Raw genomic sequence first — 60,948 nt, forward strand, 5'->3', positions numbered from 1 at the left:
TAGAGCTACCTTCATGTCTCAGCTGAGAAAGCAGGTCTCTGAGAACTGAGTGATTTTCCCATTCTGGAGTCCCTAAGTGAGTATGAACTCATACTGCCTGTGCTAACCTAACAGACAACTTTCTCTTCCCTCCACAGCTGCCAAGAATCTGGGAAGGCTTCCTAATCTGAGGGAGATGCATCCAGTAGGGGGAAAGCATTCCAGGAAGGGAGCTTAGCAGCAGCCAAGATGGAAGCCCTAGATTCCTGGTAGGTTCTGGAAACAGCAAGTAGAGGGAAGAGTCTGGAACATGGGGAGCCAAGGGGGCAGGGAAGGATGAGGGTGGAAAAGAAGAAGAGTTCAGATTGGAAAGGGCCTAGATTATTTTGCTAGATAAATGAGAGTTATTAAGGATGCCATGATCAAATGTACTTCACTGATTCTTTCTCTGGCCATTACATGGAGCCCAGGGAGGAGGAGACCTCCCAACGACTGCATAGTGGGTCTCCCAGAATGCTCTGGTGTTGGCAGGACATTGACAGAGGTGGTGAGAAGAGCATGGAAGAAGGACAAAGGGGGAAGTAGAAACTCGTCAGTCAGAATCCTAACTTGACTGAAGTTTGCAAAAAGAAAGTTAAAGAAACTGTCAGGCCAAGTTGAAAAACCTTGGACCAATGGAGTTTTACCAATAGATAAAAGCCAGAGTAAGTATTTTGCATTCACCGTCACAAGAACCACCTTTGGATCTAGGAGTGTGAGACAAACCTTAGTAAGAGAGAGCTGTAGCCTCTCAGAGGCCAGAAGACAGCACTGGGTTTCTCTTAGCAAACTCAAGTCTCCTGAAAGCAACGCAGGGAAGGAGTGCGCCAAGCCATGCCCTTAGCCTTGGAGAGACCAGGGAAGGGGTGGGGGTTCTGTGAACTGCTGACTGCTTGTCCAACATTGACTGCAGTTATGATTCCAGATGGGGTTACGGAGGGCTTGTTTGTGATAGTCTCCCTGGCTCCAGTCTCTATTTTTCAAGCAACTTTAAAAAATAAGTTATACAATTTAATAAAAACAGTACACTCAGATAGCTGAAAAAGTCAAACAATGCTAAAAAGCTTACAACACAACCCCGAGGTCTTCTGTGCCCTGCCCCGCTCTGCTCCCCATGCTGGTTGCTTGCCAGGCTCACCAGAGGCAACGTTCTCAAACGTTTTCACTTTTCCTTTTGGCTTTTCAACAGGTTCTGGTACTTACTTCCATGTTTTGAAATGATACGCATATGATACTCTCTCTTGATTCATTCATTTCAGATTGTTTTATAAACATCCCCTGGTGAACATGACCAGGGCTCCTCAGCTTCAGAGCGCTGAAGCATGAACTTCTGAGTGTCCTTCTGGTAGACAGGGATATGTGACTGTTTGTGGCCAATGAAATTGTCTGGGGGAGGTGACGAGTATCACTTCTGAGACAGGAAAGGCTCACACATGCTTCTCTGGTCTGTCTGTTCTACCACAGAACTGGGGTACCTTGTGTTCCCGATGGTATAGCTACAAGTTGACTGAGTCCCCACATAACCACATGGAGCAGAACCCCTGGCGACCCACTTGAGGAGTGTAATGTGAATAAGACATGAACTTTTATTATGTTGTGCCATTTATTTAGATCTGGGGTTGTTTCTGTAGAATAACTTCGAGCATCCTGACTAATATATATCTTATGAGGAGTTTATCTCATGCACACCCCTTCTCCAAATGCTCTGATTACATTTTAATTTTTGGTTAAGTCTATTATCACTGTTTTCAATTTTATGGTTATCTCAAGACTGCTCACTGCTGAGCTAAATAGTGTTTTGTGATTGAATCTCTTTTATATCATAAAACTTGTTTTTGTTAAATTTAGTAATCATTTCATTTTAGGAATTAGTTTCCTTTGAAATCCTGACTGAATTCTCCTCATTCCTCAACAACTGTCTACATGACGTACCTTATTACAATTTTCCACCCTGTCACACCATCATACAATTTATCAGCTTCACTTTCCTTTTTCCTTGGAGAGAGCTCTCCCAGAGCCCTCTAGACTTCTGCTCTAATATGAACTGAAGGCTTTCTAAATCTGTACAATGGTTGATCCCCATTCTCTGGATCCCGTGTTATCTTCTTTTTTTGGTTTAATTGCTCTTTTTGGTAGAACATCTCCTTTAGAAGTTTTCTGAGAAAGGGTCTTTGGAAGATGTATTTTTGAGATTTTGTCTGTCTGAATATGTCTTTTTACTGTCCATATTTGTGACTGATAAATGGGCTGGGTATACAAGCCTAGGTTGAAAATAACCATGGCAGAGACCACTAGCTGTTCACCAAAATCTTGGGCACAGAGTTAGACTATATTTCTCAGCCTCCGTGGTAATGAAGCTTGGTCATGAGTTTAAGTCCTCTTTAATGGAAATTAAAATTCCAGACCTGGCCTGTTCAGACTCTCCTCTGCCTGCTCTTCCATGCTTTTCTCCCTCCCAGAAAGATGGATGGGGACATGGCTTTGCAGAGCCATGAGATGAAAAGAGTGTCTGTTCCTGAATCACCACATAGAGAACTGTCCTGCCCTGAACAACCCAGCCAGGAATGGTGTGTGAGCTAAAAGCAAACACTTATTGGTTAAACCAGTGAAAGTTTGGGGTTTAATTGTTATGCAGTCTGACCTACCCTAAACTAGCACAGACATTGATTGTGGGCTTGGGGTGATGTTATCGTAGAACTAAAACAAGGAGCATTGGCTAGGGGTAAGTGGTGAGGAAACAGACATAACAGGATGCAGGGGGTAGTGCAGTTGGTCAAGTGTCTGCCTCTTCATTTCAGCTCAGGTCACGATCTCACGGTGGTGAGATCAAGCTCCGTGTCCGGCTCTGTGCTTAGCATACAGTCTGCTTAAGACTCTCTCTCCCTCTGCACCTCCCCATCACACACTGTCTCTCTCTCAAATAAAATAAATCAATGTAAAAAAAAAAAAAAGATGTGGCAGGAGGGGGAGTTAGAGATACTTGTTATGCTGGTGTGAAAGTGTTTGGTAAAACTGATACCTGAGATAATTTACTATTCTACTGAGACTGTACCTAGGATGGAAGAGATGGGAAAAAGGCACTCAGAGTTTGTCGTTGGTTAGTACCTCACTTAACAGGTTGTCATCAGGAAAGCACTAGTCTGTTTGCAAGCAGGGATTAAGGGTTGAAGAAACAGTGTCTGGACCACACAGAGGAGATGATTAGACCAAATAAAGTCACAAGGCTGTGAAGTCGTCTCAGTTAAACAGAGGTTAGCTATTCCTGTGGCAAGATTAGGTTAAGGACACTGCCTCTTTAATAAGCCTCTTGCTACAGATGACTTTACAGTAGCTGATATTAATTTGACAGAGATTGGCATAGGGCCAAAGAAGTAAAAACCTAACAGATTTAAGAATCATGGCTAGGACACTTTGAATGTGGTTACTAGCACATGTAACCAATTGGCAACAAATAGATCAAAAATCTATTTGAAGGAAGAAATTAAATTCCAAAGGAAACCACCAATATGGCCTTAAAAAACCTTTTAAAACAATGGTTGGATCCCCAAGCATCCATGAGCAATGAGTGGGCTGTGAAAGACTGGCACCCCCATCAACCACTTCAGGTGAGGCCACAGGAGATAATGAATGGGGGAGAATTTCCCAGAGGACAGAGCAGGGGGTATGGAATATAATGGGCTGTTCCTTCCAGAAAGAAGATCCAGGCTCCCATGAAGTGACCTCCTTTGCCAAGTCTGGGGATCCCAGCAGGTTCCATCATTGTTATGGACCAGGAAAAGCCCATGTTTCCTAATCTTCCTAATCTTCATTACAATTACCCTATATATATTGGATGTGTGCAGGGTTGGAGGATGTAACCCAATTCCTGCCTAAGTCTTTGGACCAAGAGAAATTCCATCAGATTTGACAGAAACGACTGCATATCACCTAGAGCATGTGAATGTAGCAGAGTACAGAAGCTGGATAGGGCTTTGCTTTAACTCCTTTGGAAGGCGACCGAGTGTGTTCCATGAGTGGCAAGAAGGTCACATGGCTGCTGCCTGTGGAAGAGACTGCCAGCTGGGTACCCAAATCTGTTCTCTCTTCTTTATAAGCACAGAAAGAAGATTGTATTTTCTAGTCTTCCATGTTGAAAGGTGCGACCACTAAATTTTCTCCAGTGTAATGTGAATGGACATTGTGTGTGCTAGTTTCTGGCCTGGCACATAAAGACATTCCCTGTATTGTCTTCTGTGTACTTTCCTTTTTAATTGGCTGGCTGCAGATATGAATGAAGGCTCTAGAGAAAGTGTTCAAACCTGGGGTCCATGGACTTGAAGTTCAGGAGATTCTATCAACTTAAATGGGAAAAGTAAATCTTTATTTTCCCTAACCCTGAATGGAGATTTAGCATTTCTTTCTGTTAGGAATGAGCTTACAAAACACAGAAGTATCCGTGGTACCTGTGACTTTGTCACTAGTAGAAATCACAGATATTTTCATATCACATTACAGTTGTTGCAGATATCTCAAAATATCATTACATTCATCAGTTCTCAGGAATAACAGCAGTTATTAGACCTGCCACTAGATTGCACATAATTGCAGTCTTCCTGTTGACAGACAGTCATGCAACACAACTGGCGGACACTGAGCAGGGGAGGCATTCAGCCACCAAATGGTGAAGTCACATGGTCTCATATCGGTGAGCCAGATGTCTATGCTTTCCAGTAATTCCTGCCTGTAGTTGTTGGTTAGTTAACACGTAGAGGTAAGTGAGTGGTTTTCATTGTCCAAGGTTGGCAATATGGGGTGATTAAAATAACAATGTTTTGTTTGTTTGTTTTTTAAGTAGGCTCCATGCCCAGTGTGGAATCCAGTGCAGGGGCTTGAACTCATGACTCTGATATCAAGACCTGAGATGAGATCTAGAGTTGGATGCTTAACTGACTGAGTCACCAGGTGCCCCTGAAATAAGAATTCTTAGCTCTCCTTGATATTGAAGGTATGCAGGCCACAATTACAGTCAATCTTCACACTGATATGTCTTTAAAGGATAAATGTAACTTTAACTCACCTGTGCTTTAAATGTGTTGTCCTTTAATAAATAAATAAATAAATAAATAAAGATGTTGTCTTGTTAGCTATTGAATGAATACAGAAACATGTATATTAATTACTACATCAGGTTGTCTCTTTACATTTTGTTAGCTTTATATCCACATAATTAGTTTGCTTTTTACTAGTATGAGTTTTGTTTTGTGGATTTGAAAATAGTCTAAGAAGGGGTCAACAAGTGTCACCAGATAGCCAAAAGGGTCTAGGGCACAAAAACGATTTAGAGGAAGCCTGGGGTATGGCTGAGCCACAATGTGGAAGGGGTCTGGGTCCCAGGGAAGAGAGCCTGCCAATTACCTGAGCATTCATCCAGGACTATTATGTGAGTAAAAAATAAACTTCTGTTCTTTTAATTTGGGATTTATTGTTAGCAGAGCATAACCTACTTCATGCAAAGACATTGATCTGTTGATTTGTAGTGTTTTTGTTACCCGTAGGAAGTTCAGAGCCATACTGATATTTGTTCTGTGTCATTGCTCTGCTTTATGTAATCCTCAGTCCCACCATTAAAAACAAATTGTTGTTGTTGTTGTTTAACTGAATCCTTTTGTTCTGAAATTTCACATGCTGTGCCCTCTGGTGGCTCCATTAATTATGCCAGGCCCTCAGTGGGCTTTATAAAGTCTGTCAACTTGTATCTTTCAATCTGAAAAATTGTTATCTCTTAGGCAATGTTCTTATTTTTATATAACAAATAATCCCCAAAACTTAATGACCTAAAAGCATAGCAATCATTTTATAACCTCTTATGGACCTGGGGAAAGCTCAGGTAGGTGGTTCTCTCTCATGAGGTTGTAGTCAGATGGTAGCTTGAGGATGTAGGTAGCTGGAGGTAGCTGAGGACTGGAGCACGTTGGGGGCTATGACCCTCCCCCCTCCCTCCTGTCTTCTCAGGGTAGCCCGTGCAATCCTTCCACATAGCCTAGCTTGGGCTGCCTCACAGCATGGTGGCCTTTGGGCAATCAGACTGCTGACATGGCACCTCAGGGCCCCAGGGCAATTACTCCAGAGAGCAAAGCAGAGGGAACATTGCCTTTGATGATGTAGCTTTAGAAGTCACATATTGTGTTAGTGAATACAGTCACGAAGACCTTTCAAAGTTCAAGGCCAAGGGAGTCAGATAACATCTCTTGATGGGGTCATGGCAAGGTTTGAGAAAAGTGTGTGGGATATGAGGTGTTGCAGCCATCTTTGGGAAATACAACCCGCTGCAATTTCCCGTTTTCAGTTCTTTCATTATATTCTAATAGTCAGTTTTCATCCTCTGGGCTAATCCTTTAATTTTCTTATCTATTCTCTCTTATTATCCCTCACTTTTTTTTTTTTTTTGTTCTGCTTTCTAGGACATTTCATTGACTTTATCATCAACCTTACTACTGACTTTTACATTTTGACTACTATTTTTAATTTATTCTCTGTTCCTTTTTATTTTTTTTTAAATATTGTGTCCTGTTTTTGTGTCATAGATACAATATCTTCTGTTATCTAAGGCTATGAATTAAAATGTATTTGAATTGTTCTGTTTCTTACAATTCTTCTTTTCTCTATGAGCTTTTTTCCCTTAATTTTTTCCTGTGGTGTTTGAGTTTTTTCTTAAATATTTGATTATTTTTGGATGTTTCTGATTGGAAATGCATAGATGAACTTTTGGACTGGTGTGTCTCGATCAGATGGCCAACTGGCTGTTTTATTGGGAATTCCAAATGCCAGAGTTTGCCAGCCTTTTCTCTGGGGCCATTTGGTTTCTCTGGAGAAGGCTTCTTCCATCTCCTGTGTGGGAGCCAAGCTGCTGGCATCTGGAACTGAGAGGGGAAGGGCCTGGGAAGCTTATTACCATATAGTCTCTGGTTTGATTTTCTTGGGTCTTTTGATTCCCCTTTTGGAATCTCCCTGGTTCACTTATCATACTGTAACTCCAGAACAAATGTCAGGTCCCCAGCAGGTTTGGGGAGGTGTGATTGGCTGATTGTAAGCTATAGGTGGGTCTCTAGTAATGGTCTCATTACTCTTACACAGGGTTTCAAATAATCCCTGTGTCTAGCCCTCTGCTTCACTTTGGTTTTCTTCAGTAGCTGGTGTTTCCTATTTTTTAATCATTCCTAAATTTTCTGAGGCGATTAGGTTTTCCTCCTCATGATACCTCCTGCAGATATAGGGTTTGACTTCCCTTCTCTTTGCTGAGTCATATGCCATTTTGCCATCTGCTCCCTTTCTTATTGGCGTCAAGGATTTAAGTATCTATTTATTCTATTGAAGATAGAGCTGTGTTTCTGTTTCTTGCTTTATTTTCTATTTTGGGTGGTATTCAAGAGGTGAAGGAATGAAGTCTGGAAACCTTTCATGCCTCAGTGTCACAGTGGGCTTTGTGGATGAGTGCCCGCAGGCCCCATGCTTAAGAGGGTCCAGCACTTGGTTTAACGCTCTACTGTTGTCTACTTGAAATTTGTACTTGTTTTTGACAAATATCCCTGTGTTTTCATTTTGTGCTGGGTCTTGCAAGTTAGGTAGCCTGCCCTGTCCACTGTTGATCTCTTAATCCATCTTCCCCAACTGTCTAAATGATTGTTTTGAAATAGAAACCCAGTCATGCCAAACTATTGCTCAAAAAGAATTCAGTGGTCCCCAAACCTTCAGGATGAAGTCCAAGCACCCTAGTGTTGTGTCCAGCCACTGTAAGCACCCAAATGGACCACCATGCAGCCTGATAACTGGTCTCTCAGTTTCCATCTTTACCTCCTATAGGCCAAAGAGCCATCTTTAAAAGATAGGCTGGGCAGGCCACCCTTGTTCAAATCTCTTCACACTTAAAATACCGTGCAAGTCCTCACCCACACTTTCAAAGCCTCCTGTGGTGTGAGTTTTGCTTATCCTCTGACCTCACCACACCCATCACCTACTCCACACCCCCACTGGCTTCCTTGCTATTCCTTCCTGTTCTATCTGGAAATCATTCTCCCAGGAAACTGCACCATTTTACTTGATGCAGATGTCTACTGAAATGTCACCTTCTCAGAGGGGCTTCTTAGACAGCTCCATCTAAAACAGTGCCTCTTGGGGCATCTGGGTGGCTTAGTCAACTATCTGCCTTTGGTGCGGGTCATGATCTCGGGATCATGGGATTGAGCCCTCAAGTGGGCAGGCTCCCTGCTCAGCAGGGAGTCTGCTTCTCCCTCCCTCCCCTTCTCCTTTTGCCCTCTCCCCACTCATGCTCACACACACACTCTCTCTTCTCTCAAATAAATAAATAAAACCTTAAAAAAATCAAACAGTACCTCTCGTCTTTCTCTATTCCCTTACCTGGCTTTATTTTTTTTCATATCATTGGCCACACTAAAATTATATTTGTTTATTTATTAATTATCTTTCCCAATAGAACCCAAGTTTTATAAAGGCAGGAGTTTTGCCTATTTGCTGAATAAATATAATAATAAATAAATAAAAATAAAATATATAAAAATAAATAAATAAATAAATAAATAAAAATAAAATAAAAATATTTTTTGAATGGACACGTTTCAAGAAATATGAGGTAATCCTCACCACTGGGTAGGATATGGAAAGCAACATAATCTCAACAGAGGTCTGTTTGGATTGAAAGAAGCTCTGGTTGCCTATGGGATGGCAAGAGGAAAGAAGAGGAAACCTGGTAGTACCTTCCTGTGTGGGGCTGGAGCCATCTTCTCTGATATCCTAAGGAGCTGGTTTAGGTGTCTCTTTCTCTAGGGCTCAAGAAGGTAGTCCCCTATGGGTAGATCATATGTCCCTTTTTCTACTAGATTAAGAACACATGTAGAATAGAGACTATTTCTTATTTATCTTTATTTTCCTTGAGCCTAGGGAGTATCTGGCACATAGGATGTACTCAATAAATGCAAATTGATAATGAACGAATAAAGCAATTTCAAAACCACAAGTGGCATCAAAAGCAGAAGTGACCCCTGAGAGAGGTTAAAATTTTGTTTAGAATTCTACTAAGGTTAGGGCTGAGTGACATGACTCTTCATGAGTTCCTTCAACATGGCAGCAGAAGCAGTCCAGATCCTTGTGAGTATAAATTCAGATTGTCAGTTGGTGGTAGACAGTGCAATGAGGAAGGAGGTAGAAGATGAGGTCAGAGGCTTCTGTGGTTGGTGACAATGGATCATAGCTTGGACTAGGATGGTAGGGGTGCAGGTCGTGAGAAGTGATTGAACTTTGGATACAGTTTGAAATTAGAGCCAACATAATTTGCTGATGAATCGCATTTAGGGTATAGAGAAATAAAAGAACCAAGGATACTTCCAGAGTTTTTGGCTTGAGTAACTGGTTGCCAAATTATGCCATATACAGAGAAAGAGGAAGACCAAGGGTGTGGAGCAAGATTTCATTCAGAACACAGTAGGTCTGAAGTGATGGTTAGGCATGAGAGTAGAGGTATGGAGATGGCAGGAAATATGAAGCAGGAAAATAGAAACCGGATGTGGGCTGGAGATATGCACTAGGGAGTCAATAATGTGTAGATCATATTCAAAATCATGAGACCACATGAGACTATTGTACCGGGTTGAATAATATCTATTCAAAATTTATGTCCATTATGAGCTGTGGTTGTGATCTTATTTGGAAAGAGGGTCTTTGCAGGTTTAATCAATTCAAGATGAGATCATTTTGTATTGGGTTGGGCCCTAATCCAAGGACTGGTATCCTTTTAAGAAGAGGAAGATTTGGATACAGAACCCAAAGAGGAATATGACCACGTGAACATGGAGGCAGAGAGAGGAGTTACGCTGCTCAAACCTAGGACTGCGGGCAATCACCAGAGGCTAGGAGAAGCAAGAAATGATTCTTTCTTCAAGGCTTTGGAGTGAGCATGTGCATTGATTTCAGGCTTCCGATCTCTGAACTGATAGAAAATACATTTCTGTTGTTTGAAGCCACCCAATTTGTGGTCCTTTGTCATAGCCGTTCCAGTAAATTACTACAGTCATCAAGGGTGTGAGTGTAGATAGTGGGCAGGGGTGTCCCAATGAAGGAGCCCTGGGAAACTGACTCCGAAAGAGGTCAGGAAGAGGAAGATGATCCTGCAAGAGAGACTGAAAAGGCATGGACAAGGAGGTAGGAGGAAGACCAGGAGAGTGAGATGTCCCAGAGCCAATGAGAAGGGAATATTTCAAGAAGATAGAAAGCCTGAGGTGTTCCAGATAAGGTGGTAACAATGAGGACTGAGAACTGGTCATTGGACTTGTCCATGTGGAGATCACTGGTGACCTTGACTGGCCTCGTTTTGGTGGAATGATTGATTTAAAATGAGAGAATGGAAGATGAGGAAGTGCAGATGGCAAGTAGACAATAACTTCCATTGTCCTTCATGGCATTTGGCAATGAGAATGATCTCATCTCATCCTTACAGCAACCCTATGAGATGGGCCATCATTATTTACAGAAGGGAAAATTGAGGCTCAGAGGTATTAGAGAATTTGTGTAGTCCCCTGACAGAAAAGAAGTGTCAGAAACCAAACTTGAGGGCTTCCCAGAAAATATTTCCGTTTAAAGAAGGCTTTTCACCAGCCTTTCACCTGGCCCATATCTTTGTCTGATCTTTCCTGATGTTCAGGGGCCCATCCCCCTCCTGCATCTCCTAAAGAATTCTGCCTGGTGAGGTGAAGGGATGCTCAGTGATGGGGAACTTCATCTTAAAGACTAGTCTGTTTCCTCTCTGCACTCTATGTCTTCAAGTAGATGTTGAACACTCAAATGCCTCCAGGGGGCTGGTCAGATAATGGACATGAGTTAAGTGTGTCCTGAGTGGGACAATGGGAAATGGATGAGGCTGAGGGCAAAGTTGAGCAGAAGTCCCCACCTTAAGGTGTTTCAAAAACAGTGAGTATGAAACAGTGAGTTCAAAACAGTGAGTCTGCCCGCAAATGTGACTATGATTAAATTTGGTTCCAAGCCAGCATGTGGACTCAGATATTTTCAGTCATCCCATCATGTTTCCTTTCCCAGGGCCTGGGGCCTTTACCCCTGAGACTCCCTGTCCTGACACAAATGGGTACCTCAAGCTCAACTTATATCTAAAGAAGACTGGATGTGAGGGCTGAAGAGACACTGTCACCCCACAGTCCCTGTCCAGAGCCTTACTGTTTCCTGGGTCTTCATCTGACTCTTCTCATTGTGTCTTGCTGACTGTCAACCCCTTGCTGGCATTATGTCACATACTGGCTATCTTCCACTTGCCTCTCCAGAATCCCTTTTTGTCTACCTTGGGTGGATGATCTATACTGGCTACATCATGGCTTTCATGCCCTCTGGCTTCTTGTTGGAATGGAAGCCTGACTAGAGGTCCAAGGGAGGGAACAGAGTGAGGGAAGATTACCTATTGCCCTGGTTCCCTCCCCACAGGGTTGCTTTGGGTTTCACCAAAGGTCATAGCTCCTCTCAAGGTGTCCTTCTCTATCTCACCCTTCTCCTGGTTCTTCTAATTTTTCCTTTCCCTTGCCTTTTAGTAGTGGTTACATCTCTCTGCTTGTATAGCCCCAGACACTGCACTATCCCTTGGGGTTTCCCCCATCTGTCCATATATACCTTTGTAAATAATAGTCCCTTTGTGCTGTGTCTTCCCCACAAATTCTTGTTCACCCAGAATTTCAGAACATGACCTTGCTTGAAAGGAGAGTTTTTGCAGATGTAATTAGTCAAGATGAGGTCATACTAATTTGGGGTGGCCCTAACTCCACTGGCTGCTGTCCTTATAAGAAGGCCATGTGAGGACACACAAGGAAGAAGGCCACATGGTGATGCAGGTGGAGACTGGAATGATTCAGCTACATGCCAGGGGAATACTAAGGATTGCAAGCAATCACCAGAAGCTAGGAGGGAGGCATGGGACAGTTTTCTTTCAGAGCCTCCAGAAGGAACTAACCTTGTCGATACCTTGATTCCAGACTTCTGGTTTCCAGAACTGGGAAAGAAGTAAATATCTGCTGTTTTAGCCACCCATTTTGTGGTTATTTGTTACAGAAGCCCTAGGAAACTTAATACGCCATCACACTTTCTTTCAATTCTTCAAACTAGACTGTGCCATCTGTTTCCCGTGGGGACGCTGGCTGGTAGAATTCTCTAGTTCATTTCCAGGACTTCCCATTACCCTCAGTAAACCCTAAATCCTTACCTTGGAAACTGAGATCCTCCCACTAGGGTTCCATACTGCTTTTCCAGCCCTCTTTTGCCTGGTTCCCCCAAAGGTTCCCCCTTCCCCTGGCCAAATTGGAGTCTTGGCTCCTGATCCTGCTCTGCTTTTGTTCTAGCTACTCTTTCCTGGTTTCTCCAGACCTCATCCATTCTTAAACCCAACTCCATCCTTCCTCCCCCAGCAGAAAGCTTTCCAGACATCCCAGCCTGTGGAGATCAACCTTGTTAGCTCCTGGTGTCAACACACTCAATCCTAGGGCACCTGGGTGGCTCAGTCGGCTAAGCATCTGCCTTTGGTTTGGGAAGGTCATGATAGATTCCCTCGTTGGGCTCCCTGCTCAGCGGTGAGTCTACTTCTCCTTCTTCTTCTGCTTGTCACTCCCCCTGCTTGTACTCTCAGTCAAATAAATAAAATCTTAAAAAAAAAACAAACCCACACTCAATCCAGCATATGGAAGGGTACACACCAGTGATATTCACACAGTGTCTTGTGTGTGCTTCTCCCCAACTAGACTGCAAGCTCCATGAGATCAGAAGAGTGCCATATTCTCCATGTCAGGTCCCACAGTGCTGGGCACATGGTAATGATAGTGAAGAAAAACCTGACATGTTTCTGGAACTGATGCTATTAATGTACTACCAGAGGAAGAGGCAGGACCTTCTAGGCTCCAAGAAGAACCTAGGGTCCACAACTCAGTGACTCAACATGGGGGCCTCTGGAACTGAGTAGCTGCAACCCATCGGTGACATCATAGTAGGGAAAAGGGCCTTCAGTCCCCTTGACTTCCATGGATTCAGAGACACTGCAAGAGGTGGAAAAGAAAATTCCCCCTTCTCTCCAATTACATCTTTCCTCTCATCTCCTCCCACATTTCAGTTTCTAGCTCAGACTGTATAAAAGAGTGAGTCTGACTGATTCTCCTGCTTAGAGGTGTGTGTTGGGAGAGAGGGTGTGTAGGAGGTTCTAATCCTCCAGCCTGAAGAATCAGACTTCTTCTCCTTATCCTTCACCCTCTTCTCCCTTCCCTGAAAACTCCTCTGACTCACTAATATTTCTAGTTACCAGCTCCGTCCTGCCCCAGCTTTCAATTTCTCCATTTCTCCTCTTTTTAGAGAAAATGAAGAGACGCCCCATTGTAGAATCCATCTCTAAGTCCTTACTCCTGGAGGAAGACAACTTCCTTCGGAAAGAGGCAGAGTGAGTATTGTATTTGGATGGGGGTGGGGTGGGGCTCTGTCTTTGAATTTTCTTTATTTCTCTTTCAACTGATTTGAATTTCCCCCTTTTAGGAAAGCCAGGCACCCCAAGGGATCAAGACGGGAGGCAAAGAGAAGCCTAAGGGCTCTGCCCCCTCACTCACTGGGGAATAAGTTCTGCTTCTCTGTGCTCCCTGTCCCTGAGCCCTGCCTCTGTGGATGTAGTCTAAGGACCAAAGCAGTGTTGCACCCCCGGCCCCCTCCGGTTTCCCGCCCAGCCTCTCAGGTGCTCCCTAGCTTGTCAGCAGGGAAGAAACAGCTGTCTCCTCCAATGATTATCTTCAGGGATCAACTCTCCCAGAGTTCTCCAAAGCCCAAGGCCAAGGCCAAGTCGCAGCTCCTATCTTGGGACGGGTCAAGAACTTCCTGCAATGCCATACCACTACGCAAGCTGGTACCCATGGGCGTGTGGCCCCAAGGACTTCTTGACCCACTCCCCCAGTCCTTGCCAGATAAATTACTGCATTCTATATCCCATTGGGAGGGAACCGTCTCCCCAGCCAAGGAGCCATCTCTCCAATGATATTACTTGTGGGGCGTGACAAACCCCAGTCCTCTCAACCATTCTTGCTTAAATAAAAACGTATTTAGTAAATTGTGGTCTTTCTTTCATATCTACTGAAACCACAGTAACTGTCCGAACTGAGAATATATTTTATCTTCTCATTCTACTCCCACTTGGGTTTTCCAGGGTCCTGATCTTATAATTGAGGGTGTTACTATTTTTCTCAGGTATGGCTGCCTGTTACCTGGTATATCAGGGATACTGTGACCCTCTGATTTTTTTCTGTAGTGTCCAGTTCCAGTGGGTCATGGAGTCAGAACTACCTGAGTTCAATTTCCATAAACCCATAAACCCTGGTGGAATGTTGGCTGGAATTATATTGAATCTATATATCAGTTTGGTGAGAACTGGTATCATTAAAATATGAGTCTTCCTATTCCTGAACATGGTATATCACTCCATTTATTTAGGTGCTTAAATTCTCTCAGTAATGGCTTGTAGTTTCAGTGTAGAGGTCTTGCCCATTTTTCATTACATTTGTTTCTGGGCATTGGATAAGTTTCACTGCTGCTGTAAATTATACTTTTTATAAGGAATTTTTCTAAGTGCTGGCGATGGGTAGTGTGGGAAGGAGAGCCTGTGCAACACCAACCTTCATCTTTTTTTTCTATAAGAATGGCTTTATTAAGATATAATTCACATACTATACAATTCACCATTTAAAAGTGTACATTTCAAGGGTTGTTAATATATTCACAGAAATGTGTGATTATCATCACAATTTCAGAACATTTTATCACTTTGCAAAGAAACCATAGACCTTTTAGTTGTTATCCATCTACTACTGCATTGCTTTTCATAATCTTATTTTCTATTTTTTGTTGCTGGTATAAAGAAATATAATTCAACTGAGTTTTACACTTGGATTTAAAGACTTGGTTAGACATACCTATTCTAGTAGTTTGTAGATTCTTTTGGGTTTACTATGTACAACTTCATGTCATCTGTGATTAATAATATTTTGACTTTCCCTTTCCCAAACTTTAAGCCTTTTATTTCTTTTTCTTGTCTCATTGTCCTGGCTAGGACGTCTAATGCAATGTCGAGTTGAAATGTTGAAGTGGACAGCCATTATCTTGTCCTGATCTAAAAGGTGAAACTTACTATTTCATCATTAAACATAAGGATTGCTGTAGGGTTTTGTTTTATTTGTAAATAGTCTTTTTCAGGATGTTCCTTATAAGTTTACTAAGTGTTTTTATCATGAATTGGCCACTGGAGTTCAAATCTTGAATCTTCCACTTATTAGTCATTCTACTTTGGGGAAGTTGTTGACCTTCTTTGAGCCTGTTTTTCTATCTTAAATTGGGGGAAGGAATTTCTATTTTTTTTTTTTTTTTTTTAGGAATTTCTATCTTAAAGTTTCTTGCAATATTGAGAATATTTATAAATAACACCCAATCTACAGCAGGCACTCAACTAAGTGCCTGGCATTACACTATACATCTTTTATCATTCTCCTCCCATTGTATATATGCCCCATGAAGGTTTGCTTTGTCTCTGTTGTTCCATGCTGTGTCCCTAGTTCCCTAGTGTTTAGAACTGTGCCCGAAATAGATAAATTGCTTCAGGCAAGAAATTTTTTATTAATCAATGTCATTTCCCTCTTTTCTAGAGCCCTATGACTATGAATCATGGTTCTAGGGCTGGAATTATACTTGCCCCTAGAGAATCACATAGTTCTCTTGGCCACTTCCAAAGTTCAGTGCCAACTATCCTTCTGACCTTTAAAAAATGTCATGTTTTCCCCTTCAAGGTTATTTAATCAATATCTGCAATCCCTTCCTCCCCAACTTGCTCTACATCAATGATAGAAGCCTGGAGTTGAGTCCCAGTCTTCCCAGGTGCATTGCACAGCAATGGGTAAGCCCCTCCCCATTAGTCTCTTAGACCTTAGAGATTTTCTCCAGTTGTGGTTCCAGTGCAGATGTGATGCTTGTGGCCTTGTAAATCTCTGAGGAATCTGCTTTGCTTTATCAAAATCTCTCCTGAGAGCAGTAAACAAACCAGGTTTATGAAGAACCTTCTAGACCCCCCACAAGTTCTGAAATCAGGGAGATGAATGAGGAATTTGTAGCCTGAGGGATGAAGACCAGAACAGGGACACCTCTGGGCACTCCCCAATGCCACCTCCCTTAAGTTCACGTCAGGTCTTCCAGAACACAACCTTCTCTGTCCTAGGATGCCTTTCCTTTGCCACCAAATCCTTTTTATCCTCTAGATCAAGAATTCTCAACCTTGGCACCACTGACTTTTTGTACCAGACAGTTCTTTGCTGTGGGGGCTGCCCTGTGCTTTGTAGGACATTTAGCAGCATCCCTGACCTCTAGCTAGTAGGTGCCTGTAGTTATGATAGTGCACGTGGAGTTATGATAACCAAAAATGTCCTCAGACAACGCTAAATGGTCCTTGGAAGGCAAAATTGTTCCTGGTTGAGAACCACTGCTCCAGATGATCTTTCTAAAGTCCCCTTTTCATCAATGTCTTCTCAGCTCAAGTTGTCTCTTCCTTGGCCAGTTTCCTTCCCAGCTTATACTCATCCCCTCTCCTCTGAAATCTGAGTGAGCCTGAGCCAGAGCTGCCACCATGCCAGGTGAGAACAGAGTCCAACATTTACAGAGCACCTACCTCCTGCTGTTGCACAAATTATCTGATGCAATCCTTGCAACAGCCTTGTGAGTAAGAAGATGTATGGTCTTCTCCATGTTTCAGATGGTACTCAGAAAGGTAAAGTCACTTGTCCAAGGTCACACAGTTGGTAAGTGGTGGACTGGGAATTCAAATCCAGGCTGTTTGCTCACAGGATCATAAACTATTCACTTTATACCACTAGATATTTCCTCAATTGTTTCATTTATGTTCATCTACTTCCAGAATGGACCAAAAACCCCGACGGCATTTGTGGATGCCCCACAATGCTGAGCACAGGGCAGGAGGGTCTAGTACGACGTTAGTCCTTGACTTCCTGCTATTATGGGGTTTGAGGCATTCGAACAAGAGTGTGTGCTGGTGAAACTGAGGATTGAGTGGAAGAAAAATCTCAATTTGAGGCTTAAATGTATATTCACCAAATGCTTTTAGCATAGGTGCACATCTCAGTGAACTTTCACAAACGGAACACACTTGTATAACCTAATCAAGAATCAGATCGGTGGCTTAGTTGGTTAAGCGTTAAGTGTCTGCCTTCAGCTCGGGTCATGATTTCTCGGTCCTGGGATCCAGTTCCATGTTGGAGTGGAGTTCTGCTTCTCCTCTCCCTCTGTGTGTATGTGCTCTCTATCTTAAATAAATAAATAAATTTAAATAAATAAATAAATAAATTTATTTAAATAAATAAATAAAATTTTTAAAAAATCAGATCACCATCAGCCCAGAAGCTTCCCTCATACTCCCTTCTCCTCTTCCTTTTTTGAAGTAACTATTATCTTGTCTTCTGATAGCATAGATTCCTTTTGCCTCTCTTTGAACTCTCAATAAATGGAAGCATGGAATATGTACTCCTTTGTGTCTGGTTTCTTTTGCCCAGTATTGTCTGTGAGAATCATTCATGTTGCATATAACAACAGTTCGTTCTTTTCCTTTTCTCTGTAGTATTCTGTTAGGTGCCTATACCAGCTGATTTATTCATTCTATTGATAGTGGACTTGGTTGTTTCCAGTTTGGGGCTATTGTGAAGACTGCCGCTGTGAGCATTATTGTATATGTCCTTTGGTGAACACAGTATACATTTCTGTTGGGGCAATGCCTACCTATGGGATTGCTGGCTCATGGGTATACATGCTTTAGCTTCAGTAGACACCGAAATTTCCCCAGTTTTTGCATTTGGAGACTTTTAGAGCCATACTTAACTCCCCCCACTCCCTTGCTTTTCTGAAGAGATTGGAGGAGAGGAGTGGTATGGCTTTTGTGGAATCTTCTAGATGACCACCGTACTAAGAACCTCTTTATAGGAAAATAGTATGAGAGATGAAAGGGACAGTACAGATCCCAAGTCCAAGACTCTTTCTGCACAGGGAGAAACAGGCTCAGAGACAGGAGTTGCCTGGTCCAAGGTGGCATGGTACTAGCCTGGTCTAGAAGCCAAGTTTCTGGACTCTGGATGCCATTTTGTCTTTTGAGTAACTGATGTCCTGATGGTCATCTGGAAGGTGATGGAGTGGAACTAGATGCACCATTGGACCCACCAGGATTGTATGTGAAGCATGTGGGGGCGGTGGGACCGGTGAGCTGTCTTGCTTCCTATATTTTCCTTGAGCCTGGGCTGAAGCCAAGGAAAATAGAAGCCTGGCTGCTCCTCCCACCAGGGGAAGTCAAAGTGAAGGGCTTTACAATGGAGTCTGGAAAATCTTCCACCTCATGGCCTCCTCCCCATCCCTGCCCCCCAATCCAGGGAGAGGACTGGGGGAAGGGCTCTGCTGGCAATAAGGACAGGGGTTCCAGAGTCTGGAAACAAGATGGGCTTCTCCCTCAAGGGGCTCACAATCTTGGGTAAAACCAGACAGACCTTGGGCGCAGAGCAAAACCCATTTATTACACACTGAAATTCCATCCACTAGGAACCTGGCCGGAGACCTGAGTCAACCTGAACGGAAACAGCTAAGCCCGCACTACCGCCAGCTCCGGTCTCAATCCTTACCTGGTGCCCCAGACCCACCCCTATTCCCGCAGCCCTGAAACTAACTTAGCCTGGTCCCCCGCCCCACCTTCCATCTTCAGAAAAGCGGTTTAAGCAGACAATCTGGAAGGGATAGGAGATGTTCCCCACCTTGCCCAACTTCCCTTACCTCACACTCCCTCCCAGACCCACAGGTCCCCACCGGATCGTTGAGACGTAAGGGAAGGATGAAAGAAAGGTTGCTTCTCTTTGCAAACTCTTTTGGCAACCCCCCTTCCCTCCCCAACCGTCTGCCTTCCCGCCCCGGCTCCCGCGCCGGGCTGGGGCGCCAACTAAATCTGATCAAAATGCAATTGCCAAGTCGTTAAGGTATTTGAATTAAAAAAAAAAAAAAAAAAAAAAACTCCGGAGAAAGAAAGTATTTGATGGCTAATAATCTCATTTCAATATAATGGGACCTTCTTCTGCAGAGAGCAAGACAGGTTAAGAGATATAATTATGACTTTGCAAACTCTCTCCCAAGCGCGGGAGACGCGCTGACAGGTCTGCGCGCTGCTGCGCCCGACTCCGCTCGCTCCGAGGGGAGACGCTTTGTCTGCAGGGCCCGTTAAAGAGACACGGTCCCTTTTCCCCCCTCGGCCTACATTGCAATTTAACTGTCAGCCGCGTCTTCGCCCCTGGATCGGTGTCGGAGTCCCACGCGAGGGTCTGGGTGGAGTGGGAGAGGGGGACCGGACTGAAAGGAGGAAAGGAAGAGAGCTAGGGGCTGACATGTCAAACGCTGCCCGGGGAGCCGGGAACTGGGCTTTCAAACCCGCTCCCTCGGGGCTCTTTAAGGTCACGTCTGCACCTCAGGGTCCGGGAGGAGCGATGATTGGGGTTGGGGAGAGATTCCAGCAGTGCAGATTGATCGTCCATCTCCAAAGTGGGCCTTTTTGAAGGATCTCAAAGGAACGGAATCCTTCCTCGCAGAATTGCTCGGTTTCAGCTGATGGAAAGGGATCGAATTAGGGAAGTGATGGGGGTGGCGCCCTTCATGGCTACTTTCAAATCCCCCCACACTCTAAGCAAACTTTTCCCCTCTCTTTACTTCAATGGGAGAAAAATAGCCATTTAGAGCCCAGATAGGAAATCCTCAAGGAAAGGGTACTTTTCTTGGTTTTATATCTCGCCCCTTCACGAAAGTTCGAGAAAGGAAATCTCCGATGCGGTGTATACGTGTGTGTTTGGGGAGGCGGGTGGAGGCAAGCGAAAGATCTCGCACTCTTTCAGAAAGGAGTATTGATGCCGTTCAGGTGGAGAGGCATCTTGGGGCAAAATCAAGGCCAGGAGCTCCAGATGTGTTTGAGCCCCGACAGCCATGGAGCTGCGGGCGCAGCAGCGCCGACGAACCCAGGGCGCCGACTTGCAAGTGTGGCAAGCGTGTGTGCGCGTGAGTGCGCCCGTGTGTGAGTACCGCTCCCAGGAGAGCCCTAGGCTCCCCACGCAAAGAGCTGAAAAGCCGAGGCAGCACGCACTAAAGACAGACCTACAGACCAACACGCACGTCCCGAGAAAAGGAGCTGAGGTTAAACGGAGCCGGAGGTCATTGGGGTCCCCCGTCTTCGCTTCGCAGCTCCCCGATTCTCGCGAACCTGATGGGAGCTTTGCTCTAAGCATTCCCTGCCGCTCTCTGCACAGCCCACCTTTGCAGTGAAGGAATTCGGAGGAAGCGGGTGTGCCACGAGCCCTTCCCAACACTCCAACCCCCAAGCTCCAGGCCCCTCGAACGGTGGCCCGTCAGTGGGGAAGCCCAGGTGGATCTCTGGGCCGCTCTGATCTGCTGGGCAGCCAGGCCAGCGAACGCAGCCAGGCCACCCGACGCAGCCACCGCTTCTCAAGTTGATGAGGCTACAGATCCCGGGTCCCGGGATTCCCTCCGACCCTTGTGCCCGGGGCAGGGACTGTTTGCACGCAGATGCAGCCACGGAGACTCCCCAGAGTCATTCGCGCAGCAGTAAAAACGAGGTTGGCGCTGTCGCGTCCTGCATGCACAGTACTCCCAGCATCGTATCCTCGAAGTGGGGTTTGGATGCGAGCGGGGTCATCTTCCCTCGCCCGTCGGCTCCCCCTGGCGGCCCCGGACGCAGGTCTTCCCGTCCGCCGAAGACCTGGGGAGGCCGAGGCCTCGGGAGAGAGGCGATGCTCACCTGGTTGGGCTGGGCAGAGCACCCTGCCCTCCAGCACACTACCCCTTCCGCTTCGTCGGGCCCGCGCTGACCTTACTGTGCTGTGGCGCCCCTGGCTTCCCCGACCGCGCACCGCAGGATGGGAAGGGGACACATCTGGAAGCAGCATCCCCCGCCCCCACCCCCTCCATCCCAGATCCACTCACTAGGCAGTATTTGCCAGGCGGGTTTCTGACACCCCTTGCCATTTTGTCTTGGTGTTTAATGATCCCAGGACTAAAGCCAGGCGCGCGGCCGCTGCAGGGGAGCGATGCGGACAGGAACCATGTGGCCGCGAGGGCGCGGGACTCGGCTGGGGCTCCCGGGGTGGCGCTCCGGGGCGGAAGCCTGGCCCGGTGGGGGGCGCCGGGGACGGCTGGCGCGGGCCGGGCGCGCCGCCGGCGGGGTCAGGGGCGAAGGGGCAGGCGGAGGGCAGCGCGCGGGGAGCCGGCGCGGCGGCTCGGGTTACCGCGGTCCGGCCCTCCCACCCGCAGCTCGGGCGCGGGGGCCGGGGCGGACTCGGGCCGTCTCCCGCTGTTTGCATTTCTCTGGCAGGCGGCGGGGCTTGGGTTGAAAGGAATCGCCTCCATTTGGAACGTTGTTTATTTTTCTTAACTAGCCAGAGCCGACAGACGGCCTCGAGAGCACGGCGGCCGGACTCGGCCGAGCCCTCGCTGGGAAAGGGGTCAGGACAAGGGCCGGCCCGACGAAAGGGCGCTGCAAGCCCCCGCCATGGGAATGCGCCCGGGTCCCCCCCGCGGCCGGGTGGGGAAGGGTCGCGATGGGGCGGAGAATGACTTTCTAAAAAATACTTCCCTCTGTCGCGGTTACCTTAGCTTTGACCTTGCGCAAGGTTGGGCGGCGAAGCGGTTAAGCTTTCCGACTTCGGCGTCCGGGCGCCTTGGATTTCAGTTCCGTTTCCTCCAATTTTAGCTCCGTGACCTTAAGCAAGGCGTCTCTGTGCCTCAGTTTCCTCGATTCTCAAATGGGTATAACGTAGTGCTTAGCTCATTGGGTTGTTGGAAGGACTGAATGAAATCATTCACCTAAACCCTTAGCGCAGGGTCTGGAACTTGTCAAGAGCTCAGGAGAGGCTAGCCCCTCTTGTGGGGGCTTGTGGGTGTTTGTGGTGCTCTGGCCACGCGAGGGTGGGTGGGGTGGGGGCAGCCAGCAAGTGCGCAGCCCACAGGGAAGGGGCTAGAGCTGGAGGCCCACGACTCTCAAGCTCTGGGGAAAGGTGCGGGCTGAGGAGAGTTCTGAGCGTTTTGACATGAAATGAATAAGATGCAAATGATATTCAAAGCAAGATGCTAATGAGGATCTATTCTTTGAGCATCCACAGCCCGGGCAGTGCCCAGAACAGTGGCGGAGCTGGTGTGAACTCATGCATGGGCAGGGTCCTGCAGCCTAGGTCTCGGGTGTGTGTGTGTGTGTGTGTGCCAGTGTGAGTGTGTGAGCGTCGGCGCGCGCCTGCTCCGGAATGTGCGTAGCCGGCTCCGGGTGTGCTCGCGCCGTCATGAAAATGAGGTCAGGGAAGGTCGTTCCACTCTGCAGCATAAATCAAGGAGGAAAGGAGAATGGATGTGAGAGACAGTCCCTGGAGACCGCCCCGAGAGAGGCAGCGCGAGGGAAGAGGGAGGGGGAAAAAGTTCTGCGGAGAATAGGCGAGAAGCTCGTCCAGGCAATCTCCCACCCCGCGCTTGTAGCCGGGTGGCGGGTCCCTTCGCCGAGCACCCGCGCCTAGAACCCAGCCGAGATCGTGCCTTTCATCCCCCATCCTCCTCCCCAGGCTCCCGGGGATCTTTTCCTCTTCCCCGCCCCGATTTAAACGTTCCTCGTCTACGCGCTCTTTGTGTGAACACTGAAGCTCCGTGCACCCAGCCTGCTCAGGAGCTTGTAGGTGCCCACGTGCACACGCCAGTGGCACACAAAATTGCACACTTGTTACTCGCACGGACAACCTCCGGGACTCGCCGTCAGACGTTCCGGAACCGGCTGCTCTCCGCTGTCCTCCAGCTGCGCCCTCGCTCCATGCGGTTTGCCTCCCGGGTCTCGCCAACACCCACTACCGCCGCGCGCGGGCCCCTCTCGCTCTTCGCCTTCCGCCCGCCGCGGGAAGAGCGCGGTTCTCCGGACCGGTGTTTCCCTGCGCGTATCCTGTGACCCTAGCCGGAAATTCCGGAGGCTCGAGCCGCCCTGGGCCGGAACCGAGACACAAATCCCGGGTGACCCGGCTCTCAGGCGAAGAGGGAAGAGCGTGCAGCAATCCGGGATGGAGGAGAGAGAGGGAGAGGGACCTCTCTGACCTCTTTCTTGCTTCTTTGAGACTTAAGGGCCAGAGGGCTGAATGGGGGTAGGGGACAGTGCAGAGACCACCCGCCTCCCCTTGGAACCTCTGTAGCTCCCAGAGCGCTTTGCTCTCTGCTGGCACGAAGGCTGCCTCCAAAACTGGAAAGTGAAAAGCGAAGAGGATGGACCGAGCCTAGGCCCAGATCAGATTTACTTCCCATCCCACTCTCTCTGTGGCAATGAGTAAGAACAATGAAGATGCCTAAGGACCTGTACAGTAGGCACAAAATAGGTGCACACTAATACAGTGAATGAAATGTACAAAAAGCTGTCACCACCATGACTCTTCCTGAGCCTCCACATTTTGTAGATTAATTCATTAAGTCATGAATTTATTCAACAAATGTTGATTAAGCTCCGACTCACAGAGAAACAGGATGCCAAGAGCCTGGCCCTCTGGGCACTTCCATTCTCCTGGGACAGAAAGACAGGAAAGATAGCCTCGGACCCATCCTATGAAGTTAGGCAGGGGAGCCCTCCGAGGGGAGAATGAAAGATTATACTGGGTTGGAGAGAGCCTCTCCAGGGAGGACACAGAGGCCTGAATGAAGTAACAGAACGAGCCAGGCACACTTCTGGGGACAGAGTCCCAGGCAAAGGGAACTGGCGGTGCAGTGGCGGAAGGTGTGGGAAGCCTGGGGTACAGCCTGGCAGGGAGGAGAGAGGAAGGAGGTGAAGTGGAAGGTCAGACCCCACTTTGTAGGTCATGGTGTGGAGTTTGGGATTATAGACCAGGCGTGATTTCGGAGCCATGGGGAATTTTTAAACAGGGACTGAAACAACTTGATCTGTGGTTTTAAAAAAATGATAAAGAGAATTTAACTAACTCGTCCACGGTTTCCAGGTCTGTATCTTAACCCAGATCTCTAAATGTGTCTCTGTCCAAAATACCAAGGGGACAAGCATCGGCAAGGTCGCTCCAGAAGGGGCCCAGGAGATGTCGGGAAGGGTACTCTGTCCCTCCCACCCCTACTTTTAGGAAGGTGCCGGAATGGGGCAATGGATAGGGTCGCTAAATCTGCCAGTCTGAGAGTCTGGGCTGTGCTGAGGATCCCCAGCCTGATGATCTCCGGCGTTTCCACTTTCTGATTCCCCACCCCATCTGCTGCCTTTGCTCTGCCTACCTGGGCCTTTACCGGCTGCGGAGACTCTGGAGAGTCGGATTGAGGGCAACTTTGGCACAGGAGGCTAAGACCTAATCTCTCCGACGCTCCAATTCCGCTGCTCTTCAGGCTGCGGAATTCTTTCCCCCTCTCAAGGAGTCTGGGTGTGCGCCGACGGGCACTGTGGTCCCGCACCGCCGCCCGGTGGCCGAGGACGATACTGCAGCCGGAGTCGGTACAGGGTGCAGAACGTACCAGAGACTGCAGGGGGCGCAGGAACAGGTTTAGTGACCGCGTGCCAGGTGCCAGGTGCCTGGAGAGGCGCTTCAGTTACTTTATTTAACCATCCGAGTAACTCCTGGAGAGAGAACTACGATTTCCCTCACTCTACAGACAAGGAAATTAGGGCCAAGAGAGGCAACGTACTTTGTTTAAAAACATACAGCTAGTAAGCGGCAGAGTGATTTACCCATTTTCATGCTCTCTTGCCCGCTTTGAGTGTGTCAAGAGTGTAATATTGACCTCCATCCTAGAAAGCTCTCCCTCCCTTTGGCCCTGAAGAATCATCTAGAAAATGTCTTTAGCAGGTGCCCAAAGCTTCCAAGTCCGTCTCTGGAAGTGTTTCAAGGTCCTTTTCCCTATACCTACACCCTAAGCGGGTGTCAGAGGTCTGTCTCCTCTCTGAAATTCAGGCTGGTTGAGCAACTTCGTCCCTGACGGTAAAGAGAAAGCTGCTCTGTGTGGGGAGCTCCTGAACCTCGAATGGCACGAAAGAAGGGGAGACAGAGGATGAGCACACTGAGCCGGCTCTGTGCTCCTTCCCCATCGTTAATAGCAAGGTCAGGAGACCCCTCCTTTGGCTTGGCATTGGGGCTCCCTCCTTTTTTTTTTTTTTTTTAAGATTTTATTTATTTATTTGACAGACAGAGATCACAGGTAGGCAGAGAGATAGGCAGAGAGAGAGAGAGAGAGAGGAGGAAGCAGGCTCTCTGCTGAGCAGAGAGCCCGATTCGGGACTCGATCCCAAGACCCTGAGATCACGACCTGAGCCGAAGGCAGCAGCTTAACCCACTGAGCCACCCAGGCGCCCTGGGGCTCCCTCCTTATCAGGCCCTGGGACTGCCCAAGCTGGTTTTGCACCTGCGGCTGTCTGGGTGGGCAGAGGACTACTGGGCGGATCTTGCGCCCTTCCCGGGAGATGCTGCCCATCTCAGTGCGGAGCTAGGAACCGTTCTCCGTCCTCTGCTGCCCTCTAGTGGGCTAGGTAGGATATGGCTGTCGCCGGCAGCGTCTTCCTACCTTCTTGCCTTCCTTAACAAAGTTTCCTTCCCAGAGGCCAAACAGACCTAGAAAGGTCTGGCTGCGAACATCCCAGAGCTGTGTCCCCGTAACACTAGGATTATTACCCTCAACAAACATGTAGTAAGGGCCTGCCATGCACTTGGCTCTGTGGGAAGTCAAGAGGGAAGCCCTCCCCCAGCCCGCCCCTCCTCCTCTTTAAACCTTGGGCTAGAAGGGCTCACAGTTCAATGGAGAAGACAGACATGAAATGACTCCTACACTCGTTTTTAAGACGCTTTTTAACTTTTTAAATAATTATAGATTAATACAAAATTCGAAGATAGTAGAGGGAGGTCCTGGGTACCCATGCCTTGCACGTGTGGATTCTGGAAACCAGCACTGCAATCAAGATACCAAGATAGAGAATTATTCCAGCACCACGAAGACCTCCCTGGCACTACCCCTCTATATTTACACCCATTCCTCCCTCAACTAGTATTCTTATTGACAGCCCTTAATGTTTTCCATCTCTACAGTGGTGTCATTTCCAGAGTTTTATACAATGGAATCAAACAGTATGTGGCCTTTTGAAACTGTTATAAATTCACTCAGAAAAAAAAAAAAACAATAACAACAAATGAGATCCGTCCAAGTTGTTGCATGTATCAGAATCAGTTTGATTCCCTGTGATTCCTTTTAATGGTGAACATTCCATGGAAGTATCACTGCTTATCTGCTGGGGAACATCTGGGTTGTTTTCAGTTTTTGGCTATCAAAATGAAGACGCTATGAAGTCATATATAGGTTTTTACATAGACATAAATTTTTATTTCTCTAGGATAAATTCCCAAGAGTGCAATTGTCCTTTCCTTCTTCCTTTCTTCCTCTTTCCTTCCCTCCTTCCTCCCTGTCCATCCTTCCTTCCTTCCTACTTTCCTTCCTTTCTTCCTTTTTAGATTTATTTATTTACTTTACAGAGAAGGGAGCATGAACAAGGGGAGGGGCCAAGGGTGAGAGACAGAGAAGCCCAAGCGGGCTCCCTGCTGAGCACAGAGCCTGATCCTGGACTCCATCCCACGACCCTGAGATCATGATCTGAGCTGAAATTAAGAGTTGGCTGCTCAATTGACTAAGCCATCCAGGCGCCTGCAATTGCTGTTTCTTACTTTAAGTGTATGTGTAGTTTTTAGAAGAACCTGCCAGATTATTTTCTAGAGTAGCTTACCATTTACATTTCCACTAGCAATCTAGGAGAGATCCAGTTTCTCTGCATGCTTGTCAACATTTGGTAACATCACTATTTTTAATTTTAGCTATTCTAAGAGGTGCATAGTAATATCTCATCCTGGTCTCAATTTGCATTTACCTAATGGCTAATGATGTTGAACATCTTTTCATGTGCTTATTTGCCATTGGTGAAATGTCTGCTCATGTCTTTTGCCCATTTTCTAATTAGATTTTTTTTGAAATGAGAGTTTTGAGAGTTCTTGATAAATTGAGGTAGGAGTCCTTTGTCATATGTGTGATTGGCAAATATTTTCTCCTAGTCTGTAGATTGTCTTAACATCCTCATAACAGGGTCTTTTGTGGAGCAAAAGTTTTTAATGTTGATGAAGACCACTTACGGATTTTTTTTCTTTTATGGATTGAATCTTTTATGGATTGGTGTTACATCTAAGAACTCTTCACTAAGTCCTAAGTCTCCAAAATTTACTTCTATGTCAGCTTCTAAATTTTTATAGTTTTATGTCTTACATTTAAGCCTGTGTTCCATTCTGAGTGAATTTTTGTATAAGGTGTGAGGTTTAGGTCAAATATCTTGTTTGTTTTTTGCTTATAGATATCCAGTTGCTCCCACAACATTCATTGAAAAGACCATTCTTCCTCCATTGAATTGCTTTTGTATATTTGTAAAAGAGCATTTGACTATTTATGACATGGATGGATCCTAAAGACATTAATACTAAGTGAGATAAGTCAGATGGAGAAAGGTAAATACTGTATATCACTGATATGTGGAATCTAAAAAAGCAAAACTCATAAAAGAGTAAAGTGGTGGTTACAGAGGCTGAGGGAATAGGAAAGATGTTGTTTAAGGGTGTGTACCTCACAGATAAGCAAGTCCTGGAGATCTGATGTCTATGGACAACAGTACTGTATTATAATCATCAAACTTGTGAAGAAACTAGATCTTTGTTATTCCCACCATAAAAAAGAAATGATAATTATGTGATGTGTTGGAGGTGCTATCACTACAATGGGAATCTTATTACAGTATCAAATCAAAATGTATCAAATCAGCTGTCCATCTTAAATTTATACAATGTTATATGTCAAGTGTATTACAATTAATAATATTTCAAATTAAAAAATCAGCTGATAATCATATGTAGGTCTATTTCTGGGTTCTCTGTTCTCTTCTACTGATCCCTCTGCCAATACCCCCCAGTTTTATTACTGCAGCACTGTAATGTAAGTCTTGAAACTGAGTAGAATGATTCCTCCCACTCTATTCTACTTCTTCAGAGTTGCTTTGGCTCTTTAGTTCCTTTGCCCTCCCACATAAGCTTTAGAAGAATCTTGTCTGTCTTTCTGGGATTTTAATAGAAATTGCATTGAATTTCTATATCAATTTTGGAGGAACTGACATTCTTACTATATCAAGTCTTGCAATCCATGAACACTCATCTATTTAGAACTTCTTTGACTTCCTTCACTTGAGCTCTCAGCATGTAATTCCTGCACATGTTTTGTTAGGTCTGTATTTGAGTATTTTACCTTTTGTGAATGACTGTAAATGGTGTTGGATTGTTAATCACGATGTTTGCCTGCTTATTGCTAGTAGATGGAAATAAAATTAATTCTCGTATCCTGTGACTTGCTGAATTTGCTTATAGTTCTAGAATTTTTCTGTTGTAGATCTCTCAGGACTTTTTTTTTTTTTTTTACATAGATCGTTATGTCATCTGCAAATGGGAACATTTTATTTCTTCCTTTCTGATGTGTATGCCTTTTGTTTCCTTTTCTTGTCTTATTGCATTGTCTAGAACTTCCAGCACTATATGAATAGCAATGGTGAGAATGGACATTCTTGTCTTGTTCCTGATCTTAGGGAGAAACACTCAATCTTTCACCATTTAGTATGTCAATTGTAGGACTTTTTAAAAATAGGTGTTCTTTATCATCTTGAGGAAGTTCTTATTTCTAGTTTTCTAAGGGTGTCATGAATGGATGTTGAATTTCAAGTGTTTTTTGTACCTCGATTGATAAAATCATGTGATTTTTTTTTTTTCTGGTTAGCCTGTTCATATAATGAATTACACTGATTGATTTTCAAATATTGGATCAGGTTTGCATCTCTGGAATAAACTCCACTTGGTCATGATATATAAATATTTTTATACATTGGTGAATTCTATCTGCTAATATTTTTAAAAGTTTTTTTACACCTATATTTTGAAGGACATCAGTCTGTAGGTTTTTTTTTCTTTTTTTCTTTTTTTTTTTTCCAAGATTTTATTTATTTACTTGACAGAGAGAGATCACAAGCAGGCAGAGAGGCAGGCAGAGAGAGAGGAAGGGAAGCAGGCTCCCCGCTGAGCAGAGAGCCCGACGCGGGACTCGATCCCAGGACCCCGAGATCATGACCCGAGCTGAAGGCAGCGGCCTAACCCACTGAGCCACCCAGGAGCCCCTGTAGGTTTTTTTTTTTCTTTATACTATCTTTGGTTTTTGGTATCAAGGATAGTTCTAGCTTCATTCTTCTATTTTCCAGGAGAAATTATGTAGAATTGACATTAATTCTTTAAAAGTTTGGTACAGTTCTCAAGTAGAAATATGCGAGCCTGGAGATTTCTTTTTCAGGAGGTTTTAAATTACATATTACATTAATAATTATAGGTTTATTAATAGGTTACATTAATAATTATATGTTTATTCACAAGATCGATTTCATATTGGGTGAGTGGTATTTTGTACTTTTTTAGGAATTGGTTTGTTTCATCTACCTTGTCAAATTTGTGTGTGGAGTTGTACATAGTATTCCCTTGTTGTCTCTTTGATGTCTGCAGGAAATGTAGTAATAACCTTGATTTGTTCCTCATGTAAGGAACTTGTGTCTTTTCTCTTTTTTTGTGTCAGTCCTGCTAGAGGTTTGCCAATTTTATTGATCTTTTCAGAGAACCACCTTCTTGTTTCATTGATTTCATTTTATTTATTTCCCTATTATTTTTCTGTTTTCAATTCATTGATTTCTGCCTCTTATTTATTATTATCATTGCTATATTATAAATGGGAAAGGGTAAGGTTTCTACATGTAATGCAAACTGGTAAAATGTCAATTCAGGTTACACATATATAATGTAATATCTCGGTAAGTTATATATATGTAATGTGATACATAGTGTAGCCACTAAAACAAAAGACAAAAATATACTCAAAAACTCTACAGATAAATTAAGATGATATTCTAAAACATCTGGGAACCTATAGGAAAGCAGGAAAAAGAAAACAGAGAAAAAAATATGGAACAAAGAGAAAACAAAAAGATAGAATAATCAACTTAAGCCTAATGTATCAATAATTACCTAATTGCTAATAGAGACATCTTAACATCTATGGATCTCAGTGTTAGTGTCTTTCGATTATCTTTTCTCAGTCAGTTTGAGATCATTTTGGTGTTTGGTGTGATAAATAACTTTTGATGGAAACATGGGCATTTTGGGGGTTACATTATAAGACACCAGATCTGGGATCATGACCTGAGCCTAAGGCAGACATCTAACAACTGGGCCACCCAGGCGCCCTGAAATCTTATGTTTTAACAGGCCTTTGCCGACAGTGGTGGAAGGTGGGTGCCCCCTTATTACTACCATGTGGGGGTGGAAGTCTAGGTTCTCCTCTTGGCCTCCTGGGCTCCATTAGTCCTTGGACATCACCCCACGGGGAAGGGGAGGAAAGCCTCATCACTACAAGACTTTGTCTGATGGATGGTGGTGGTGGTGGGGAAGTCCAGTTCCCCACATGGTCTCCACTGATTTTTACCCCCTGGAGTGGAAAGTCCTGGCTTCCTACTTGGCCTTCCCTGGCTCTGCTGCTGGGTGATGGGGGTGCCTTCCTACAGCCTGGCCATGGGGGTGGGGTGGGGTCTAGGCTCCCCTCTCAGTATTTGATGGGATGGGGTTTGGCTGGAATAGAACAGTTGGTGCCTAAAAGTAGATTGCCTTTTCCTGGTCCTCTGGCCAGAGCAAGCAGGCATTTTTTTAAGGGGCTTTTTTTGCCCCCCCACCCCGGGCCTCCTGGCCTGTCCTGGTTGCATCTTCTCCAGGACCCAGTGTGGGATATGAGACGTAAAAAGGAACCCAGAGAACTGGCTGTAGTGCTGCCCCTCAGGTTTTGATGCTTCTCTTCCTCCAACCTGCAGTCATGTGTTTGTTTTACATATAACAATGTCCAGGAGTTTGCACTCTGCTTAGAGGGTAGAAGAGAGAAAAGTACATTCACTCCAACTCCCCAAACATGGAAGTTTTGCATAATCATTTTTCAAAATTTAAGCTTGAAAAACTTCAACTGTTCAAAAAAACAGATAAAAACGTATCTAAGAAGTGAAACATCTCTATTCTACACTGTCCCCCATCACTTACTTGTATCCTACCCCGAAAACCATTATTATTATTATTTTTTAAAGATTTTATTTATTTGACAGAGAGAGATCACAAGTAGGCAGAGAGGCAAGCAGAGAGAGAGGAGGAAGCAGACTCCCTTCTGAGCAGAGAGCCCGATGCGGGCCTTGATCCCAGGACCCTGAGATCATGACCTGAACTGAAGGCAGAGGCTTAACCCACTGAGCCACCCAGGCACCCTGGAAAACCATTATTACTGGTTTATTGTTTTGCTCAGGAATTTTTTAAACAAATGTAAGTATAAATCCTTAATTTCCACATTTTTAAAAACACAAAAGCTAGCATATTGAGTTAGAATTTTGAACATAACCAAATGCAAAGTATTTTGTGATCACTCTTTATCGGTACACAGGGAGCTTCCTCATCCTACAAAAGTGCAGAGAATGTCATTGAACAGATGTATAAAAGCTTGGACGTTTAGGTGGTTGTCCATCTTTTGGAACTACACATGGCACTGTGATAAACAGGCATCTGCCTATGTCATTTCACATATGTGTATCTGTGGGATACATTCCAGAAGGGGGATTTCTGAATCCCTGAAGTCCTGAGAGACACATCCTCGCTGAGATAGCGGCTCAAGGGGCTGACAGATGAAGCTCATTCAGGTTGTGTCTATAGTCATGGCAAAGCTCGGGGTTCTATCTGAAAAACCAGTCTCTCTTCCCAGACACAGGGCCCTATGGGCCTCTTCTGATGAGAAGTTTGGGACAGGGCATAGTGGAGAGGTTGTTGGAAAGGACATGTTTTTCCCATAATCTCTTTCTGTTTTGTTACCTCCCCAGCAGACCGCAGTTAGGATCCTCCAGAATGGTTAAGGTAAACTGTTCACCATGACAGCCCCTCTCAGTGTCCCCTTGGAATGGTCTCTGAAGGCCACATGGTAGGAAGGTTGGGGGTACAGAGCATCTACGCAATAGGGGAGCTCTCTTTCGTCTTGGGCCTCAGTTTCTCCATCTGCAGAAGGAAGACATAGAGACAAGATTCTGTTGAGAGAAGACACTTACCGTTCTTCATTAAGAACCTCATCACTCCAACAGGTGTCTGCACAGGGGTGCGTGTAGGGTTCCACTTGATGGGAGCTTTCTGCTGGGTAAGAACAAGGAGAGGAAGAAGAGGAAAAAAGAGGAATAAAGATGGGAATGGAAGGAAGGAAGGTCCCGGCTTAGATGTGCTCCATGTGCATAGAGCGGGCATAGGAGGCTGCAGTGAGCAGACTCTCTGGCATGAGACAAATGTTTCTGTTTTGTTACTTGCATTGGGGGTGTGGTTTGCACACACAGTGTACAGTTCTAGGAGTTTGACAAATCACAGTCATGGAACCATCAATACAACCCGGATATAGACAGACCTATTTCCCCACCCACCCAAATTCTCCCAATCAGTGATTTCTGTCCCAATAGTTTTGTCTGTTCCAGGATGTCAGATATATGGAATCATGTTCTGTGTTGTCCTTCTTTTTTTTTTAATAGAGGCATAATTAGCCTTTTGAACCTGACCTTTTTCAAAATGCACTGGGGATTTATCCATTTTGTGTGTGTGTGCATTGGTAGTTTGTTCCTTTGTACTGCCGAGTAGTATTCCATTGTATGAAAATACTACAGGGGCGCCTGGGTGGCTCAGTCGGTTAAGCACTGACTCTTGATTTTTGGCTCAGGTCATGATCTCGGGGTCATGGGACTGGGCCCTGTGTCAGGATCCACGTTCAGCACGGAGTCTACTTCTCTCCCTCTGCTCAGCTCCTCCCCACGGCTCATGCTCTCGTGCGCTCTCTTTCTCTCTCTCTCTCAAATAAATAAATACAATCTTAAGAAAAAGAGAAAGTACTACAGTTTGCTAGTGGAAGGATCTTTGGGTTGTTTCCAGTTTTGGGCAATTACGAATTAGAGCATTATGAGCATTTTTGTCTGAAGTACATAAAGAACACTTGCTGCTTGTAGAGTCAGTCAGAAGTCGTGGGTGGGACATGCAGTAAGGCTTCAGCTGGTGGTGTTAAGCTCACTGGACGGTTCGGGGGATGGAAAAAATGTGCAGTTGAAGTGTTGGGCAACTCCACGGGACACCTGGGTGGCTCAGTGGGTTAAGCCTCTGCCTTCGGCTCAGGTCATGATCCCAGGGTCCTGGGATCAAGCCCCACATCGGGCTCTCTGCTCCGCAGGGAGCCTGCTTCCCTTCCTCTCTCTCTGCCTGCCTCTCTGCCTACTTGTGATCGCTCTCTGTCAAATAAATAAATAAAATCTTTAAAAAAAAAAAAGTGTTGGGCAACTCCTGAGAGCACACACCATGTGGAAGATGGGCCTCCAGAGAGGATACGGAGACTATCCTGTCACCGTGGGACATGGCCAACAGGATGCACACATCCTTCCACTGCCCTTCTGGGGGCAAGGGCTGGTGGCACAAATCTGCTGTGACCTCTAACTTCCTCATTTGCTTCCATTTGCTTCAACAGCCATGAACAAATTTCCATCTTACCTAACCCAAGTACATGCTATTGTAAAAATATTCAAATGCAGAATACTCAGTAAAATGTGAAAGTGAAAGTCCCCATTCACACCCCAGTCACAACCCCTACCCAGACGTGGCTCCTATTAGCATGTGATCCTTACACACATTCTTCCCTGTTTTTACACACACACACACACACACACACACACACACAATCTGATCCATGCATTTTGGTACACACTGATCTGCTTCATTCTTCATAACTTGCCACACGGTACCCTATACTGGAGACAATGCATCATTCATTGTCTTCCTTTCCTATTCACGGCCAGTTTAATTTATTTTGAAGTTTCACTGTTACACAAAACATTGTGACAAAACAACCTTTTATATACCACTTTGTACATGCACAAGTCTCTTCTCTCACACAAACCCCAGAAATGATGAACTTGTTTGCAGGAAAGAGATGGACATTTAATATTTTGGTATATCTGGACAAATTGATTTCCTAAAAGGATACACTCATTTATATTCCTATCAATTTTCTCACAACCTTATCACCATTGGAAAGGACCAATCTTTGAAATTTTTATTAACTTAATGGGTGAAAAATGATCCTCCCACCCATTGTTTTAATTTGCATTTTCCCATTTACTGATAAAATGGATCCTGTCTCCTACCTATGAATTTTCTCTGTGTGTTTCATTGGATTATAGTTTCTACCTTTTCTGTTTCTCTCATTGAGCATTGTCCTTTTCTTATCGATTTTATGTTCTTTTTTTTTTTTTAAAGATTTTATTTATTTATTTGATAGACAGAGATTACAAGTAGTCAGAGAGGCAGGCAGAGAGAGAGGAGGAGGCAGGCTCCCTGCTGAGCAGAGAGCCCGATGTGGGGCTCGATCCCAGGACCCTGGGATCATGACCTGAGCCGAAGGCAGAGGCTTAACCCACTGAGCCACCCAAATGCGCCCCGTTTTTATGTTCTTTATACATCCCGGATATTCTTTGTATAACATGTATTATTTTCTCTATCTGTCACTTAAAAATATGGTTTGCAGTATTCTTTATCATACACATTGTTAAAAAAATGAAATTCAACTCAGTGTATTTAAAGACATTGGCTTTATTCAGTAAGTCGTGAATTGGGCAGCATCCCATCTAGCAGCTGGGAAGGTGTTCCGAGGAGCCTCAAAAAATGTACAAAATGCTTTTATAGGCAGAAGGGGGCAGAAATAGGAAGTGCCTAGTGAGGAGTGTTTCAGGCAAGGTCACCGTTTGCTGATGGAAGGCAGGGGTCTATCAGGCAGTGTTCACCAATGCTGACCAGGTTACTTCATATTGATTGGTTCCCGGGAGGGGTGGAAGCTGCTGGTGGGTCAGGTAGTAAGTCTTGGTTTGCTGATGGGGCTTAGCACAAGGGACTCAATTTTGGATCTATTATTTCTATATTAACAACAAAAATGGTTTTTTAAAATAGGAAATCTGTCAGTGTTTTTCTTCCTGGCTTCTGTGAGGGGTGATTTTGAGGGAGGCAGTCCTCTGGGAAAGGGTGGGTGAGCAGGAGATTGAAGCTTATGGACACCCATTTCCTCAGGGAAGGTTTCATCTCTGAAAATACCCACAGTTGCGGGGAGCACTGTGTTTCCCATCAGTGGGCCTGAGCTTTCCTGTTGGAGCCCAGCTAGGGGCTGAAAAGTCCCCAGAGGAAATTGTGGTCAACTAAGCACTGTCCCACTCTTTCTTCTCTCTCTCTGCACACCATCTTTCTGCAAACTGTCATTTCCTGGGTGTTGGTTTTACTGCTCTTCCCCAGAAAGATGGGCTAAAGACAGATGACAGAGTCAGAGGGTCCTTTGGGTCCTGACCACAGTCCTAAGTCCCACTTGGCCCCATAGGCTTTATTTCCAGGTCTAAGTTGTGGGACAATGATGTGTTTCCATCCTGGGAGTTTTTGTGAGCACTGAGGGGAGGAAGATGGGAGGTGCAAAGAGGGGCTCAGGCAAAGGTGGGGAGAGGAGAGCTGAGAGCAGAGGGAGCAGAGCGTGCCAGGCAGGGTCCTCAGAGGGGCTGTTGGGAGTGGATGGGGCTGGCTCAGGTGGGGAGAAGCAGCCTCAGTGCTGGGAGGGCTGGGAGGTCCCATTCCTCCCTTAGTTCCCTCTGCAGCCCGACCTCCTGAGGCTTGCAACATGTCACTTGAAAAAATAAGTAGATGAAAGAATCTAACAGACTTTCTTTTCATGAATTTCAGGGTTTTTAGAATCAGGAAAATGTTGATGTTTCTACCTAATTTGCAAAGGAAAGAGAAAAAAGCCCCAAGAAGCCTGGTGTGGTATGTGTGAGTCTAGACGCAGCCCTCTCAGAGATCCCCCAACCTGTGTCAAGTTCAGGGCTTCACAGAAACCTGAGCCTATTGCTGGGATGGTGGGTTTGGTGGTGGCTGCCGTTGCTGTCCCCTGATGACACCCAGGTAGAAGAACCCTAGGGTGCATCAGTCACTGGGGCTGCAGGGTGGGGGGCAGATTCCATGGTGGGGCTGAGTCAGCCCCCGGAAGGTTTGCATTTTTCTCATCAGTGGGCCTTGAAGAGAGCTTTTTTTTGTAATTTCTCTGTAGGAATGGGATCTGTTGGAGGAGGGGGAGCAGGGAGGAGGCATTTGTCTAATTTCCAGAGAGGAGCAGGATGTGCCTGTAGCAGACACGGTCTCTGGAGTGTGGAGTCCAGGTACCCCACTCCAGTTCTTTATTTTTAACTCACTGTATTTTTTATGAGGAAGCATTTTAAAATAAATTGCAGATAGCCTGACATTTCACCCTTAAATAATTCAGTATGCAGCTCTGAAAGAAAAAAAAAAGAGCTTCTTGCTACATAGCAAATTAATATTATCATAGCCAATGCAATTAAAAACCATTTCTTAATAGACTGTTCTACCCAGTCCATATTCAGATTTCTCCAGTATATTCGGCACTTCCCCAGGGGACAGAAATTCTGGTCTGGGTAAGCAAGACCGCCGATTTCCCCAGAATTCCCCTCCTTGGGCTGGTGTGGAGTCTGGTCCTCAGAGGACTCCAGAAGGGAGGCTGAGGACTGCAAAAAAAGAAGGTGGATTTCTGAGGAAAAGACCCCAAATCTGGGAATCTGAATTGTCCCTGGATGCCAGCATGCTGCCAGACTCGTAGGGGTGGATGGAGATGGGTCAGGGGCTTCAGTCCCTTCCTGGGACGTTGCGCCCTCGCTAGGAGCACATGAGGTCATGGCCACTCCAAAGACTAACGTGACTCCACAGCAAACTCCTCATTAAGATGTGTGCTTTTTCCATACCACCAAGCAATTAACTCACTTCTTCACAGTTGCTGACTGCGTGTCCCATAAGTGGAACTCCGTTCTGATTCTACTGACCTGGAGTCAGGGGCAGATCCTGCGGGTTAAGGACGTGGTCCCCCACTACAGATGCCAGTCACATGTCCCAGATTGTCCCCTGCGCTTCTAACTGGTTATGAATTGGGGGTTTCCACGACCCCCTCTTTGGGCTCCACTAATTTGTAGAGTGGCTCACAGAACTCAGAAAACTTGTTCACTCACCAGATGACTGGTTTATTACAAAGAATATTAAAGGGTCTGTGGCAACAATCAGAGGAAGCAATGAGTAAGGTGAGTTTACGAGCGCAGGAACTTCTGTCCCAGGGTCGCTTGGGGTCCTGGGTGGAAACATTCTGGTTCCCCAATGTGGAGACACCACAAACCCGTTCCTTCCTTGGATTTTTTTGGAGCCTCCCTTACATAGGCACCATTGATTAAATCATTGGCCATTGGAGACTGTTTCAACTTTCAGCCCCTCACCCCTCCTGGAAAATTGGGGGATGGGATTAAAAGTTCCAATCCTCTAACCAAGGTTGGTTCCCCTGGCAACCAGCCCCCATCCTTAGGGGGTATCCAAATGTCAGTACATTAACATAAACTCGGAGGTTTACGCCACTCGGTGGCAAGGGGTTTGTTATGAATGACAAGTCACCCATGTCACCTTTATGGCTCTGACATTTTGGGAACTGAAGACAGAGACCAAATATGACAAAAGATACGTCCATCTCAGGAGCAAAAGAGATTTTGATTGGGGCACCTGGGTGGCTTAGTTGGTAAAGTGTCCGGCTCTTGATCTCAGCTCAGGTCTTGATCTTGGGGTTCTGAGTTCAGGCCCCATGTTGGGCTCCATGCTGGGTGTGGAGCCTACTTTTTTTTTTTTTTAAAGAGGCTTTGATCGCTCAGGAAATTCCAATGATTTTGGCAGATGTGAGCAGGAACCGTGGATGAAGACCACAATATACATTAATTATAAATTGCAATATCATACTCCTCCTTGTTGGGTTCCTTCTACCACTCTGTACTGTCCACCAGCATCCTTCTTCTTCCATCCCCTCCCGAGACACCTGCCATCCAACTTTGTTCCCACGCCATTGCTCCTTCCCTCTGTCCACACTGGAATCTTCCACAGGGGCCCCTCCACCTATAGATACTGTGTTCTAGGGCTGCTGGCTCTTTTGTCTGTTTGCATCTCATGGTGCTCTGTCCCTGGAGACTTAGCCAGGTGCAGGGAAGTTCATTTCATGCCCATCGGCTTAGCCACCTGTGGAAGAGGCTTTAGAACTCACCTCCATCCCATTTGTTTTTCTTTCTTTTTTTTTTTTTTAAAGATTTTATTTATTTATTGGACAGAGAGATCACAAGTAGGCAGAGAGGCAGGCAGAGAGAGAGGAGGAAGCAGGCTCCCCGCTGAGCAGGGAGCCCGATGCAGGGTTCGATCCCAGGACCTTGGGATCATGACCTGAGCCGAAGGACCTTGGGATCATGACCTGAACCCACTGAGCCACCCAGGCGCCCCCCGTTTGTTTTTCAGTGAAAGAAGCAGAAGTTCAGAGAGGGACATGCTGCCCAAGCTCACACAGGGCTGAGCTGGGACAATAATCGGGATCTCATTTCCAAGTCCTGCTCACCCTGTACCCCTCTGCCTACTGGGCTTATGTGTAGTGTCCTTCCCGGCTTTTTTTTTTTTTTCAAGATTTTATTTATTTATTTGACAGAGACACAGCGAGAGAGGGAACACAAACAGGGGGAGTGGGAGAGGGAAAAGCAGACTTCCCGCTGAACGGGGAGCCCAATATGGGGCTCAATCCCAGGACCCTGGGATTATGACCTGAGCCGAAGGCAGACCTTCATGACTGAGCCACCCAGGAGCCCCCCTTTCCCTGCTTGGAACAACACTGATGGGGTTCCTGAGTGTCTGGGGTCAATGGGAGAAGTGAGGATAAGAAGGGGGATGATGGCGAAAACAGTAAGAAGTGGAGAAGTTGGTCCCTTGGAGATCAGATATGGGAATGCAGGACAGTTTTAGAATTTGAAGAAAACTTAGGGGTTCCTGGCTGGCTCCATTGGAGGAGTGTGTGACTCTTGGTCTCAGGGTCATGAGTTCGAACCCCAAGTTGGGTGTAGAGATTACTTAAGTAAATAAAACTTTATGAGACAAAATAAAACAAAAAAAGAATTTGAAGAAAACTTCAGAAACAATATGTAGTCACATAATTTTATAATGTGCAAGGCTTGTCCAATTGTGTTGTTTATCTAAGCCCTCCCAACAGTGTGGTGGCAATATTTATCTCCCTACAGGTGAGGAGATGCATCTGGAGAAGTCAATAACCTACTGAAAGTGGCAGGTGACTTTACTGGCATCTGGTCTCCTGGGTTCCATCAGGGTTGTCCACTGCATGTCCCACCTGCAATCAGAGCAGGAATCCAGGAGGAGGAGGTCAGGAACTGTGGCAGAATGGCACCCAGATGCAAAGGCTACCCCTTTCCTGTCCCGTTACACTGAGTTGGTCACCACAGCCTCCTGGTAAGGAGGAAGGCTGTCCCTGACCACTACAGGCCTGAACAGGGATGTCAGTGAATATGCATGTGTTTTAGGCCTAGGTTGGTCAGTTTCTTCAATCTGATTCTCTCCTATGTTCCCCTCTGCTGTCTACCAAGAAGAGGAGCCGACTCCCTGTAGGCTCTCTGTGCCCTCCAGCTGAGATCAGCTCTGAGTGACCTCTGCTCTGTAACAGGTGAATCCTCTTCCCACTACACCTCACTCCCTCTAAAACTCAGCATTTGTTCCTCGTGTCCTCCATATGTCTGATGCATTATGAATATACCATCCCACTTAGTAATCCAAATAGTGTGTGGATACTATCAGTTCTCCTTTTCCTGCTGAGGAGATTGGGCATAGAGACATAAAGAACATTCTCCCAAATTCACTGAGCCAGTAGGGGAGAAGAAGAAAGGAACCTTGCTGTGTGGTGACAGAAGGTTAGCAACACAGCCACCAGCAGTAATGTGGAAAGTAGAAGAAATATGTAATGAACTGGGTGGTGTAGCTAAGACCTCTGGGCCAAGTTTCGAGGAGGCTGCCTGGTTTCTTCCCCTGGCTTACTGGAAACTGTGAGAGCAGGGAGGTAAACTATAGGCAGGACTATTCAACATGAAAGAGCTGGATTCTGATGGCTTTGGAAATTCTCAGGATCTCCACCCAATGAATGATGCTAAAGCTTTCAGGAAAATATGGTCTAAATATGAAACCAAGCTTGGTTGTGGAATCCCTTATTAGGACCCGAGAAAGATCAAGGTAATGCTTTAGACAAAGGCCCCCTAAGGATCTTGAGGGTATGTACCTTACAGACTCCTTCAATGAAACTCAAGGGCTTCCATGATGCTAAAAGAGATTACCCCTCAGCTTCTCAGCAGAAGCCCAATGTATGGAAGAGACCTTATCTTGAAGAGATTTGTGAGTATGGTTTTTGTCTAATTGAGTGGATTTCAATAAGATTCACAGGAGACCCACACGTTTTTTAGAGAGTGATATTCACAAAGTACCACCAGCTTGGACTGAAAGGAACAGAGTATAAAATTTAAAAAAGGCCTTTGTATCCTCCCAATTCTTCTGGAAGGAAGCAGGTTGAGAACACTACGAAGCTATAAGTACAGACAGCCTTTCATGGAAAGTGAAGGATGCCTCAGAGGGCAGACCCAGGAGCCCAGTGTGAGAGCCTAAGAGCCATGATGACTCATTCCCAGGTCAAAGTAAGGGAGAGCCAAATCAAGGAATTTCCAATGTCTGTCCAGTGGAGCTCCAGTTTTTCTATAGATCACTGCTCTATTTGCCTCCCATCTCCCCCTCTTTTGACCAGGAATGACTCTCGTGCTATCCTAGGCCTATGTCACCATTGTATGTTGGGTTTGTGTCTGGTAGATAACTTGTCTCTTCCACCCACAGGTCTTCATATGGAGAACTAAGGGCACCCAAGGAGCTGTATGTAAGGAACTTCACCCAAGGAGACTCATCCACGTCTGGGCCTGATTTAAGTGACAATCTTCTGGACCTAATGCTGATGCCATATTCCAGTGAGATTTGTGGAAGCTTTTGGAGGGGATGGGTGTATCTTTTTTCTCTCCATTTTTTAATCTTGCATTTTTACCTTTTGACTCCCTTCACCCTTGAGTGCATTTTAGAAGACCGTATTTTGAATGAGGGAGAAATGTTAATAATTTGTGCCAAGGAGGAACTGTGGTGGTTCTGTAGCTCTTCCTTCAAGATATGGAGACCCATCCCTCCCTCTGAGTGTGGGCTGGCCCTAGCGACTACCTTCTATTGAAGTGTGTGTGACTTCACAGACTAGATCATGAAAGGCACTGTGACTTCCTCCTCAGTCTCTCTTGGATCAGTCTCTCTGGGGAAGTTAGCTCCCACATCATGAAGTAAGCCCCACATAGAGAGAAACTGAGGCCTCATCCCGGCAACTGTGTGTGTGAGCCATCTTGGAACTGGACCACAGTTGTCAAGCTTTCCGATGACTCCATTTCTTGCTGACGTCCTGACTGCAGTGCATGAGAGATTCTGAATCATGAACACTAGTTAAGATGTTGCCAAATTTCTGACTCCCCGCTTCAGACTTATTTTTGAGATAATAAATACATCATTTGTTGTTTTACTCTACTAAGTTTTTAGGTAACTTAAGGCACAGCATCAAATGAGTTGGGAGGAAAACGACAAGACTTTGTTGTTGTTGTTGTTGTAAGCCAAGGGAAAAAAGCATTTCAGGAAGTGAGGAGTGGTGAGTCATTTCCAAAGCCACTCATCTTTCCAATATGATGAGTTTTGAGGCTTGACCTCTGGAGTTAGCAATGTGGAAGTGACTGGAGACGGGGGCAAGAGGTTTCAGGGAGTGGGTCAAAGTCCTGATTGGAGTTTAAGAGACGAGAGAGAGAGATATTGGGGACTGAGAATGTATCTACTCCTTTTATGGGTTTTGTCATAAAGGGCAATAGGATGTGGGGCAGTATGTGGAGGTGCTGTGGGGTCAAGAGAGAGTTTTTAATACATCATAGCCTTTTACATTCTGATTGTCATGACACATGAGAGGGGGTGAACTTCTGGAGTAATTTTCTTAAGTAGACAAGAGAAGATGGGATGGGTTCCTATGTGAAGAGTTCAGTCTGCAATGGGAGCAAGGAAAAGAGAGTGCACGTGGGGCACAGAAGGGGGATAATTGATGGGTGCAATTGTACCAAAAAGGCCTCATTGTTTTCAGTGAGTTAAGGTGCAAGGACACCAGCTGAGGGTGAGGAGAGAGCACTGGAATGTGGGGGGCCAGAGGGCGGTGTGAACAAGAGGTCTAGAATGGAGACCACTTGTGTAAGGGAGAGACTTTTCAAGGTAGGTTGCTTTTCTCCAGCTGTGTTCAGCTTTAGGACAAGATGCAGGATGGAGCAATGGAAAGCCGAATACAATCAGGGCTGGAGTTGTGCCAGGAGAGTTCAATGAAAGCAGAGGGGGAAAAGGAATTGAAACTGTATTCCAAAGAGCAGTTGTAAGGGTGGGCCATGGAAGCCAAGGAAAAGGAAAGCATGAGGGCAGTGAAGGAGAGGGTCAAGATGGCAAGACTAGTGGACTAGGGATCCCAGTGGGATTGAAGGGGCACTGTGATCAGGTGAGTAGGCTTGAGCTAGAGAGACAGGTGGTGGCTGGAAGGTGGGTGCTCTGAGTTAAGACCAAGGAGTGGAGCCATTACTCCTGTTGACCATCTGAATGGGTGGCCGAGGCAGGAAGGTGATGAAATCATTGTGGGAGAGGAGGTCAGGAACTGGGAGGCCAGGGATTTGGGAGGATGGTCCATAAGTCCAAGTGGGTTCCAGCTCACCAAGGATGATGACAGGAACCGTGGGAGTAACCATAAGCCAGCAGTTAAGGACAATGAGAAGAAGGAGGGCGACTCCAAATAGTATAGGAGATGTCACAATAATGTGGTCTATGGTATAGTCTGATGGCAGGAAATAAATTGTGGGGCTGCTTTAGGTAGGGTAAGAAGATAGGAAGTGGCAATGAGGAGTGAAGAGGACACCCTGCCCACGTCAGGCCTAGTGGTGAAGGAGAGTGAAATGTCACCCAACTACAGAGAGAGCAGTGTTCTCAGAGGAAAGGCAAATTTCTGTGAACATAGGAAGGTGACCTACAGAGAAGTTGAGCTCATGAGTGCTCATATTTCAGAGGGAAGAGCGAAAAGATTGATGGATTTGGGAAAGAGTGGGAAATGGGCTCACTTGATGAATTCATAAGGTCTTATTATGCATGATCCTGGGTGAAGAGGGAGGACCAGGGAGCCCTGGGCTCTTGTGACTGGAATAAACAGGGAGAAAGGAACGAAGCCACAGGTCTGGGGGTCCCAGCACTGGCTGTGGGGGGTGGGGTGGAGAAGGGGCTGGGAATCTTTATAGGAGCAAGTGGAGATTGGGGGTCTCGCTCAGTCCTGCCCATGGAAGTGGGAGTGGGGACAGATGGTTTGATGGAAAATCTGAGGCCTCTCTGTTCCCACCAGGGAGGTGTGGGATTTGTGTGAGGGAAGTGGTAGTAAATGGGTAAAAATTATATAAATCCATCTTCGGGGATAGAGAGAAAGAGCTCCAGGGGCATCTTAAAGCTGGGTAACAATAGGATGACTTTAATGACCAGAGAAAAGGGGGTAGGAGAAATAAGAAGTGAATCCTTTTTACCTTAGAATCCCAGAAACCCCTAGAAATTGGAGGCGTGCGTAGTTCAGGACACAGACTACAAGTGGGGGGCTCGGTTGAGAAGTGGTCAGATTCGTATCTTCTCTGCCTCCCCTGAGACAGAGCGAGTAGGTCAAGTGCCCACATCCTTTCTCCTTCCGCTCTTCACACCCTGCAGACAACCTGCAGGTTAGTCTCTGATGAGGTTTGAGTCAGAGATTCCTACTCAGGGAACCTGGCATGGCAGAGAGGGAAAGCATCTTCCACCTGGCGCCCAAGTGAGTGAAAACAGATGCTGGGCAGAGATGCCCCTTTGCTTTGCTACAGTTGGTGCCTAGAACCAAGCTTTCACCCCCAGGAGGACAGTTCAAATAGCCTTTTTGGAGAAACTGAAACCTCAAAGAGAAAAAAATGCAGCCATGCTTGTCTTAGTCCACTTGGGTTGCTGTAACAAAAATACCACAGACTCGGTGGCTTATGTAACATTTATTTCTCACAGTTCTGGAGACTGGGAAGTCCAAGACCAAGTTGCCAGTGGAACTGGTTGTTTGGCGAGACCTCCCTGATTCATAGAGGTCTGTCCACTAGCTGCGTCCTCACAGGGTGGAAGGAGCTAGAGAACGCTGTAGGGTCTTTTTTATAAGGGCACCATCCCCTCCAGTCACCTCCAAGGCCCCCCCTACAAATACCATTATTGGGGGGGGTTGGTTAGGATTTCAACATGTGAATGGAGATGGGGCAGGGGGAGACTGTACCAGTACAGACTGTAACAGTCTGTATCAATGCCCTTGCCAAATCAATGTAGCGTCCACAAATCTCTGTAATACACAGGGAGCCTCCAAATTTTTAACTCCTGAAGGGCTGCCAAGAAGCAGGAGAGTTTTCCAGAAAGTTCTGAGGAAAGACAGAAGTCAATGAAAGGAGAACACAGAAGATACAAAAAGGTATTTGGAAGAAACAGAAGATACACAAAGCTTAAAAACAAACAAATAAACCCTCAAAAGTGAAAACTTTTATATTGCCTGAGAAAAAAATGACATCCCCAAAGAAAACATGCAGGCTGTAAAGAACATTCAGAGAACAATCGGACCATTTAGAAATATTAAGCTGTAGTAGCATAAATAGTAAATTTTGAATAGAAGAACTGGAATGTAACCTTGAGGAACTTTCCCAGAAAGTAGGAATAAAGAAAAATAGATGAAGAACAGGAGGGAAAAGAAAGTTTCAGTCTGGAAAGTCTGACATGGAGACAGAAGTGTCAGAGAGACAGTAGCTCTAGGAGGGCAGTGCCTGGGGTCAGCCCAGGCTGGTTTCAGGTGTGGAGACTCCTGCTTAGTTTGTGCAAGAAAAGGGACGGTCACTGCTCTCCGGAGCCTGCAGCCCTCTTGGTGGCAGTGAGGGCAGCATGAAGCGGGGTGTGTGTGTGGGGGGGGGTGTGGGGTGTGTGCACGGTGACATGGTGACAAGGGGAGGCTGAACCTGGAAGAACTTGAGGCCCCAATCATGACACTGGACTCAATCTCCCATGCAGTAAAAATGCACGGGGTGTTTGAGAAGGGATGGATAAGGGGGAGCAATCCAGGAGGTGGAGACCAAAGGCAGGACACCAGTTAGGTGATTGTCAGACTGGCCAGGTACAAGTGCCCTGGGGTGGGGATTTGCAAAGACGGAGGAAGAGGATGGAGAGGCAGCAACAACAGAAAGAAGCAGAACAGAGCAGCTGGGCAGAGTGTGGCTGAGCAAATGAAGATGGGGAGAGAAATGTTGGGGGTGACCTGGGATCTTGGCTGAGCTGTAGGGCTACAGATAGGAAAGGAAGAGGGAGGGGAAGAAGGGGAAGGGGGGAGGAGGATGGAGCCGGGGGATGAGGAGGAGGACTAGGGGAGGAGAGAGTGGGAAGAGGAGTCAGAGTCGCCCACAGTGCTGGCTCGGGTTTGGGGGACAGCTGCTGCACTGGCCTTCAGCTCCCATACCCGGATGGTGCTGGCCCAGAAGCCAGTTGCGTGTGAGCAACTGGTGGGCCTGGATCTTGGGAGGAGGCAATGCTGGGAAATCCTCAGCACTGGAGTGAGGGGTGTAGCCAGGGGTCTTAGAGCAAGTTCTGGGGAACTTCTGCCTTTTCTTTGCAGTGAACAAAGGGTTCAGAGTCCAGGAAGGAGCTCCCTGGGGGCCTGGGGAAGACTGGCCATCCTTGGATCCCGAAGCCTGGAGTCTGGGTGGAGCTGGACGCATCAGAGACTTCCCTCTATGTTGCACGTGTGGACTCCTTAAAGCTCTGAGATGGGGGGGGGGAATATAGGAAGTGACTCAAATCCTCTCTTTGACCCAGTCACCCTGTCCCCCACATTTGGTCCCTCCTTCAGCAAGCCTGACCCCAGGAACTCTTGGTCTTGCTTTCTTTCCCCCAGCCCCCCCACCCCACCTTCACCTTCCTGCCTTCCCCTTTCCCCAGGGCACAACTCTCCCTCCTGCACATAGCCTTTCTCCCTCACCACTTGGGAAGGGGCTGGGCCCTGGGAGGGTGCCCTGGCCTGGTGGCTGTCCTTCCTGGAAGGACAGGGAGTGGGAAGTTGAATACAGGTCAGTGATCCAGAAGGAGGGATGAATCAGAGCAGGAGAGGAGCAGGGGAAGGAAAGGAGGAGAAGGAGAAGAGGCAAGGGAGAAACAGACTGAGAGATGTGGACAAGGCACCCAAGTTTGAGAAGGACATAGGGGAGGGCTGCTAGTGAGCACACACGATGGATGGAGCCCAGGAGGGACTCATCTGGACAGCCCTGTTGGGTATAATTTTTCCTGCTTCTGTGGTCTCTCGCTGATTCCCTGTCTGACCATGGGTCTGGGACAGAAGCCGTTCTGGGCTCCATTTTCCCCCCAAGCCCAACCAAACCTACTCACTGAACAGTCAGGACTGTTAGCGCCAGACCCTTGGCCACAAGCAGCACACAGAGCACGGGGGCCAGAGCGCTGGGGGCTGCAGGGTGAGAGTGGAGGGTGGAGTTTTGTTGCCTAGAGGACAGGGAACAAGAAGGGAAGAGGAGTGGGTTGGGGTGGTGGGCCCCTGAGCCAGGGCCGTCGGGGTGAGGATCCCACCCTGAACTCACGGTGAAAGGGTGGTGACGGCAGAGGAGGCCCTGGGGGCCTCCTTGGCTCTTCCAGTTGGGGGCACAGAGCTCTGGGTCGGTGATGAGACCAGCTCAGCAGAAGCCCGGATGGCCTGTGTGGAGGCAGGAGCTGTCGGAGAGAGAGAGAAAGACTCCTCGTTAGCTGGTGGGACAGCACATCAGTTCTGGACCGCAGGAAAGCCAGTCAACCCTGATAAAAAACAAGTCGTGGGGTTGGGCCCAGGCTGTGAAGTCCTCTGGTTCAAGACTAGACAGAGCTGTGGCTCAGGCTCTACACAGGGCCTGTGGTGGTATTCCTGGGTCTGGAAAGAGCACTGGAAGAGGAGTCAGGAGGCCTGGAATTCCGTCTAAGGGTTTCTACATGGCTGGAAGGGCACTCTCTAGCTTTCAGCCTCCCCAAGTGTGGAAACAGTCACTGTCTTTAAGTGGCTCTCAACTCTGGCATCTGTTCTCTTGCTCATACTTCTGGGACTGTTAGGGGATGGGGTCCCTCGTGGGGAATTTTAAGGTTGCTTTCCCACCCCTGTCCTTCCCAGTTTTGGCAGCAGAACCCTAGGCCCCTCCGCAGGCCCCACTGCCTCAATGACCTGGGTAAATACCTTTTATGGGGCCCCCTCTTAATTCTGAAACTTTGTGAGGTATCTGTCCCCCCATCCCCACTTGCCTTGCCTTTCCAGAAAGACCCCAGACCTACCAGTGCTAAGAGCTCTTGATGGAGGCTGGTGGAAGGTCACCTCTGGAAAGGTGATGGGAGCTATTAAGGAGACAAGAGGACAATGACTATTGGGGGTGGCTGAGGCCCTGAAGAGAAAGAGGTGGTGTCTGCCCCAATGCTGTGACAGGAAATGGAGACTGTCAGGGTCCTCAGCTAGGTCTGCACACCCACCCAGGGCCTATGAGGGGAGCAGTCTCCCCCAAGAGGAGGAAAAGAGAGACGCAGGGGCTGAGGGGACAGGGAGGAGAGGGTGCCTGGTGTTGGGACACCCCATGACAGGGGACTTCCCTGGAGAGAGTCCCAGGCCAATGGACAAGGGGACATGACGGTGAGGCTGCCCGGAGGGATGACCTGGAGCAACCTCTATGCCCAACCAGAGGAGGTCCTCAGGACCCTCAGGGAAAAGAAAAGTCTAGTCCTGAGCTACAGTGTGTGGTCTATGGGCTGGTGCTTGTCCACAGATTGTTTATAACCTGCCCGTACAAAGTGAATACAGAAATTGGGAGTTAGGATCTTGAAATTCGACATCAATTTGACATTGCCCCAAGGTCCATGCATGTGACTGGTAAACAGGTCTGGTGGAACAGGATATGGACCAGTTTGGTCATTGTCACCCAGTCATGGAAGTCTCCATGGGGGCAAGCTACCGAGCAGGACCATGATACTTGAACAGTAGTTGGTTGACTCTAACCCAAAATTGTGTAAACACCTGAAAAAATTATTTTATAGTTTGTTATTTTTATAATCATTGAAAATTTTAATCTATCCTTGTTAAAAAAATTTAGAGTTTATCATGATTCGCTAAGGTGGAGGAGTGATTAGCTTATTCAAGGACTCACAAACAGCAAAACAGAAGTCCCTAAGCTTTTTTTTTTTTTTTAAAGATTTTATTTATCTGTTTGACAGAGAGAGATCACAAGTAGGCAGAGAGGCAGGCAGAGAGAGAGAGGGAAGCAAGCTCCCTGTCGAGCAGAGAGCCCGATGCAGGGCTCGATCCTAGGACTCTGACATCATGACCTGAGCTGAAGGCAGAGGCTTAATCCTCTGAGCCACTCAGGCGCACTGTCCTTGAGCTTTATGTCAAGAAAAGCCATCTCTTTTCTGAATGTCGCAGTAATAACAAACCAAATGATGATTGTGGAAGTAATTCCAAAGATGCACTGGTTTTATTTGAAAAGGTTATCCGTCACCGGGATAGGCAGAACAATGTCTGTGTCCTAATACCAGGAACCTGTGAATGTCACCCTCTGTGGCCAAATGGACTTTAAAGATGCCATTAAGGTCAAAGATCTTGGGGTGAGGCGCCTGGGTGGCTCAGTCGTTAAGTGTCTGCCTTCGGCTCAGGTCATGATCCCAGAGTCCTGGGATGGAGCCCTGCATCGGGCTACCGCTTCTCCCTCTCCCACTCCCCCTGCTTGTATTCCCTCTCTTGCTGTCTCTTTCTGTCAAATAAACGAATAAAATAAAAATTAAAAAAATACAGGAAAATTTAAAAAAAAGAACTTGGGGGTGGAGAGAGATTCTGGGTGGACCCCATCTAATGACAGTATTTAATAACAAGGATTGAGGGCACCTAGGTGGCTCAGTTGGTTAAGCCTCTGCCTTCATCTTGGGTTGTGATCCCAGGGCCCTGGAATCGAACCCCGAGTCTGGCTCCCTGCTTGGCAGGAATCCTGATTTTCTCTCTCCCTCTTCTGTTCCCCCTGCTTATGCTCTCTCTCTCTGTCAAATAAATGGATGAAATTTAAAAACAAAACAAAACAAAATAAAAAACCAGAATGTGTTTCCCAGTTGTAGTCAGAGAGAAATGCAGCTGGGAAAGGGCCTCTGGCTTTGAGGACGGACAAAGGGGGCCACAGGCCAAAGAATGTGGCAGCCTTTAGAAGCTGCAAAAGCTGAAAAGTACCTAGTCTGCAAGAGAACAAGACATCGGTCCTATCGCTACAAGGAAGAGAATTCTACCCAAGACCTGAATAAGCAAGAAGTGGATTCTATCCAAAAGCCTTCAGGAAGGAGTACAGCCTCTGACGCCTTGATTTGAGCTCAGTGAGACCCCTTCCAGACTTCTGATCCGTAGAACTGTAAAACTACAAGTTTGCGCGGTTTTAAGCCACTGCCTTTGTGGAGATTTGTGCCGACAGCCATGGGAAGCGATGACACTCGCCTTTGGCACGAGTTTTGTAGCTATAATGAATGGTGAAGTACCAAACCCAGTGAGTTAGCTATTGAGATGTGCTGGCTGATGAACAAATACATCATGAAAACGAGTGACATTTACACGGAAAACATAAAACCACAAATTCAAAATAAACTTTTTTAAAAAAGAGGATTGAATTATAAATTTCTTTTTTTTTTGAATTACAAATTTCTTAAAAGGTCTTCTTTTCACTGTACATGCAATTTTGAACAGGATGAGAGGAAGTCATTCTCCTGTCTCGTTTTGCTTCATTGTCAGAAACACAACTATCCCTGAACTGAATAGAGCCATGAAGGGTTGTATTATTGACCAGGGGTCTGGGGCTCCAGGTTTATGCAGGAATATGTTCTGGTGGCTGTAGCTGCTCGGGTGGGAGGACATTCTGGAATGGTCGTTCAGATTAAGAAGGCGTGCTATGAGAAAGTACCGGCTGACCCACACTGTGCACTTCCCAAAGTGGTAAAACTTGTGAATTACATAAAGATGAATGCGTTAAACTACTGAGTATTTACCCTAAAGATACAAACCTAGTGATCTGAAGGGGCATGTGCACCCGAATGTTTATAGCAGCAATGTCCACAATAGTCAAACTATGGAAAGAACCTAGATGTCCATCAACAGATGAATGGATAAAGAAGATGTGGTACACACACACACACACACACACACACACACACACACACACATACACACACTGGAATACTATGCAGCCATCAAAAGAAATGAAAACTTGCCATTTGCAACAACACGGATGGAACTGGAGGGTATTATGCTGAGCGAAATAAATCAATCAGAGAAAGACAATTATCATATAATCTCCCCGATATGAGGAATTTGAGAGGCAGGGCGGGAGGTTTGGGGGATCGGGAAGGTAAAAATGAAACAAGTAGGGATTGGGAGGAGACAAACCATAACAAACTCTTAATTTCACAAAACAAACTGAGGGTTGCTGGGACTTGGTCGGGGGTAGAGATAGAGTGGCTGGGTGATGGACATTGGGGAGGGTATGTGCTATGGTGAGTGCTGTGAAATATGTAAGCCTGACGATTCACAGACCTATACCCCTGGAGCTAATAATACATTATATGTTAATAAAGATAATTAAATAAAGATGAGTGTATTGAATTTGAAATCATTCTCTTTATTCTGTGATAATGTGCAAACCCTGCACGGTTGTTATTGTGTGCCAAGTTAATAGAGATCACCTAGAGGGAGAGTTCTGTTGAAAATGTATGATCTACGGAAAGGACTCCTAATGTTTTGGCAAGATCGAAACCAAGTTATGGTTAACTTTTTAAAGATGTGAATCATGCAATCAGCCTTGGTTATATTATGGCTTTGAAGTTATTCCACTCAAGGGAAGAAAGCAACATATTGTTCAATGGCAAACAAAATCTCAGGGCAAAAACAGAAGTTAGAGAGGTCCAGAAGAAGTTTCTATGAGTTGTTACAGCATGTTCTTAATTTGGTAACAATTATCATCAAAACAGGTGATGATCTTGAATTCGGATATCTGCAAAGGTACTCATGGAAAGACCTTAATAGTGTGATAGAATGTTTTGAATTTTATTTTCTGCTAAAAGAAGATATGTGGTAGGAAATTCTTAGATCCAGAATCCATTTTTTCATCAAAAGATGTTTTCAATATAAACTTAACTTTATAAGATAGATTTTGGAACCAGCTACGGACGAAGGATTGAGGATGCATTTTGAAAATAGAACATCACTAGCTCCCTTTTGTAAGAATTAAAAATAAAAATATTGAGCTTGTGGAAATTGATTTGAAATTCCTTCCTGAATTTCTGTCGACATAACTCTGTGAGACCGATTTTCTATTAAGGTGTTATTAAAACATTAAAGCAATTTTGAATATGTTTTCTCTGAAGAGTTATAGTTTCTTAGTGTAATTCAGATTAAGGAAGTTAACAATTTTCTCTGAAGAGTTATAGTTTCTTAGTGTAATTCAGATTAAGGAAGTTAACAAGCAGGAATGTTTCTTTGTCACATTAAAGTCCTTCAGTGTGGCTATACAGGTTGTTTGTCCAAAGTGTGGATGGCATTTAATATGGGAAATTGCTATTTAACTTCTAAGTTCTTGCTCAGTTACGACTGAGGCACAACAACATTAAGGCTAGAATATTGAAAACCTACACCCACCACCTACATGCACACTTGCAGCGAACAACGTGGGCCATTTTTATAACTGAACTTTTAGGCTTGTGGTCTCTACGGTCTCTGTTGGAACTATTCAACTTTGCTCCTATAGCATGAAAATGGCCTTAGATCAGAGATAAGCAAACAGGTATGACTGTGCTCCCAACAAACCTTTATTTCTGGACACTGAAATTTCAATTTCCTTTAATTGTCATGTGTCATAGAATTTTATCTTTTTTTGCTTGTTTCCCAACCATCTAAAAACCATCCTTGGCTTTCAGACCAGTATGCTGACTGCTGATCTGGGCCAGGAGGAATGGACAACCCAACATGCTATCCACATGGTTGGGGGTTGGTTTGTGGCCAGTGACCAGACATTTACTGAGCATCTACTATGTGCCAGATTCAGGCACCTTCTCTAAAAATGCCAGACAGTCTTGGGCTCCCCTGTGGTCAGATCATAGGAGCTCAGGCTGATCAGCATGCTCAAATGATCTGTTTGAGCATCTTTTAGGAGACTTGTAAATCATCAAGGTGGGCAGCGAATGAGGTGGGAGTGTGCGTGCACCTGTTCCCAGCAGGCTTCCCAGAAGAATTGGATGGGGGGGACTAGGAAAACAGGAGGCACCAGAAGGGAGCGAGGGGATCCCCAGGAAGGGGCTTACCTGGTGACACTGCCAGATAGAATCTTATGGACTTAGAGACAGAGTTGCTGGAAGTGTGGTAGATTCTACACCAGTAGTGTCCTGAGTCTTCCTCCTTCAGACCAGTCATGGTGACGATGAAGAGGCCGGTGCTAGGGTTGTCCCAGATTGAGAATCGAGAGGACTGAACCAGCCTGCGGGGACCAGAGCTGGTGACGAGCCTGGTGCACTTGAACGCTGACAGCTCCTTACACCAGCCCTTCCTCTCGTAGGGCCAGCCTTTGGGGGGGTACTGGCATGTCACAGAAAGCGTCTGCCCTGCCACTCGGTGAAGATGCTGAGCTTCTGGTAGTGCCCATGAGCCTGGAGAGCGGGCTGCAGGTCAGGGCCACACCAGCACCAGCTCCATAAGCTGTCCCATGGCCCAAAGCACTTGCTCCATGGCCCGCTGTCCCAGATGTCCCTATAGCACCCTCTTCTCCTCCCCGAGCTTTTCCCTTCCTCCTCACCTGTGATCAGCAGTGGCAGCAACAGTGGCAGGAGCAAGGCTTTCCAGAGCCTCCCGCCCTTTCCATGTGGGCTGGCGGGAGAAGACATGGGGGCCCCTGGGGTGAGGAAACCGGGAGCTGGTCTGACTCTGCTCAGTTCTTCCAGCGCTTCTGAGATAGACAAAATGAGAAAGGCCAAGGCCAGGCTGGGAAGTGGGAGAGCTGGGAAGGGCTGACTGCAGGCAGAGGGAAGCTGGGACCTCCAGGGGCAGTTGCAAATCTGGACGTGGAGGCAATAGCCCTGCTTGGTGCATTGCTCCTGGGTCTCCGTAGCGGCTGCTCCTTTCCTCCGTGCCCAGCTACCCCTTCCCCATCAGGGCTGCCCTCAGCGGAGGAGCTGGGATGGCCAGGAGGAAGCTGTGGTCAAGTAATGGGCTTCCCACCTGCCTCTCTCTGTTCACTGCCTCTTCTTTGCAGAACCCTGGCTTTGCCCTCCTCTCCAGGGCAAGCCACACTGAGGGTAGGTGACAATCTCAGGGGAACTCAGAGGTCTGAGCAAAAACCCTAGACTCCACTGGTCCTGAGAGTGGTCAGAAACCTCATGCGCAGTCCTGCCTGGTGAGTCAGTGACATGTTTCCACCCTGGGAGGTTTTATGGGTGCTGGAGGGGAGAGGAGAGTAGGCGGAGTTTCAGTGCCAGTAAGAGTGCAGGGAGGGTCCCTGCAAAGGAGGGCAGAATGAGACTGGGAGCAAAGAGAGCCCGGTTGGTGGCAGGGACAGGTCAACGGGAGGAGGGTGGAGCACCAATCATATCTAAATCCTCAACTCCTGCCCCCTGTGGGCACTAGAGCGCTGGTTGCGTAATTGCTACACAGAAGCAGGACTCTGCATCTTTCTTTAGTGAATGTTGGCACTTTAAAAAATTATGCACTTTACAGGGGCACCTGAGTGGCTCAGTGGGTTAAAGCCTCTGCCTTCAACTCGGGTCATGATCCCGGGGTCCTGGGATCGAGCCCCACGTTGGGCTCTCTGGGCAGCGGGGAGCCTGCTTCCCCTTCTCTCTCTCTCTGCCTGCCTCTCTGCCTACTTGTGATCTCTGTCTGTCAAATAAATAAATAAAATCTTTAAAAAAAAATTATGCACTTTACAAAGAGATTTTCTATAAAACAACAGAAGGTGGGTGTTGGGGAGTCAGGGCACCTTGCCCTGAGCTAACATGTAAGTCCTTCCGTGGCCACCCGGGGCTCTGCTGGTCTAGCAGCTGCTGCCTGGAGCCCCCCAAGAGCTCATGACTGAAGAGGGTATTGGTTGCAAGTCCCCTGTTGCCACCCCCACCACCCCTCCCGAGCCCCTGACTCCTGCTCCCCACTCTGTCTGGGTGCAGAGCCCTGCTCCTTGGAGTGGAAGTGAGCAGAGACTGAGGATAAGGGCAAAAGGACAGACAAGAAGAGGAGGGACACAGGAGGGCCATGGGCTCTCTTGCCTAGAGACCCCTGGGAAGAAGCAGGATGGACTTGTGGAGTCAGAAGGGAAGCTCGGGCCGATGCCTGCTACGCAGCTGCATGAGTCGTTTACCCAGTGTGTTTGTGTGTGCTCTCTCTCCTAACGCCACGGTGGGGTTTGGGAGGGAGCTGTTTTTGTTTTGTTTGTTTTGTTTTGTTTTTCCTCCCACACAGGGGAACTGAGGCCCAGATCTGTCCATGACCTGCTCAAAGTCATGTGGTGATGTGAAGATATAACCAGACCAGCTTCCTGACTTCTGATGGGGCCTTTCTGCTGAGGCCTGGCCCACGATCAGGGCAGGAAACCAAACCACACGTGCTTGCAGAGGTGAACTCCTGGCAGTTTGTTTCCTGGCCTTGGGCTGGGCTCTGTGTTTCCTCTCTGAACCTAACTACAGACAAAATGCTGAGGTGGGGGGCACCCTTCTGAGGGGGAGGGCTCTGGCCCCGACTGGTTGTAGCTGTGTATCCCTTGTGTGAGGGTGTGCAGCAACTGCTTCCCTCAGCAATATCCCCTTTGTCTGGTTGCTGCTGACCACTGAGAAAGGACGCCTCCTCCCTGTAGCCCGCCAAGATCACTCTTTGTCCACATTTCACTATCTCTATGTCCCTCCAGCTTGGGGTTGGCGGAGTTGTTCTCTGCTGAGTCAGCATGGGTCCATGGTGCCCAGGCGACAGGAAGTTTTTGAGCAAACCCTTATACCTTTAAAAGTCTGAGTTTCCTCTTTTCTTAAATAGATAATGATGGCTCACTAATATGATTATTCTGGGAATAACTGAGTAAACACTTCCAAACATTTATAGAAGTGCTGGTTACATGGTGACTCTTCAATGAATTTGTCATCAAGAACCAACATATGTGCTTGACTTTTAATTATATATGTAGACATGAAATAGGAGTGCAGCAAACTTCTAAAAGTAAATAAAAATAAATGTTTTGTCCTTTAGAGCAGAACTTTCTAATCATGGTCCTGGTGCCAGGGATTCTATAGGGAAAAATGATCGGTCATTCTATATACAGATTAATACTTGGACATGATAAAAAGATATGACAAACAACATTTAAAAACAAATCATAGCTATGAATTAAGGTTTCCTTCCTATTTGGCAGATAAAAGATTATTTGATTTCATATAAAAAGACAAGTCATATAAAAAAGACAGAAAATGAGTATTTCAGTAGGAAAAAGAGGGTGAAGTTATGAGTAGGTAATTTTCTGCAGAAGAAATACAGATGAATAATGTTCAGGAAAACATATCCAAACTGGTTATTTAACAGAAATGGAGACAGGAAGTCTAACATCAAGGTGTTGTTAGGACACTCCCTCCAGAGGTTCTAGGGAGGGATCCTTCCTTGTTTCTTTCAGCTGCTGCTGGCTGTGGTCCCATCATTCCCATCTCTGCCTCTGCAGTCACATTACATGCTCTGTACAAGAGTCCGTCTAATTGCCTCAGCCTCTCTTTCCTATAAGGAGGCAGGTGACTGCACTCAGGACCCACAAGAGAATCCAGGATAAAGACCATCTCTCAAGACCCCTAATTTAATCACACATTTTGCCATATAGAAGAACAATACTCACAGGTTCTGGGGACTAAGAAGTACTATCTTTGGGGGTCATCTCTTCTGCCTTCCAGAAATGAAATTCTCTCCCTGCCCCCCCCTCTCTTTTTTTTTAGAGTGAGTTAGAACTAGGTCAAGATTTAAAATCATCAGCTGACGACTAACCATGGACGATACTTGTATGGGTGTTAGAAAACCCACCTACAAATCAGCCTAGGTGCTGATTTAGGCAGACGACACTCAGCAAATCTGAACTATTACGAAGAAGCAAAAAGATGAAATGCTTCCAAGATTAAGTTTAGATTCTTGTAAAAGCTTGATCCAAAAAAAAAAAAAAAAGCCAAAATTGGAAAAAAAAAGTGTATATAGCAAATTAAAGACAGGAGCATATAGAAAGAATAATATATCATGACTAAATCACGTGACTACAAATGTGTTTGGCTGTCGAAGTTAGGTCAATGCTGGGTTCTATTTCAGAAAGTCAAAGGAGAAAATTATATGAAGATATTAATCGATTGCAGAAAGGCATTGGTAAAATTCAACATCCATCCTAGACAAATATTTTACTAATCTATAAATAAGAAATTGCTTTCCTAATAAATAAACGGTTTAGTGAATTAATCAGCTAACATCGCACTAGTGAGGAGTCATGTTAAAGGCTGGGATCAAGAAAAAAACGCTCAATGTCTAAAGTATTGTTGAACATGTATCTGGAAGTATCCGCGAATGCAATTACACGGGAGAATAAAATTGGACACATAAACTTAAAATAATAGGCCAAATTACCATGATTTTCTGGTTGTATAGTTGTCCACTTGAAAAACTCAAGGATATTAGCTGAAACCCCATACAACAAAAGGAGAGTCGTCAAAGATAGAACAGAGCCAGGCAGCAGTTAAAATGGCAAAAAGAGATTTTATTGAGGAACTACAACATTTGGGAAAGAGAGACGTCAGTACGGAACTGGGTTCAATTTGGAGTACAGCACAGGCCAGTGGGGATATACAGCCTGGAAGCAGGCGGGGGTCCAGAGATGGAAAATTAGTGAGAGGAAACATCAGGAGTGAGGGGGAAGCGTTCTGGCTAAACCGACTCCACAATAGGATTCTTCGCTTAAGGACAGGCTGGGGTTACCAGACACCCCGGCTGGTGCGTAGGATGAGGAACTCCATGGGATATTGTAAGGCAGATGTGCTAACCACTACACCATGGAACCTGAGGGCCTCCATGGGATATTGATATCCATGTCTTCACCTACAAGGTGAGCTGCACCTGCTGTCCCTGGGCCCTGGAGGACCGAGAATTCGTGCTCAGCTCTAGAAGGAGCACAGAGCTGTGGAGAGAGCAGGGTTCTCCCTAAAACTGGTCTTTATAAGGAAGTGCACTGATGGGCTTAAGAGAAGGTTCAGGAGCTTGACCAAGGTTTGGTCAAGCAAGGACTCCTTTCTCAGAGTTTGTTCATTCATTCACGCTATGTTCAACAAATATTTACTAAGAGCCTACCATTCCAGACACAAGGAAGAGATCGAGACAGTATGCCGTCATGCGGCTTACATTCAGAGAAGGGTTTTTGGCAGCCTGAGGGGGAAAAGAAGGAAGACAGGAGGGGAAGCTTGACCTGGTAGGAAGCTAAACACAACAGAACGATGGCCGCTCATTCTGCCAGCACCAGAGTAGTCTTAATGGTTTCACTGATGGGAGACTGGCATGCTTGTTAGCGTCAAAGTAAGGGCAGGTTCGTGTCTTTAAATGATGGCTCAGAGTGTCCCCCGACATGTGTTTAAAACATTATCATGGTCAAGATGGGGAAAAAATAGAAAAATTCTGTAATTGAGGGAAAAAACCCTCAAAGTACTTGTATTTTCCTCTATTGTAGAATATTGTAAAACTTTGATAAACATGACCTTTGAATCAATGGTACTAGATTTTCGTGCCTCTTCCCAAATTTGTGTCAGACTGGAAAGTTATAAAAGGCTTTCAAATACATGGTTTCCTTTGTCACCAAACCCTCCAGGCCTTTTCCAGTTTCTGGAATCCTCGCCTCTTCCTTCCACCTAGAAGACAAGAATCCACCAGACTCCCCCGCTGCAGGGCGGGCTGCGTGCCTTGTACCTGGCCTCTGGAGGAGACAGAATTGAAGCCAAGCTTCTGAAAGTGTGGAGGAGTAATCAGCCTGATCCTGTGTGTGTGTGTTTGGGGACCAGAAGTGGTCAGAGGGATTGGGAAAGAAATAGCTCGGATCCACTCAACTCAGAGACACCTGGCCCTGAGTATTCTCCTGGGCTGCTGGAAACCTCTGCAGGGGACCCAGACCAGAGAGCCCCAGGCAGGAAAACCCAGGGAAAAAACAACTAAGAGAAGGCCATTAGAAGTTTACCAGAACTATTGACCTCATGGATCAATGGGAGAAAAGGTATAATATTCCTATTCTATAGTTAGAGAAACTGAGTCCCCTCTGTCCCTACAGCCAGGCTGAGAGCAAGGAGGAGGCAGGTAGAGCTGCCCTTCTTTACCTTTCCTGGGACTACTATGGTCTGAGCTTCTCCCAGTTTTCTTCTCCCACATCATGGGTTTGGAGGAAGAAGGCAGGTCTAGATGGTCAACAGAATGGGATTCCAGAGGTAACAGGGGACACTCAGGGCTATTTTCTTTATGAGGACCACCGATGGTGCCATTCTCTGACAGTGAACCCTAGTTCCACACTTCCTGGCCATCTCCCAGAGCCTGGTTCCCACAGAGTCCTGTAACCCAGGCTCCTCCTAGGAGAGTGAACCTCTGAAGAGGGAACCCTTCTCAACATTGGGGACCAGAGACATTTGGGGGTCCTGTCTCTGCAGTTTCCATCCCCGGGGTTGCCACTGAGCTCTGACAGGTCTGAAGGCCTAGATGATGTACATTGTCTGCACCCCTGGTGAGTCTAAGACCCCTGGCTCTGCTTGAGGTTGTTCACCCCACAGACTTTGGTGGGGACCCCACAGTGCAGAGAAATGGCGACTCCACTCTCTAAGTGCTCTGCTTAGGGAGTCTGTCTGCTGCAAAGGGAGGATCTCCTTGTCACATAGCAAAGAGCATGTTAGAAAGACTGAGGACCACAGGGAGGGCCGTGTAGAAAGGAAGAAGGTGACCTTGGGAAAAGGAAGACTCCAGGAGAAAGTCTCACCCGGTAATGGCGCTCCCCGGCCAGCAGGGGGCAGGGCAGCCCGTCCGTCTCTGAAGCACTTCTCTACCGACTGCAGGGTCGCCCCCGACAGGTCCCCAAGCCCAGTCCTACGACAGCGGCCCACCTCCTGCTGCGCTCCCTGTCGGTCCTAAGGGCGGCACCGCCTACAGAAGGAGCTCTGCGATGCCACCAATTCACCAGGGAAGCTTAAACGAATCCCTCACTCCTTGTGCCCGTTTCCTTATAGTGAATGGGGTTAGTGACCACTGCTTCACAAGGATTTTGAGGAAATTAAATTAAACTAGTGGTTTCCAGACTCGTTTGCACACTCAGATCACATGGGGAGCGACACCAACACGGATGTCCCGCCACACCACACTGCACTAGGATCTCTGGTCTGCGAGGCGGCTTAGCCCCACACGTTTTTTCCCACAAGTTTGAGATGATTCTAAGGTGCAGACGAGTTTGGGACGCCCAGAATTAGATACTCTTGTGATCAGGCTTTGTAAACTTGAAGTCCCAAATCTATTTTTGCTTTTTTACCTAAAGTCCCTTTGCCCCTACTCTGTTTTCGTAAAATTGAAATTCTATCCCCTCTCTTCTCATACTTCCTGTGTAACTTCTCAAAACAGAAAACACAGATTTCCCTCAAAATCTGAACCCAAACTACTCAAACATTCCCTTCTAATACCTGAACGAAGTTTGTCCAAGGTGCTCGGAGTGAAAACCTCCTGAGCTAAGGGAGACAGGGAGAGTGCCATGAGTCCAGTGCAGAGTCGGGGGTCTGAGGCTCTAGGAGCTCCACTGTTGTCCCTAGTGGGATCACCATCAAAGGGGGACAGCTCAGGTGCTTACAGGGCTCAACTTAGATTAAAATCCTTAGTAGCTCTTAGCCCATTGGTTCATGTTTATTTGCACTATCCTAGTCAATGTTCAGGATAGAGCAGAAGGGAAATGGACTTTGTCTCCAATATCGTGTGGAGTCCTTACAATCCTTATACAAACCTACTCACGAAAGAGACCACCATACATGAAATACTGTGGGATTTGGCATTCAGGTGTTGAGTACTGAGCCATACTTGGAGCTAATGATCGGGGTGCATGAGGGGGTGCAGTGACGGCCTGGGGGTGTTTTACTTTGTTCCTATTTGTTGCAATGGGGTCCAGGCTCATAGTGTACATCTCGGGGGGCTATAAGAGTCTATGAGTAAGTGTGCCTGTGTCATTCCAACCATGTACCCTCCAGGCCGGGGGCTCTCGGCTCTCCCTGGGGCCCACTTATGTACTTAAGAGCAGCTTGGGTCTCAAAGGATCCCTACCTGCCTTGGGCCAGTTCTCTCCTGGCTTTTGGAGGTGGGTAGAAAAAGCCAGGCCTCTGAAAGGATGAAGTGAAGGGAACCGAGATTGAAAGAAGTAGAGAGGTCCCTTATTTCCACCTAGCTTTCCCCTGTAAGTGCTGGGTGGGGTGTGGGGTGGGTGGGGGAACCAAGAAGCAACCACAGGGCCTGGACCATCCTGCTGAGCCAAGCTGACGCTGGAGATGTCCC

At 46.4% G+C, this 60,948-nt stretch overlaps 1 protein-coding gene across 1 annotated transcript; it reads right to left on the minus strand.

The window, feature by feature from the left end:
- Positions 1 to 24,532: 24,532 nt before the first annotated feature.
- Positions 24,533 to 53,288, minus strand: LOC111147732 (natural cytotoxicity triggering receptor 2). The gene is made up of 7 exons (XM_022503953.1): positions 53,201 to 53,288; positions 52,713 to 53,054; positions 47,676 to 47,735; positions 46,961 to 47,090; positions 46,755 to 46,865; positions 45,832 to 45,920; positions 24,533 to 24,642 (listed from the first exon to the last, which is right to left on the minus strand). Exons 1-7 carry the CDS (start codon positions 53,286 to 53,288, stop codon positions 24,533 to 24,535), a joined length of 930 nt encoding a protein of 309 aa, XP_022359661.1.
- Positions 53,289 to 60,948: the final 7,660 nt, after the last annotated feature.

This window comes from Enhydra lutris, unplaced genomic scaffold (genome assembly GCF_002288905.1).
Source record: "Enhydra lutris kenyoni isolate GAN:26980312 unplaced genomic scaffold, ASM228890v2 scaffoldscaffold17, whole genome shotgun sequence".
In the NCBI taxonomy this organism is placed as follows: Eukaryota; Metazoa; Chordata; class Mammalia; order Carnivora; family Mustelidae; genus Enhydra; species Enhydra lutris.

What these genes read in the sequence shown, in the direction of transcription:
- LOC111147732 (XM_022503953.1), bottom strand. Translation starts at nt 53,288, where the DNA reads ATGTCTTCTCCCGCCAGCCCACATGGAAAGGGCGGGAGGCTCTGGAAA. An exon ending in GCTGCCACTGCTGATCACAG is followed by an intron (nt 53,055 to 53,200) that starts GTGAGGAGGAAG and finishes CCCGCTCTCCAG; the next exon opens with GCTCATGGGCACTACCAGAA. An exon ending in GCCGTCACCACCCTTTCACC is followed by an intron (nt 46,866 to 46,960) that starts GTGAGTTCAGGG and finishes CCTGTCCTCTAG; the next exon opens with GCAACAAAACTCCACCCTCC.